Genomic DNA, 59,809 nt, shown 5'->3' with positions numbered 1-59,809 from the left:
TTTAACTAAATTTTATTTTTGTGACTTCTTAATTTTCACTTATTAGCTTTACTTTTAATTTTTCAGAGAATTCTATTTTATTTTATTTTTTTTATTTTTATTTTATTTTATTTTATTTTATTATTTTATTTTATTTTATTATTATTATTTTTTTATTTATTTATGAGAGAGGCAGAGACATAGGCTGAGGGAGAAGCAGGCTCCATGTGAGGAGCCCAATGTGGGACTCGATCCTGGGACTCCAGGATCATGCCCTGAGCCAAAGGCAAATGCTCAACCATTGAGCCACCCAGGCATACCTCAAAGAATTCTTTAAGGATAAATTGATGGAAGGAAAAATTGCAAATTTTCAGGACACATCTATAAGTAAAATAACCACTCATGATATTTGCAAAACATAGAGGATTTATTTTGCTTAGGTTTTTTTTTTTTCCTATTTTCAAATCAGGCATTTTTGTTTTTAACTTTCTAAGATGATTGTTTTTGAGTTGACTAGTAGGTGTTCATTTCACTTCAGACACAGTATTTCCAGAAGCATTCAGATGAAGGTCCGTGTTTCTTATCTGGTTTCCTGATTCTGCCCAAAAGATGACTCAGGAAAATGTTAGGATCTTGTCCAGAGAAAGCCTGAAATTAAACCCACAAACAAACATAGGTTATCAGTGAATTAAGACCCCTACAAGAAAAAGGAACCATAGCTAAGACTTAGGACCTTTGAAAAGTGTGTGTGCTCTGTTGTGTGAAATGTAATTGTGGTGAGAGCCTGGAGTGTGATGGCTTTGGAAGGACTCCCTGCACCCAGCCAGGGGTCCCCCCGTCCACTGAGCCCTCTCATTGCCATGATGTGTCCCAAGCCCTCATTGACCTATTTCTATTTAAATACTCGACCAGTAGCCTGTTCTCTACATTACTATCTTCTGTGTGAAATAGATCCTATATTTCCCCTGAAATTAACCTTTATTTCTCACGAACTTCCAGTGACAGCAGGGCTGCTGGCCCCTGGACCATAAGTGGGAATGATGAAAGAGAAAGCACAGGGGTGACAGACTGGAGAGGATGGCTTTAACCTCTTGTTTGTTCTTTTAAACCTGTTACAATAATATACCCCAAACAGGCACTAGGTGAGTTCTTAGGGTCACATATAGGAATCAGAATTTAGAAAAATTAATGCTTTGAAATAACACTGGCTTGAAGGTACGATTTCACCCAGGGCAAACCCCGTTCAAGAATTTAGAACCGTTTGAAGTATAAAATGCCTCACCTAACTGTGATAAATAGAGTCACTTACCTTTCTCATACTTCCTTTATGGTTAGCAATGTCAGTACTGAGACCTGTAAGACAGTATTTGAAAACTATTCATCATCAAATCTGTGATTTCTGTTTTATGCTTGTTTTACTTAGACTATAAGAGGACTAAGTCATGTCTAGTTTCTAATCTTTCTGTTTTCACTCTGTAGCGATACTTACTTGAAGGCAGCTAGGCAGGGACCCTTATTCTTTCTTGCTGATAGAATTCCCAGAGGGCACTGCATTCTCCCCAAGAAGTTAGCAGTTCAGTAGTTTATTAGAAACATTTTAAATGAACGAGTTTTCTTAATATTAAACAGTGTCTATTAAAAGGCTCCATTTCGGGGCGCCTGGGTCACTCAGTCTCTTAAGTGTCCGACTCTTGATTTGGGCTCAGGTCATGATCTCAGGGTCCTGAGATCGAGCCCCCTCAGACTCCATGCTCAGCAGGGAGCCTACTTGAGATTCTCCCTCTCCCTCTGCTCTGCCCTTCCCCCTCAAAAAAAGCCTCCATTTCATTTCCAGAATGTTCTGATCACCTGTGTCAGTGCATAGAGGCATACAGTCAGAAAACAGTAAAAGCTGACGGTTTATTGGGGGCTGGGTGTGACTGTGGTGAGCATTTTCCTTGCATTTTCTCATCAACTTCACAACAGCCCTGAGAGGTAGGTATGTATACAAACCCTGCCTACTGATGAAGAAACTGAGGTAACAGATGATTAAGTAGCTTGCTTAAGATTTTAGCAAGTGGGAGCAGGATTTAAAATGGCACTTATTGGAAACTGCAATAACACCCTCCTTATCCAAATAAATCTATGCATTAAAAAATTTATATTATGCTGAGGTGCCAAGGAGAGCATGATGCATGCAAGGAGTCAATGAGAAAGAAAACAAGATTGCAGAGGAGTCTTCACACCAGAAAGGGAGAATGTTGGGCAATTTATTAGCCTGTATTATAGGTCATCTTTCTATTCTATTTAATTATTATTCTATTTAAACGGGTGTTTAACCTCATCTAGTAGATAGGAATAGAGAGTAATTCAGTAGCAATAAAAATTAGACCACTAGACATGCAAGAATTATTTTACCTGCTTCCCTAAGACCGTCCTCCCTCTCTGCCCCTGGTCTCTCCAGCAGCATTTGCAAGAGGGACACTCTTTCCAGTTCATCCAAGGCCAATCTTGCATCTCCATCATGTGCTACACAGAGTAATAATACAGGTTAGTAACAGTGTTCGCCGTTTAATTACTTCTGTTCCCTATTGTCTTTGGGGGGCACTGGGGCAGGGAGAGAATACTAGAGATGCCTCAAATGCTGTGTTCATGATTTGTCAGTAGTATTTTAACAGAGAGGTGAAGATGCTATGTCTGATTTGCAAGCTGGCAGGACAGAAAATCAGGAGTGGATCTAAGTCTGACTCTTCACTGCCATGTGTGACTTTGCCAAGCTGCTCAGCTGCCTTGAATAGGAGAGCAGAGCTGAGCCACAGGACCAGTTAAAAAATGTTTCCACTCCAAAAGTGGTGCCTTTTGGTTTCTATTTACTGCTGCTCATTACATTTTACTTGTAGATATTTGAGGATAAAATTGGAGAGGGAAAATGAAGGGGTGCCTCTCTGGGAGCCAAGATTGTTTATGTTCCAGTAAACCAAATAAGATGGCACCACTCCTTATCTTCCTAGCCTTCAAGATTTGAATATAATCATTATTAGAAAAACATCAGGAGATCCCTGGGTGGCTCAGCGGTTTAGCTCCTGCCTTTGTCCCAGGGCGTGATCCTGGAGTCCCGGGATCAAGTCCCGCATCGGGCTGCCTGCATGGAGCCTGCTTATTCCTCTGCCTGTGTTTCTGCCTCTGTCTCTCGTTCTCTCGCTCTCTATGTCTATCATAAATAAATAATCTTAAAAAAAAGTCAGCCTTTGAAATACTCTTTCAAGACTTTGATAGTAACATTTTTAATGTGAAATTTGGTCAGCTTAATATAAGATGTATGGTTAAGATGTGTAAGATGAGTATGGGATGCGCATGGACGGTGGAAGGCACACTCAGTGGAGACTTGGCACCAGGATAGCTCTCTTGGCTGGCTGCTGCTGTGCTGAAGTCAGAGGCTCCAGGAGTCCCAGAATACCAGCATGCTTGCAGCTTACAGATCTTTAGCTACAACTTCACTTGGAAGACAATGAATTGAATTCATTATAAAGGCATCTGAGTACATTCACAATATTTCTGAAGAATATTAATGAAAAACCTGTAAAATTTGGCCACACGTAAGTGTGTGTGTAATGAGGCTCATTTATGTTGGAACAAATAAATTTGAAAAATTGAGGCAAGAACTTGAAGGGAGGCTACCACCTGTTAAGGGTTTACATAAAATGCACTCATCTGAGTTTAAAAAAAAAAGTCATAATAATATGTACATTTTCATTGAAGACAGTGATATAATCAATCTTGATTTCATCTCATGTTTGCTTTGCACTTTTCTTTTTAAATAGCAGAGATTCAACAAAGTTAATGCCTGTTTTTAGCCAGGAACAGGACAGGAGGTCAGGAGCTGTAGCAGTGGGTAGGCAGACATGAGTGGCCAACAGTGCTTGCCTATCATCAAAAAGCCTCTTGGAGAAACTTAGACACTAGGAATGACAAAATCAATGGTATAGAAGAGTTTTTTTTTTCCTTAAAAAAAAGTCTAAAAGTACCCAAAGTTAAAGACAAGTTAAAATCCACTTAAAATTTTTATGCATCAGTTGTTTTATGTCTTAAACTAAATTAAGAGGAAATAGCCAAACTATTATTGACTGATTTTTTTAATATGATTTTTTTTAACTCAACCTACACTTAAACTGAATGAAACATCAATCAAAAGGACAAGATACTTGACCTGGAAAATGATGTCATCTCTAGCTCCAGATTGTCCCTTTTTAATACTTCAATAAACATTTTTGTTTCATATAGCACATGTCAGATGATTGCTTTTTAACTAAATATAAAAGAGTTTTAATCTATAATTGGAACAACAAAATTCTACATCTAATCAGTTCATTTAAAATAGAAACTAAAAGTAATGATGTTTAAAATGTAGTACAATTTTTTAATCGAAAAAAAATTGACCAAAAGTTTGGATTGCAGATATGACATGAAATAAGCAAAGCTACCTTTTATTTCCTCTTACACTTTAGAAAGAAAAAAAAACTAAAATGTGCTCTGTAAGGATCCTCTAGTATTTTTTCCATATCTAGGATTTAATTTAACAAGACTCCTGCAAACAAGAATTCCCATTCTTATCTCTAACTTTGCGTTTGAGACCCTTGAAGACTTTTTCAAGACAAACAGAAGGGGAACAAATTCATCTTACCTGAGAGCTGTAGGACCTCTTCCCTGGGGTCAGGGACAGGCAGAGAGAAATGAGGATGTAAGCATCCGAGGAAAAGCAAACAGGATATCAGCTTATACATGTCGAGCAAGAGATAGGAGTCTCCCTTCTTGGCTTCTGTTGCTCAGAACTTCCAACTTGCTCCTCATTCTGTGATCAGTGATTATATATATGATCCTATGACTCACATCACCCCCTCCAAAAAATTAAATTTATTGGCCATGGAGGCTAAAAGGCAATCACTTTGCATTGATGTAATTTTTCAAGGTAACAACTCATAGACAATAAATTTACTGTCATTGCCTAGTGTCCCAAGTAGGTATTATATAAAGACAGAACAGTTACGTTTATAAATCTGGCAAAAGGAGTAACTGAGAGCAATAAATCATGAGTCAAAGAAAGGGTCATACATGAGTTGAAGTGGCCAAGGGAAAAGACATGGATTTGTGAGTCCTAGCAGGAGTGATGCAGAGCATGACATGGAATGTGTTGGTTTCCCTTTCCTTAATCTTTCAAGAGTGATCGATGAGTTGTCCTGTTGTACTGAGGGCTGCCATACCGGAAGAATGACAATATTTGGATTAAAACTTAAAATCGGTTCTTTACATTAGTGAAGCTAAGTTAAAATGCACAGCAAACACTCAGGATCAGAGCATGTCTTAAATTTCAATATTATTCATCGAGGAGGGATGGAACACAAACCTGAAAACCTCACTGATGAGTATTTCCCACGCCTAACTGCTGTGTTTTGCTCCTACTCTGCCCGGCCTGGCCCCAGCCTGGACTATCACATGGCCTCCCTGTGGGTGCCCTCAGGTCCACACTCCACCCCACTGGCGTCCACACAGCACAGGGATGCCTCTGACACAGAAGTCGGATCATGTCAGGTCCTTGCTCAGAACTCTGTATGGACCTGAAATAAAAGTTAAAACTACAGAATTATTAGAAAAAAACATGAACCCCTTCACAACCCTGAGGCGAGCAGACATCTCTTAGCTGAGATATCAACCATGTAAGCAAGAAATGGATAAATTGAACTGCACCAGAATTAGAAACATCTGCTCTTTGAGAAAGATACTGGTAAGGAAATGAAAAGACCAGCTATGAGAAAAGTCAGAAAACATGTCTGATGAAAGACTTCTCCATTGATATAAAATATATCTATATCTATATAGAACCATGTCCCAGTAAGCCAACAACCCAATGAAAGGAATGCATACATACTCCACAAGAGACAGTGTGCAAGTCTCTAATAAGGACATGAAGAAATAACATTGTTCTCATCAGAGAAATGCAAATTAAAATCACAGTGAGGGGCTGCAGTCTAAAAGACCAATGATCTCAAATGTTGGCAAAGATGCAGAGCCCCTGGGGGAATCAAAACACTATAACCTCCCTGGAAAACAGTTTGTAACTCTTTTATAAAGTTAAACATACATTAAAGTATATAACCCAGAAATCCTTCTGCTAGGTCTCCATATACTCAAGTGAAATGAAAACATAGATGCAATAATCACTTGCATGCAAACATTCATAGCAGCTTTATTCATAATAGCAGAGAACTGCGAACAACCCGAGAGGTCCATCCACAGACGAATGGATAAACAAGCCATACTAAGTCTTAGGATGGAGTTCTACTTAACGTACAAAGGAACTGCTGATAAACACAGCGTGATCTGAAAAAATTTTGTGCAGAGTGAAATAAGCCAGACCCAGGAGAGTCATGTGGCATGATTCCATTTAAATGAAATTCTAGAACTTGCAGCACACTTCCACAGGAGGTGGAGGGTTGACTGTGCGGAGACTCGGGGACTTTTGGGGGGGAATGAAAATGTTCTATATCTTGCCCAAGGCAGTGGTTACATGGTTATATATATGCATTGACCAAAACTTATCAAACTGTACATGGGTACATTTTATCCTATGTAACTGATACCTAATAAGGTTGATTGTGTCTTAAATCTCCCTTGGCTCCTATTTCATGTTTCTTTTTCTTTTTTTTAAAGATTTATTTATTTATTCATTCAGAGAGAGCGAAGAGAGAGGCAGAGACACAGGCAGAGGAAGAAGCAGGCTCCATGCAGGAAGCCCGATGTGGGACTCGGGCTTCCTGGGTCTCCAGGATCACACCCCAGGCTGCAGGCGGCGCTAAACCGCTGCGCCACCGGGGCTGCCCTCCTATTTCATGTTTCACTTCTTCAATGATGCTCTCCCCTTAGAGCTTAACTCGACGGCTTCCTGAACACATTACTGCCTCAAGATCTTTGTAGTGGCTGCTCCCCACCTGAAATGTTCTTTGCTCAGATGTGTGCCTGGCTCTCTTCCTTGCCTTCTTTGAGTGTTTGCCAGAATGCTGCTTCCTACATGAGGCCTTCCCTGAGCTGACTACTTAAAAATTGCAACAAATGGGGCGCCTGGGTGGCTCAATGGTTGAGTGTCTGCCTTCAGCTCAGGTTGTGATCCCAGAATCCTGGGATCAAGTCCCGCATCAGGCTCCCCGCAGGGAGCTGCTTCTCCCTCTGCCTGTGTCTCTGCCTCTCTCTGTGTGTGTCTCTCATGAATAAATAAAACCTTTTTTAAAAATTGCAACAAACCTATCCCCAGCATTACTCATACTCTTGCCTCTCTCAATTTATCCCATTGTACTAAGCACCTTCCAGCATGGTTACATATTTCAGGTCATTGTATGTAATAGGCACTCAGTAAATATGTTTAACCAATGAATGAGGTGTCAACCATGTGTCGGGCCTTGTTTCAGGGACAGAATGGTGAACAAAGTAAGTTTTCTCCTCTCATGAACTGTCTCACTGGAGGCAATAGCCAACAAAATAAGTATTTGCTGTGATAGTTTTTTATTGCTATAAGGAGGAATAAAGCAGAGGGAAGAGACGGTGCACAGTGAGGTAGACGGTCAGAGGGCCTGTCAAGTAGCCTCTGGGAAGGGGAAATGTGAGCAGAGACCCAGGTGGAGTTGGGGAGCCATACTTTGGGGGATCTCCCAGAGGAAATAGGGGAATGGCCTGAGCGTCCTATTACTGGTGAGGAAGGAGGGGCATGCTGCTAATGGGCAGGAATGGTCCAGATCCCTGGGATGGGCAGCAAGGGATTGTCAATTCCTGGACAGGGACAGTGACGATGTCAGGGAAATTTCACATGCTCACAGGTCTAGTGGGATGGAGGGTGGATTCGTCTATGCATTCAGTGGACACCTGAGCACCTATAGCACTCTTCCACTGCCAGGTGGTGGACACAGCCTTGGACCAGGAGACTCCCTCTCTCTGGCTCCAAATTTCCTTGCCTTTTAGCTCATCTTTTTGCTCTTTGCAGAACTGGCTTTCTTTTCTTTCCCACGTGTATTTGACCAAACATACACCCCACTGCCCAAAATTGGCCTTTCTTCAGTTTAAGAAGATCAGCTCCTACATCTTATCTTTAAATCCAGTTTGCAGATTCCTGGGATAAAGCGTTAAACTGGCCCAGCTTTTGCTGAACGCCCGCAGGGAGGGTGCCTGGGGGCAGCTATTGCCCAAGAGAGGACCGTGGACCCAACAGACATCCAAATGGAATACCATATAGCAGGAGAAGAAGTACACCCAGTAATCCTGCTTTCAGAAATATACCCTAAGGAAATAATACAGCAGAAGCAAAACATTATCTGAAGGCATCCTCTACAGCCTTATCTGTGGAGTCCAAAACATTGAGTCAAAGGATGCAGACTGAACTGCATACAGGACTCAAGAAGTGATCATGTAAATGAGCAAAGCTGGCTTTATGAATGACAATAGTGAGTGGTGAGGAGTGTGGCAAAGTGGAAAGTTTATGTTCTCTCTGAGGGTGGACTCCTACTGCTGGTTGCCAAATCTCAATATTAGAAATCTGAATTTTAAGGGCTATTCATGATTTCTCTTGGCAACTAATTAAAAAAACAAGAATAACAAGAGTCCTTGGGTGGCTCAGTCAGTTAAGCATCCAACTCTTGATTTCTGCTCAGGTCTTGATCTCAAGGATGGAGCCCTGCATCGGGGCTCTGCATTCAGCAGGTAGTCTGCTTGTGATTCTCCCTCTCCCTCTGTCCTTCCCCATGCCGTGCACTCTAACTAAATAAATAAACATAAAATTAAGAAAAAAACAAGAATGATAAAAAGTTCTGTAAGTCCACTATGTCTGTCAAATAGTACACACCCACAGGCACCTGGTTCAGCCCTAAATGCCCAAAATAAATGTATAAGTTAGAAGATCATGGAGCTTAGCAACACATAGTTTTAGTGATCATTCAAATAATAACTGATTATAGAAACTTGGAAAACATGGGCGCCTGAGAGGCTCAATCAGTTGAGCTTCTGACGCTTGGTTTCAGTTCAGGTTGTGATCTCGGGGTCGTGGGATGGAGCCCCACATACAGCTTCATGCTCAGCTCAGAGTCTGCTTGAGATTGCCTCTTCCCACTACATGTTTCTCTCTCTCTCTCTCATAAATAGATATATTTTTTAAAGATTTTATTTATTTATTCATGAGAGACACAGAGAGAGAGAGAGAGAGAGAGAGAGAGAGAGGCAGAGACACAGGCAGAGGGAGAAGCAGGCTCCATGCAGGGAGCCTGATGTGGGACTCGATCCTGGGTCTCCAGGATCACACCCCGGGCTGCAGGTGACACTAAACGGCTGCACCACCGGGGCTGCCCTAAATATAAATTTTTTAAAAAAGAAAAGAGACTTGGGGGAGGCAGAGTGCCTGGGTAGCTCAGGCCTTGGGCTCAGGTCATGATCCCGGTGTTCTGGGATTGAGTCCCACATCCGGGTCCCTGCTCAGCGAGGAGTCTTCTTCTTCTCTCTCTCTCTCTCTGCTGCTCCCCTCTGCTTGTGTTCTCTCTCTCTCTCCAATAAAAAAATAAAAAAAATTTTAAAAAGGAAACTTGGAAAACAGAATAATGTTAAAGAAGTAGGATACAAGGAGATTGACCCTATGTAAAAAAAAAAAAAAAAAAAAAAGAGGACTATGGACAAGAACTAGCATGTAATATTTCAAAAGTAAAAAAGCTGTGTTAGGGTAAAGGGCTGTTCCATTAAAATACTATTTTATTGTATATATTGCATACCTATATATTACATATATGTATGTATGTATGTATGTATGTATTACACGTGTGTGATATTATGACACCCATGAAGCAAAGTCCTGCAGTGAGGTCGGGAAGCAGGCAGACTGAAGTGTGGGGGTTGTTGGTGTCCCTTGAGGACAATTCTGAGAGAGGTGCGGTGAACTTTAGACGCCTCTTCTCTCTGGAAGAGGCTCTCTGCCAAGCTTCGTCATCCTCTGGTGACTCAGGGGTTCCTCTGACAGTTATTAGTGATGATTTTACAGGATGGCCTAATTAAGTTACTACTAAAGGCTTAAGCTCAAAAGAAAATTAGCTTCTTTTCCTTCAACAGACCATCAATGACAATGTCACCTTGTCCCAGAAATGCACAGCACATCATTCGGTCCTAACAGTCCTTGCGTTAAGCAACGCAGCTTTGTGTTTATGGCAGAACAGGTGTGGACGATGACCACCTTTTGGAAGAGATGGAGTCCCTTTTATTTGTTGCAAATTAACTTTTTTTTTTTCAGAGACTTTACTTATTTGAGAGAAAGAGAACAAGCAGAGGGTGTGGGAGGGGCAGAGAGAGGAGCAGACTTCCCACTGAGTAGGGAGCCTGATGTGAGACTTGATCCCAAGACCCTGGCATCATGACCCGAGCGGAAGGCGGATGTTTAATGGACTGAGCCACCCAGGCACCCTGTAAATTACCTTTTTAAACCAGAGAGATATCTTTTGTGTCTTGCAGAAGCAAACAGTTAATATGATGTGTTTTGGGTGACTTGTACCCATGGAGCACCAGAGTCTATTGGGTAACATAAAAGTCAAAAATCTCTTTTTGGTCTGTTTTGAAACTGATCTGAGTTCACCATCTCTGCTGCCGTCTCTACCCTTGTGTCCTGTGGGCATAACTTTTTGCGTATGGTCCTCAGTTATGACAGCTCCCTAGAAAGAAGTTGATAAGAGTGACTTTGCCAGGTGTTTTGAACCTTTTCAGCACTTTCTTAGCACTGACCATCAAAATTCAGTGACAATCTATCAGGAACGTATTTGCGCTGTGACACAAACAGTGAACAAACAGTTGCACAGTTGCACCAACAGTGCAGCGCTGACACCAGTCTGGAGGCAGAACTTCGTCCCTGACACATTCCGATGACATTTCAGACATCATGGGGATCCACTCATTTCTATTCATGTAAAATCATAGGTTATACAGATGTAGAGTTAATGTATGTTAATGAAAAATTTAACCTAATCTATATTCGTTATAGGCTTAATTTATATTAATTTATATCTCAGATAACCATCGCATGTAAGTGGCTATTGAATGCCTCCCTTGTTGATTGCACTACAGCGCTAACCCTTGGGAATCACAGCCACCCAGCACCACCCCAGGAGTATCAGGAGCTTCGTGGGAGAGGTGAATGAGGATCGACTGAAAAAACAGCCTGAACCAAGGCGCAGAGGAGGTGCTTAGTGTGTTTGCAGAAAGCTGGACCCAGCTTGCTAAGACTTGGGAGGTAGATGGGACTAGATCACATCACAAAGTTGAGGAATTTGGATTTTTGTCCTTCAATAGCGAAGAGGAGAGGCAAGGAAGGATTTTATTTATTTATTTTTAAGATTTTACTTATTCATGAGAGACACAGAGAGAGAGAGGCAGAGACATAGGCAGAGGGAGAAGCAGGCTCCCTGTGGAGAGTCTGTTGTGGGACTTGGTCCCAGGACCCCGGGATCATGACCTGAACCAAAGGGAGACGCTCAACCACTGAGCCACCTAGGTGCCCCCAAGGGAGGTTTTTTTTTTTTTTAAAGATTTTATTTATTCATGATTGAGAGAGAGAGAGAGGCAGAGACACAGGCAGAGGGAGAAGCAGGCTCCATACAGGGAGCCTGATGTGGGACTTGACCCTGGGTCTCCAGGATCATGCCCTGGGCCGAAGGCGGCACTAAACCGCTGAGCCACCCAGGCTGCCCCAAGAAAGGGTTTTAAATGAGGGAGTTGTGTCGTTCTCATCCAGGTTATCAGGTGATGATAGATGCCATGAAAAAACACCAGGCTTAGGAGGGTGTTGGGATGCAGGGGGGCCCTTTTAGGTAGGAGATCTATATGGAACAAAAGGAGAGTGCCACGTGGCTATCTGAGGAAACAAAAAAAAAAAAAAAAAAAAAGCATTCCAGGCAGAAGAAATAGTGATTGCCAAGGCCCTGGGGTAGGACTGGGTGATGCCTTCTTTGAGCAACACCCAGGAGGTCAGTGTGGCTCCAGTAGAGTTGATCAAGGAGGAGAACAGTGAGGCTTTGCCAACAGAAAGGTGGTAGAGGGACAGATACAGATTCCTGATGGCTATTTTAAGGACTTGCAGTTTAAGGTGAGTAGTATAGTAGGAAGCCCATTTGGAGGAAAGATGGCAATACGTGAATTATGTTTTAAAAGACTCATTCCAGGCCCCTGTGTGGGGAGGTCCTCAAGGGGGGCAGGGCAGAAGTGGAGAGACCGCCCTCTGGAGGCTGGAACTGGGGGTGGTGGGAATGGCCAGACTATAGCTACTTTGAAGGACCAACCAGTAGGATTTGCTGGAGAATCAGGTGCGAGAGAAAAACAGACATCAAGGATGACCTCAGTGTTCTTGGCCTGAGATCCTGGAAGGGCGGTGTCCCCTGTAGACAAAATGTGGACAGCCATGAGTGGAGCAGGTTTGCACAGGATTGTCAAGAGTGCTTTGGACATGTTGGTTTGGGGTGCCTACTAGCCCCTCACCTTGGGCAGAGGTCAAGAAGGAGCTGGAGGCGTGCAGGGTCCAGGAGGAGGACCTGGACCGTAGATAATACCTGGATCAGCAGGTGTGTAAAGCCACAAGGGCCTCATGAGTCCCCAAGAATGTGAGGGCAGACAGGAGGGGCAGATGAGGGCCCAGGAGACCTACCAAGTCTTTGGCAAGAGCAATTTTGATGGCGTCGAGCATTGAGAGACTGATTAGAATGGGCTCAGGAAATAACATGGAAAAGCCTCATAGGCTGAGCACCTCCTCTTCCGGTGGAATAGTAACAATGATGGCAACGCAGGTGTCCCAGCTCTGCGCCGTGCGTGCAGCATGTGCCAGAGTCTCCAGGATGAGGGACAGAGCTACAGCAACGTCTCTGCTCTCCAGATGACTGAAGGGAGGTGGCACAAGGTCCAGAAGCCTGCCAAGTTCCTGCAGCTTATGAGCGCTGGGCCTGCGACAGGGCCCCACGTCTGGCCGGGCTGCTTGTGTCGCCGTACTTGACACTGTTGGAAGGGGGGAGCTCTGTGACCAAGCGCTTTCAAGGGGAGCCCTGGGTGCTCAGGGGTCCTTCCACTGCAGGGATGCCTGAGAGGAGCCACTTTGTGGAACTGGAAGAGTATGGCCCTGCCCAGCCCTCCCTGAAAAGGGAGTGACCACAACGTGTCTAGTGATAACAGCACTACTCGATGGGCCTAGATTCTTATAAACTAAAAGACAAGTCCATCCATTTGTCTTGAAAATGTCACATTTCCATGAGACCTTGTAGGCAGCCACAGATGGGCTGCATCTTCACTTTCAGGCATCATTTTTCTAGCCGACACGTCCATCCCCATCCCTGTGACCTAGAAGGCCACTTTCCAAAGAAGGATGAGCTGCCAAAGCTGTGACACTCCGGGTCTGGACTTAATGCGCCGGGGGATGCGTCACGCATTGCGAATGAGGGCGGGAGAGGAAGGGTGCCAGGTAAATATCCACTCTCTTTATTGATTTGATTCATCCAATTGCATAGGAGCCCCTTTTAGGCAATGTTCAAGGGAATGACTCAAATGTCACCTGAATGAGGCCCAAAAGGCTTCCGCCAACATTTTTTCATATTTCTGATGTCACAGGAGGCTTTTAGTTAGAATATTCCTTGTGTCTGAGGTCTGGGTGTGGAGTTCAACGGAACCGTAGATCTATGAGGAGAATGGGCGCTGAGCCCAGCTGGGATCAAGTACCACATTGGGCTTCCCGCTCAGCAGGGAGTCTGCTTCTCCCTCTCCCTCTGCCCCTCCTCCAGCCTCTGTGTGGGCTCTCTCAAGTCAACAAATTTTTTAGAATCTTAAAAAAAAAAAAAACTGCACACTGATAGCCAAACAAAGTTGTGTTTTTTGACTCATTTCATAAAACCATATATCACGAGGAACCATGCAGTATCTCAGTAAGGAGGTATTGAAAAGGACCTACGGGATTTGGGGTGGGTGATACGGCGGGGTGGGGGCTCCAAGAAGCAGGGCTGTGCTCTGGATTGGATGAAGAGGTGATTCTTTGCTTGGATATCTCAATAATTCTAATCCAGAAAATAGGACAAACCATCTGAGGCTACTGCTTTGATTGGAAGAGAAGCAGCCATCTCGCATGTAAGCCAGAATAGGGGGTGTTGGATTATTTTTGTGTTTCCAATGAGTTGTTTTTGTCTGAGCAGACCTGCTTTCCGGCGCTGTTGTTTTGTCTTGGTCCAGGACAGACACAGGGTGACCTTGTCTGATGGGGTTCCATGAAATCAGTGTTCAACAGGACCAGCTGTGGGGGCCAGCCCCACTGCCAGGAGCTCTTACCATCCATCTGTGTGCTTATTTCTCAAATACATAACACAGTAAGCTTTCTCCGTGATGGACACTCAGTGATTTGTGAGCACAAATTTCATTTAATCAAATGCTGCCTTACGATCCTCCCTCACCTCCTATGTCCCCTCACCCTGCTCTGGCTTTTCTCCACAGCCTCTGACATGCAGTGGGTTTATCTAGTGTCTCTGTGTTCCATGAGGGCAGGGCCTTCTGCTCTGGTCACTGCTGTATTCTCATGACCTGGAACATAGCAGGTCCTTAAAAATTTGTTGATGCTGAACTTTAATTAAAGAATGTGTTATCTGGGGGCATCTGGGTGGCTCAGCTGGTTAAGTGTTGCCTTTGGCTCAGGTCATGATATCAGGATTGGGCTCTCTGCTCAGCGGAGACTCTGCTGCTTCTCCCTCTGCCCTTTCCACATGGTGGTTCTCCCTCTCTCTCTTTCTCTCAAACAAAGTCTTTAAAGAAAAAAAAATGTGTTATCTGTATGATACATACATGCCTGGCCAAATCACACCTGGTCTTTTCTAGTACAATTACCCAATGTGCTGATTTCCAGGGCCATTATTCTAAAAGATAATTAGCAGCAGTCTCATCCACCCACCCATTATCCACCCATCCATCCACCTGCCACCCACCATCCATCCACCCGCTTACAGCTTTTATTGGTTTATACATAGGTCTCATTCAGAAAGCGAACATCTTTGGAACGTTTCCCAAAGAGTTTCCCTTTCTTGTTTTTCTGTGTCCATGTGTCTATAATCATAGGACTGCTGTATCAGGTGCTTCGCTAACATCTGGGCTGGGCCGGGGGGTCTGGGAGGCAACACTGGTGGCCTGAGCACGAGGTCAGGAAGTGCCTTGGCCCTGGCAGTGCAGTAGTCCCGCGTAGGACCACCACCCGGGGTCAGGGGTACAGGGCGCAGGGAGAGGGGGACTGCGGATCCGCACGGGGGCGCCGCCTCTCGTCCCAGCCGGCCAGAGCGGAGGCGGGCCCTGGGCGTGGCTAAGGGGCGGGGGCGGGGCGAACCGGGCAGGCGGGGCCTGGAGGGGTGATGGGGCGGAGCTGGGGCTGGGTAAGGTGGGGCAAAGCGTGGCGGGCCGCAGCGAGGGGGCGTGGCCTGGCGGAGGGGGCGTGGCCAACGCCCTGAGGGACTGGGCCTTGGGGCGGGGCCGGGCCGGGCCGGACGGGGGCGGGGCCGGCCGGGGCGGGGCCGGCCGGGGCGGGGCCGGCCGGGGGCGGGGGCGGGGCGGGGCCGGGCCGGGGGCGGGGCCGGGCCGGGTGGGGCGGGGCGGCCTGTGGTCAAGACTGGGCGAGGCCTCCCAGGACTGCGCGGGTGGAGCCTGGTGAGTGAGACGGGGAGGCCCCCAGGAATGTGGGTGGGGGGCGGGTAAGGAGGGGCTTCTGGGGCCGAGCCCCAGGAGGTGGGAGGGATTTGGAGCCCCGGGCCGATTGCTGAGACACAGCTCTGGCAGGGGGGGTGTTGGTACTTGGACAGTTGTGCTTGAAACCCGGGCCCTGTTTCTTGCTGCATCCCTAAAGTCAAGGGCTCTGGTCTCGCGGGCCCTTGGAAGTCGCCTGCACCGCACCTGTTCGAGTTATAAGGCATTCCAGGTGTCCAGGTTTAAGTCTCCGTGGGGACCTGCGTGCCACCCGTCTCCCTGACAACACGGGGGAAGGTCTGGCCGAGTCTGGGGGCTCAGAGGCTTTCAGGGCTCTGGCCCTTTCCCGCAGTGCCGACGGCTCGCTCCAAACCTGTCCCCGCCCAGCTGCGGCAACAGATGACAGTTGGCCCCAAGCGACGCAAATGGTTACTATTTATCTCCAGACACGGAGAATCCATTTTAGCATTGCCAGAGAGTCCTATCCAGCTCAGACAGGGATGCTTAAGACAGTGTTCAAGCTCGTGTGGATTTTAAATAAATATAAAAGAAGTTATTTTTTTCAGACTTTATTTATTCATGAGAGGCAAGACATAGGCAGATGGAGAAGGAGGCTTCCCCTGCAGGGAGCCGGATGTGGGACTCCAGACCGCGACCTGAGCGGAAGGCAGACGCTCAACCACTGAGCTACCCAGGTGACCCTAAAATAAATTATTTTTTATGTTAACCCATAGGACGCAAACCCATGCTACATCAGTCAAGGTAGATCAGATTTAGGGCTGTGAACTGTCCCGTCACTCACTAGAATACTCCAAACAAAAGCAATTGGTTCTAATAGGGTTTCCCTATGTCAGTATTTTTCTTCTAAAGGGAAATATCCTCTGACTTAAAAAAAAAAATCCATTGACAGCTGTTGGCCATATCATTATTTTTATAACATGGTACAGCACATTTATTTCCCGTATTTCCTTATTTCACAAAAATGGATTTCCTCTAATGTCCTTGATTTAGAACACTGCTTTGCAATCCCACACCGGTTTGAACTGGATTTGTTAGTTCAGATTGACTCAGTTAAGGAGTGTGGATTTCGTTGTTTTTTTTAAATTTTTTATTTAATTTTAAGTTATCATGCAGTAAAATGTACCCTTTTTGCCAAACAGTTCTTTGAGACCTGACAAGTTGATAATCATGTAACCACCACCACAATCAAGATACAGAATAGTTCCATTTGCCCCCAGAGTTCCCTCATGCTGACCCTTTGTGGTCTGTGCTTCCTCCTACCCACATCCATAACAGTGCCCCCTCTATCCCTAAAGTTTTGTCTTTGTGTGAATATCATTATCAATGAATCATCCTACGGCACACAACCTTTTGAGACTCACTCTTTCATTTAGCATAATGCATTTGAATTTCATCTGAATCAATACTTCGGTTCTTTTTATTACTTTATATTCCATTTTGATGTGCCGTGATTTATCCATTCACCATTTGAAGGGCAGTCTCTGGCACTTATGAATAACACTGCTATACATGCTGGCATACAGATTCTGTATCACTCTACAATTTTTTTTCACTTGGGAGTAACATTGTGGTTTTTGGTGCTATTAGAAGGATCCTGTCTGTATAATTCCTATTTTTAATTGCTCACAGCTAGTATCTAAAAATACTTTCTATTTTTGTATATTACTTCATATCCTGTGACCTGGCTAAATTTGTAGTTCTAGGAACTACCTTGTAGATTCCTTCTAACCACTAACTTTTAGCTAGAATCCACAAACTCTGATGTTATATTTTTTCATTCAGTTTAAAATATTTTCTGATTTTTTTCTTGTGACTTTTCTATGACTCATAGATTACTTAGAAGTGTACTTTGTAATTTCAAAATGTTTTGGTGTTTCCCAGATATCTTACTGTAATTGATTATTAGTTTAATTTCATTATGACCAGAAAATGTACTTTGCAAAATTTTAATTATTTCAAGTTTGTTAATGTTTGTTTTATGACCCAAAATATGGCCTATTGTGATGAATGTCTCATGTGCACTTGAGAAGAATGTGTATCCTATTGTTTTTGGATAGAATGTTTTATAAATCTAGATTGAGTTGATTTATAGTTCAGGTCTTGTATATTTTGCTGATTTTCTGCACTAAACATTATTAATTATTGAGAGAAGACTGTTGAAATCTCCAGGAATAATTATGAACTTTCTTTTTCATTCTATGATGATTTGTTCCATGAATTTAGAGCAGGCACATTTAGGAATGGTGTGCCTTCTTGGTGGTCTTTTTACTATTATGTAGTGTTCTTTTTGATCCCCTATTCATCATTTTTCTTTTGAAATCTACTTTGTCTATATTAATATAACTGCTCCAGGGTTTTTTTTTTTTTTTACTAGTATTTTCTTTCTTTTTTTTTTCTTTCTTTCTTTTTTTTTTTTTTGACTAGTGTTTTCATAGTATACTTCTTTTATCCATTTGCTTTTAACCCGTCATTATATTTCTCTAAATATAGCATATATTTGGGTCTTGTGTTTTCAATCCTGACAATCACTCTTTTAGTTGATGTAATGTAGACCATTTACATGTAATGTAGTTATTGATATTGCTGACTTGATAAAATGTTGACCATTTTATAGAATGTATTTTTTTCTCTCAATGTTTTTTGTTCCTCTGTCCCCGATTTTCTACACTATTTTGATTATTTGAATGTTTTTATTTTTAAAAAGATTTATTTATTTATTCATGAGAGAAACAAAGAGAGAGGCAGAAACATAGGCAGAGGGAGAGGCAGGGTCCTCGCAGGGAGCCAGATGTAGGATGCGACCCCAGGACTCTGGGATCACCTCCTGAGCCGAAGGCAGATGCTTAACCACTGAGCAACCCAGGTGTCCCTATTTGAATGTTTTCAGTACTTCATTTTAATTTATCAATTTTATTTGCCCATTTCTCTTCATATTATTTTATAGTGGTTACTCTAGGGATTATGATACGCATACCTAACTTTCACGGTCTATTTAGATCTTATAAGCATCTAAGTCCTTTTATCCTCCCTTTTTAAAAAAAGATTTTATTTATTTATTTATTTAGAAAGCATCAGTTGGGAGGAGTAGAGGGGAGGGAGAGGGAGAGAATCTCCAGTAGACCTTGCGCTAAGTGCAGAATCCATTGCAGGGCTCGGTCTCACAACCCTAAAATCATGACCTGAGCCAAAACCAAGAGTTGTACACTTAACCAACTGAGCCACCCAGATGCCCCTACTCTCTGCTTATATTATAATTGTTTCTACATATTACACTTATATTCACTGAAAATTCTACCAGACAATACTATATTTTTTCTTTCAGCAGTATACATATTTTAGAGAAATTAAGAAAATAGTCCATTATACTGAGTCGGGTATATACCACTTCTATTGTTCTTCCTTCATTCCTAAAGGAATTCTTGAGTACCAAGTTTCCCTATGGTATCACTTCCCCTTGGCCTACAGAATCTCATTTAGTATTTGTTTTTAAGCAAGTGTACTGGCAGCAGATTCTCTTAGTCTTCCTTCATCTCAGAATGTCTTTGTTTTGCTGTCATTCCTAGAGAGTATCTGCACTGAATATAGAATGATACTTTGCTGCCTTTTGTCTTCTGTAAGATCTGGTGAGGAATCTACAGTCATTCCAATTGTTCCCTGTACAAGATGTCACTTTTCTCTGGCTGCTGTCAAGATCTTTCCTTTATCTTTGGTTTTCACCAGTTTATTATATATCTCAGCCTGATGTTCCTTGAGTTTATCCTGTTTGATAGTTCACAGAACTTCTTGGATCTATAGATTTATATCCTTCACCAAATTTGTGAAGTTTTAGTTATTATTTCTTCAAATATTTTTCCATACCAGTCTCTTTCTCTTCCCTTTCTGGACCTTCAGTGGCACAAATATTAGATGTTTTGTTATTATTCCAGAGGTCCCTGAGTCTCTGCTCTGTTCAATTGTTTGTAGTTAATCATTCTCTTCATTTTTCAAATTAAATAATTTCCATTTATTTATCTTTGAATTTACTAACTCCTTCCTCTGTCAACTCCATTCTGTTTTCTTCCAGGCATTGTATTTTTCAGTTCTAAAGTTTCCATTTCTATTTTATGCTTTTTATTTTTCTGCTGAGGGCTTATATCTTTCCATTCATTTGAAGTGTATTTACCTTTACCCCCTGGAGCACAGTTACAATACCCACCTTAAAGCCTCTGGTTAATTCCAATATCGGGGTGAACTCAGGGTTGGTATCTGTTGATTTTCTTTTCTCTTGATAGTTGGTTATATATTCCTGGCCTTTCCTGTGCCAGTGTTTGACATTTTGATTTTGTTATGAGACTCTGTGTCCTGCTAAAGTCCTCTGGAGAACACTGACTTGCTGTTTAGTGGGCAGTTACCTGGCTACATTCCTACCAGAAGGTCTATTTTACCTTCTGTCAATGGTGGTTTCAATGTCACTTAAGTTTTTCAAATCTTTGTTGTGTTCTTTTGTGTCTGTTTCATGCATGTAGCACTTGGAGGTTGGCCTGGGGTGCAGGCAGATGCTATGTTTGCAGTTCAGTTCTCAAAGTCTTTGCTGTGTTGCTCTGGGTCTCTCCTGCATATGCACAGCCCAAGGGCAAGCTGAGGACATGTGCCCATTGATACATAGAATTAAGAGATCCCCTTCACCAGCTCTCCTGTCTCTAATCCCTTGAGCACCCTCTCGCTCTCAGGGGCCCATTTCTCAGTCCTGTGGCCAGCAGTCCAGACTTTCTCTCTCAGTTATCACTATGTTCTCTGCTACCTTATAGATCAGAGACTGGGGTTGATGTCAGGTCAGGGCCTGGAGAGATAAAATAGAGAAAAGAGAGAAAGAAAGAAAGAAAGAAAGAAAGAAAGAAAGAAAGAAAGAAAGAAAGAAAGAAAGAAAGAAAGAAAGAAAGAAAGAGAGAGAGAAAGAAAGAGAGAGAGAGAAAGAAAGAAGAAAGAAGAAAGAAAGAAAGAAAGAAAGAAAGAAGAAAGAAAGAAAGAAAGAAGAAAGAAAGAAAGAAAGAAAGAAAGAAAGAAAGAAAGAAAGAAAGAAAGAAAGAAAAAGGATTCTTCCATACTCTCTTGTGAGGACCCTTTTTCCTGATTCTCTGGCAAAAAAAAAAAAAAAAACAAAGACAAAACAAATAAACAAATCCCAGAGCTACACAGTTCTATGACCAGAGTTGCCCTTAGCCAAACTCAAAGACAGGAAAGAAAAGAGGAGAAACAATCAGAAACTTTCCACTTACCTCCCAAATCTTCAGGTTTGATTTCCCTACCAGTCTACCTTCTTGTTTACCTTTCACAATTATGAAAGAGTTGCTCTTTGTTTTTTCTTCATGATGTCTCTATGTCACATTTTGTGCAAATCCTCAAATAATAACATTTGCATTCAGAACACAAAGGAATAAACTGCACACATACACACCTCGTTTGCCCAGTTTGTAGACCAGTAAGCTTCTGAGCAGGGATGCTCCTAAAAACATGCTCCGCATCACTTGCCATCAGGGAAATACAAATCAAAACCACAATGAGATACCACCTCACACCAGTGAGAATGGGGAAAATTAACAAGGCAGGAAACCACAAATGTTGGAGAGGATGCGGAGAAAAGGGAACCCTCTTGCACTGTTGGTGGGAATGTGAAATGGTGCAGCCACTCTGGAAAACTGTGTGGAGGTTCCTCAAAGGGTTAAAAATAGATCTGCCCTACGACCCAGCAATTGCACTGCTAGGGATTTACCCCAAAGATACAGATGCAATGAAACACCAGGACACCTGCACCCCGATGTTTCTAGCAGCAATGTCCACAATAGCCAAACTGTGGAAGAAGCCTCGGTGTCCATCGAAAGATGAATGGATAAAGAAGATGTGGTTTATGTATACAATGGAATATTACTCAGCCATTAGAAATGACAAATACAAAAAAAAAAAAAAAAAAAACGACAAATACCCACCATTTGCTTAGACGTGGATGGAACTGGAGGGTATTATGCTGAGTGAAGTAAGTCAGTCGGAGAAGGACAAACATTATATGTTCTCATTCATTTGGGGAATATAAATAATAGTGAAAGGGAATAGAAGGGAAGGGAGAAGAAATGGGTAGGAAATATCAGAAAGGGAGACAGAACATGAAGACTCCTAACTCTGGGAAACGAACTAGGGGTGGTGGAAGGGAGGAGGGCGGGGGGTGGGGGTGAGTGGGTGACGGGCACTGAGGGGGGCACTTGATGGGATGAGCACTGGGTGTTATTCTGTATGTTGGCAAATTGAACACCAATAAAAAATAAATTTATTATTAAAAAAAAATGTTCCCTGCATGATTAGTGTTTTAAAAGCCTGGAGAATGCGTCTGTTCTTTTGACCTTTGCAAGGTCAATCTCATGTTCATTCTGCATCCTGTATACCTCACCCCACCGCCATTTTGTTAGCCTGTGTATATGGAGCAGCTAACTTAACCAGTGTGCTTTGAAATGCATTTTAGAGAACAATGGCTGCATTGGAGTATACTTACATTACAGCAGGAGATCCCACTTCCAGGAAATACAACTCCTGAGTTTATGTGAGGTCTCTATTAGTCTTTACAGTGGATTAGGGTTGGAGTCTCATTCCTTTCATTCTCCCTGTATGCAGGCTGATTGTGTTAATTGTTTGGGGGAGCCAAAGTTTTTAGAGGGAAGAATGGAGTCACTGATTTCAAAATGAAAAATGTCAGGATGCAGCTCAAGAATTCGATGGTTTCTTTCCTGGTCATTGAGCCTATAGGTTTCTAAGTGCGAGTGGGTCTTACAGTCTCCCAACTTTACCTATTCCTGCATTTTTTTGTGCACACACTTTATTTAAGATGCATTAAATTTGTTATGAAAATGACTCTGTCATACTTTATTCTCTTTCATCCTCTCTTTTACCACTTAATAGTATGGCCCATGGTATATAATTATAGAATATCTAAGAGGCATTACTTATTTAAAGGTTCCTAGCTGTTGAAACTGGTTTTGCTCGGACTGAGAATCTAGACTTCAATGTAGAATTGCAGTAGTGACAGTAGTGCAGACTCTGTGAACAAGATGACTCTTGTGAATGGGTGGGTGGTCCCACTCACCAACTGGGTAACACAATTTCTCAATCTCTCTGTGCTACAGTTTGCTCATTTGCCAAAGGGGAATTGCAGTCAATCTTCTCACTGTGAGGATTAAAAGAGAGGGTGTGAAAATGTGCTTATCATGGCGTATGGTATCAGCTCTTACTGTCGTCCTTTAGGTGTGGAGATCACACCATCATCACTGTTTACTGACAGGCAGTGCTCCCAATGTGCTAGGTGCTGGCACTACTGTGAAAAATAAGACACAATTGATGCAGCACATTCAGATGGGGAAGACAGACACACAAACAGATCTTCATAATACAGAATAGTGAATACGATAAGAGAGAAGTGCCCCTGGGAGTCCCAGGCAGCAGTGGGTTCCTAGGAAGCCTTCTCTCAGTGAGTGTGTTTTTAGATATGGTGAATTCCTGGCTTGAGACATAACGGATGAATAGGAGTTCATTTCCCACTAATGGAAATTGGAGAGGAGAGTAGGGACCAGCATGAGAATAGTGTGATTAAAGGTGAAATCAAGCATAATATGTTCAGGGAAGCTCCTTGAGAGAAATTCTGGAAAAAAGGAATCATATTTTTAATAAAGCCATTGGTGAAAGGCCAGTTTCATCAAGAACTCTTTTTTGACCAAGTAAGTACCCAGGATTCCTAATACATGTTACCGTTTGACATTAAGAAGAACAAATAATAACAGCAGGTCTTATGGTGAAGCTTCCACAGAACACTCGCTATTTTTGTGGGTGAATGGGGAAGAAAATAGTTCTTTATTGTATAAATTAAGGCAGTTTTAAAACATGTCCACATATTACTTTATGCTTTCCCCATTAATAAGTGGAGTGTATGTCACCTTCCCTCAAATGTGTCTTAGCCCTGTGTATTAATCATTTATGGTGGAATAGCAAGTTATCCTAACACTTAGCAACGTAACACTACAGATATTAATTATCTCCGTCTCTGAGCACAGGAATCTGGGAATGGCTTAAGTGGATAGTTCTGGTTTAGGGTTTCAAGTTATAGTCAAGATATTGGCTGAAGGCTCGATCCAGGCTATAGGCTGAATGTTTGTGTCCTCCCAAAACTCATGTTGAAACCTAATCCCAAATGATGGTATTTAGAGGTGGAGCCTGGAGGTGATTCGGTCATGAAGGTAGAGCCCCCCATGAATGGGATTAGTGCCTTAATATAAAAAAAAAAAAGTCCCAGAAACCTCTCTCACCCTTCTGCTGGGTAAAGACACAGCAAGAAGTTGACCATCTATGAAGAAGCCAGTAAGTGTTCACCAGGCACCAAATCTGTCAACACATTGACCTTGGCCTTCCCATCCTCCCAAACTGTGGGAAATCAGTTTTTGTTGTTTAAGCTCCCCTGGTACAGGGTATTTTGCTTCAGCAGCCCAAACAAACAAAGACAATCCATGTCCACAATAGCTGGCTCACATGACTATTGGCAGGACCTCCTTGGAGGGCCGTTTGAGGGTCATCACGACATCGTAGCTGGCTTCAAGAATAGGGTGGGGGTGGGCATGGAAAGAAGGAGCTGCAGTGGCTTTTATTACCTAGTCCGGGAGGTTGTTTCCTGTCACTTCTGCCATATTCTATTCATGACACAAGTCACTAAGTACAGAGTAGGAGAGTTGGGTGCACCCTCGGAAGGCAGAATCAAAGGATTTGTGGACCTTTTAAAAAAGTCCTACACCCTGTGACTTCCAGCAAATATGATGCAGGGAAGTGGCACTGCGTGATTTTTGAGGCTGGGTCATAAAAGGTGATGCAGCTTCTTCATTGTTCATTAAGACACTCACCTTTAGAGGTGTGAGTCACTATGCAGGAAGTTGACCATCCTGAAGTCACCATGTCAGGAAAAATCCTAGGGCACAGGGGAGGCCATGTGTAGGTGTTCTGGCTCACAGCCCAGCTGAACTCCCACTATCAGCTAGCGTCAACTACCAGACATGTGAGTGAAGAAGCCTCCAGATGAGCTCATCTCCCAGATAGCCTATCACTTTCAGCCATGGAATCTCCTAGCTAAAGGCCCAGGCTTGGTGGAGCAGAGACATATCTTCCCTGTCTGAATTCCTGATGCACACAATCCATGAACATATTAAAATAATTGTCTTATGTCACTCCATTTTGGGACTGTTTGTTACACAGCATTAGAACTGGAACGTGGGTCAGTTTTCAATTCACATGGACTCAGCCTCTGCTGTGCTCCTAGAGCTTTCCTTTGCCTATAGATTCTCTCCAGCTCTTTATCTGCTCCTTTGGCACAATTTCTTTTGCCCAGTTCTTGAGAGGTCCCATTATGGGACGCAGTAGCTGGACTGGCCCTTTCTAGCAGGGCCTCTCCCTGCAGACAGCACCCCTTAGTGCCTTCTCTCCCGCTGGCAGGGTGTCTGGATCCAGAGGAGCATCTAAGGCACCTTTGGCCTCGGGCACATTTGTGATCCAAAGACCAAGGCAAAAATCAAGGAAGCAGAAGGATGAATTCTTCTTGCTTTCTTTTTTTTCCCCCCAAATTACTGTTTTTTTCTTAAACACTATTATTCATTTATTTGGAGAGGGAGAGCATGAATGGGGGGACAGGCAGAGGAAAACGGAGAAGCAGACTCCCCGCTGAGTAGGGAGCCTGAAGCAGGGCTCAATCCCAGGACCCCGAGATCATGGCCTGAGCCGAAGGCAGACACTTAACTGACTGAGCCACCCTGGCGCCCCTGAATTCTTCTCTCGAGTAATGAATGTGATCACACACAGAGCAAGTTTAAATCTTTACCTGCAGCAATGATGAATGCATTGTTTTTAAAAAATACCTAAAATATAAAAACAGATTAGAAGTGAACTTGGGATATTTATTCATGAGTTATCATTCTTCAAAAATGAAGATTGATATTTTATAGCATTGACTTTCAGCTACGCTCAAAGGGCAAAAGCCATCTGCCATAGGAGCAGAACCCCACAGGGTTCTCTTTCCAAAGCCTAAGCTGCACCGATGGAAGATGTTAAGCCTTCTTGCCTGGTTCTGGCAGAAGTAGGCTGAGATTCTGGGGAATCATTCAAGGAAAGAAGCACATGAAATCAGACATGTCTGCCTCACTGGGTCAGGAGAGCATGCAACTCTTGATCTTGGGGTTGTGCGTTCAAGCCCCATTTTGGGTGTAGAGATTACTTAAAAATAAAATGTCAAAAAAAAAAAAGAGTTAAGATGTTAAACCTTTGTGTCTCTCCATCAACTGAAGACACAAAAACACCCCCACATCCTGTGTCCAGGCTCTGCTTTTTTGGGTCTCCCTTACAGTTCACCTTTAACCCTTGTGTCTGTGTTTATTTTTTTTTTTTTTTTTTGTGTCTGTGTTTATGACTCACATCTGTCTCTCTGATCCTTTTTCACCTAAACTGTGTTTCCAACTGGAAAACTCCCCACAACTCATTTTCACGTACGTGGCACTTTCCTCTGAAATGTAACGATTCCAAAAGAGCACTCAGCAGCTTCAGCCTTCTTGGTCCCAATACCACTGTCTAACTCACCCCCCCTCCAGCCCCTGGGGACCAGCCTCAACTCCTGATGCATCATCTGCAAGTCACTGTTCTCCTTATGGCCCCTGGTCATTCCATTACAAGGTAGCATTCCTCTTTTGTGCCCTTCCTCATCTCCTCTCTGTCTACTTCAAGGTTTCTGTTGTCTACAAGAGCCCACACAGGCATCTGCTGCTGAAAATTCCTGGTCATATCATCCAAGACATGATGTCTGAGACAAAGGAGGTTAAAGTGCTGGCATCTTGCCTCGTCAGACCACATGGAAAACGTGATATTCAGGCCTAACGTTTGATGAACTCAACTGTGTGCAGGCGGTGGCTGGGTGTCTGGAAACCATCCCTCGGACTGAGGAAGAAGTCAAGCAACTGTGCAGGTTGGAGGGACATAGGGACCATTTGCTGACATTGTGAGGGAGGTCCTATGGATGCCAGCTGGGCCCAGGAGGCTCTGGGCAGACTTCCGGGGTGGGAACCTCTCCCTGCCTCAGGCCAGCTGTGGGACCTTGGCCAAATTCCTCTGCTTCTCAGTTCTCTCCTCCTACAGACTGGGGACAAGAACAGTGTTCACCTCCAGGGGCTGTGTGGGGGTGAAAGATGCTAATAAGGCGAGGAGCTCAACATATGTTAGTTATGATAATGATGGCAGGCATGATAGGCTTTTCCATCCTAGAGACCTCAGAGAACACAAAGGGGTCCAGTTTGTGGAAGACATAGGACAGAGACTTCAATTCAATATAAGATAGTCCTTTAAATACAGCCTTTAAAAATAGAGCCCCTGGGGTGCTGGATGGCACAGTCATTTGAGCATCTGACTCCTGGTTTCCAATCAGGTCATGATCTCATGGTCATGAGATGGAGCCCCATGTCGCACTCTGTGCTCAGCATGGAGTCTGCTTGGGATTCTTTTTCTCACTGCCGCTCCTGCTCTCTCTCTTTCTCTCTCAAGTGAATGGATGAGTAAATCTTTAAAATAAACAAATAAATGAATAAATAAATAAATAAATAAATAAATAAATAAAGCCCCTCTCCCCAGCCTCCCCATGACTGCACTTCATTAAGGTGCAAGAAAAAAGGGGCTCCTAGGTGCTCAGTGGTTGAACGTCTGCCTTTGGCTCAGATCATGATCCCAGGGTTCTGGGATTGAGTCCTGCATCAGGCTCCCCGCATGGAGCCTGCTTCTCCCTCTGCCTATGTCTCTGCCTCTCTCTCTCTCTGTCTCTCATGAATAAATAAACAAAATATTAAAAAAAAAGATTGCAAGAAAAATACTAATAAAACCAAATGTAAGACGATCTTTTTTAGAAAAATGCTTGAAAATCATTTTCACTCTCCTTTCACTCTCCTGCCTTGACTGAGTCCAGCAGACTAGAACCGGGTTTCCCTCTCCCTCAAAGCCTTTTCAAGTGGACATCTGAATGTCTACCCTCACCCCAAGGGCCACGTAGGCAGAAGGCTTTTCCATCCCAAATCAGGGACTATGGCTCAAAAAATCTCGAAAAGGTAGATCATGTTTGATGTAGTAGCACCACTTAAGGAAATACATCCCAAAGAGATTATCAGAAAATACACAAATGTTTACTTGCAAAGATGCTTCTAGCAGCATACAAATGATGAGGCATGTTAGCTATTGACATCGAAAGACCTCTCACAATATATTGTTAAAAAAAATTATATTATGGGGATGCATGGGTGGCTCACTCATTTAAGCATCCGCCTCTTGGTTTCAACTCAGGTTGTGACTTCAGAGTTGTAGACCAAGCCCTGCATCTGCTTGAGTTTCTCTCTCCCTCTCCTCTATACCTCCCCTCTGCTCTCTTTCTCACTGAAATAGATACATACATACATACATACATACATAGATAAATAAATAAATCTTTAAAAATCATATTATGTATACCTTAAGAAGTTACACATAGGGACGCCTGGGTGGCTTAGCGGTTGAAACGCCTGCCTTTGGCTCAGGGCATAATCCTGGGTCCTGGATCGAGTCCCACGTAGGGCTCCCTGCATGGAGCCTGCTTCTCCCTCTGCCTGTGTCTCTGCCTCTCTCTGTGTGTGTCTCTCATGAATAATAAAAAAAAAAGAAGTTATGCATATACCTGCCTCAGTGCAAAGGCCGGGGGTAAGACCGGCCTGCTGGCCCTTCTGCCGGGGTGCTAGAGGACAAGTAGCGTGCAGTTTGCAGGCACGTGTTCATCTGAAACTATTAACAAAGGAAAGACTAGAGTGTGCAAGGACTCCTCAGGACCACTGTCCGAGAATGGATTTGAATTGTAGAGTTCATATCCTTTTATTTTTACCTTTTGAGAATGTTAAAATTATGTGTTTGGTTAATGAACATCGAACCTAGCTCTCACTGTGTCCTGAACCCCTTGCAAACATCAACTCATTCTTCCTCATGACAGGCCCTGAGCCCTTCTGGGTGAGGACATGACCATAGTGAGGTGAAGCGAGGAGCCTTGTTTTCCCAGGAAGGATGAAGCAGTCGGGCTTCAGAAACTTTTTCTTGACCCACTGCTCTGCTGGCCCCTGAAATGCTGAATCTAGGAATGATGATGGCCAGACTGATGGGAAACAGCTCATTTAGAACATAACACGGAGTGCCAACATGGAAAATTGGGTGTTTGGTGCCATTTTGCTGAGTCTTCCTGTGTGAGTCCAGAAATAAGTGTCTAAGGGACCATGTAGCTGTTCAGTGAACAATGCCCCCAGTTTTGTCCTTCCTGGGCGAGCATGGTACCAGCAAAGCCCTACCTCTCTGTGAGATAAGAATACACATGAGAGAACCCCAAGTCGGGCTGGTCGTGGAAGCAGGAAGCTGACACCATGGGGAAAGTGGTGATTTAAGAGCAGAATCAGCCACAATACAGGTGAGATCCTATTTCAGTGGACACTAGCAGCTTGCCCAGGTTCTTCTGTTCCTAAAAACCATTGATTTTATCAGAAAGTGGGGCTATGGCTGAGATTTATGAATCTTTACTTTCTGCTTAAACTTCTTCATGGTAATGTGTTACAACAAGATCTCACCTGCAGAAAATTATTAAAGAATACTTAGCTAACATTTGCAGTTAAAAAAAATTCTGTGAGGATTGAAGAGCAAATAGGTCTCAAAGCAAAGAGCTAAGATGAGACTTACAAATTAACAATTACCTTTGTTCTGACAACCTTTCTAAAATCGATTCCTAAAAACTTTCAAAAATTCTGAAATTTGTTTAGAAAGATGTTCAAATAGCCAGAAAGCGGAAAGAAACAAAAATGCTGGAAAGAAAAGTTTCCAAGTTCCACCTTCAACAACTAATGTATGAAAAACCAGTAATTGCTTTCTCCAAACATTAACCACATCCACAAAAGTATATCCCAACTTTCATTTCTTCCTCATTCCCAAAAGGATGTGTGTGTTTGGATGCAAATCTTCTTTCGGTAAGTGATACCTCACTCTGCTGCCTTCGTTAGGATTAGTGAGTGATGAAGCTCACTGGCCCTTCGATAGGCTTATCTTGCTGGAACATCCTCTCTTGTCTCTACAGGTGGCCCTTACCTGGGGCGCCTGCCCTGTGCCAGGGACTGTGCTGGATGCTGGGGCTCCCTCAGACACAAGCAGGGTGGCTGCTCAAGGGGCTTGAGGTACAGACAGAATCCAGCCAGTTTAGATGACTACTATGTGGATAAGTATTAAGGGATCCTCCTGAAGGAATGGTGGGCCTTACAAAACCAGAGAGGGAGAGTGCTGGTCATGAGGTTTATAGAGATCCTTCTGTGAAAAGAAAGGAAAGAAAAGGGAAGAAAGACGCCGATTATGTTGGTTTGATCAATAACTGACACAGGTAAGGATGAGATGAAAGAGAAACATTCTTTAAAATGAATCAAGCAGCCCAATGCCCAGAAGAGCTGAGCTGGTGGTATGCGTCGTAGGTGAAGGCCATGCTGCTAGGGGCATCCTCTCTTCCTGGTCCTCAGACACACCAGAGTGCGGACAGTGCTCCTGACACCTTCTCTCCGAGTCTCAGGGCTCAGACCCTCCCAGGCCAACCTTCCGCGCTCTGGCATCCCAGTGGCAGGAAAGAGGACCCTCCTCTCAGCTTCCCTATCAGGATTTGCTCCTCACCCTGTGCCCCTTAGCCCCAGGGAGTTGTCTGGGACAATGACCTTATTGCCCTTGAATCCATGGCACACACAAGTTGCAATCTGACAGTGGAATTTACCATAACAGATCCAGATGCTTCTATGGGATCTTTGCCACATTCACTGGAGGAAAAAAATCACACAAAAACCCAGAAAGTCAATAGAATATGTGGAAAGTTTACAACAACAAGGAGCTTTTCAGATCACTGAGAAATAGAGGGGAAGAAAGCAAGCCACTGTTCAGACCTAGAAATTGTTTTTAATCTTTAACTGACTTTTTTTGTCTCCTGGTTTTTTTATATCATTATAAATGTCCAGATTTCATCCATTGCATCAGTTCCAATTGGCCCTACCTAGAAGGTCTGAACCGACTATTGTCCTCTTAATGCCATTCCCTTTGCTCTTAAGGAAGACAGTGGCTCCGAGCTAGGTGTTCAGTGCAGGAAATTCACAGCATAGATGCTGGTGAGAAACAACACAGAGAAGTTTTATTTTTTTTAAAGATTTTATTTATCTGAAACAGAGAGAGAGCATGAGCAGGGTGAGGAGTAGAGGGAGAAGGAGACTCCCTGCTCAGCAAGGAGCCTGATGCAAGGCTCGGTCTCAGGACTCAGGGATCATGCTCTGAGCTGAAGGCAGATGCCTAACCAACTGAGCCACCCAGGTGCACCTCACATCACTTTTTTAGAATCAATAATTCATCAATTATTTGTGTAAAGATAACTATCATTTGAAAAATAGTCCTTCATACTCAAAGCCAAATAAAAGTTGAATTGTTCAGTCCTCATCAAGACTTGTCAGAGTCTAACAATCAAGAATTGTTAGAGTTCGGGGATTCCTGGGTGGCTCAGCAGTTTAGTGCCTGTCTTCGACCCGGGGCATGATCCTGGAGTCCTGGGATCGGGTCCCATGTCGGGCTCCCTGCATGGAGCCTGCCTCCTCTCTGCCTGTGTCTCTGCTTCTCTCTGTGTGTGTCTCTCTCATCAATAAATAAAATCTTAAAAAAAAAAAAAAGAATTGTTAGAGTTCGTTAAAGAATTTCATATTACAACTGGAATAGAAGACCTGAATGTACATTATGGGATGTTCTCTCCATTTTTCAGGTCACTGATAGGCTAAATTTTAGAAGCAACCTTGTCTGCTTGTTTGTTTAAATCAGAGCTTGAGTAAAATTTCTGTGTTTTTGCCGTCTAGACAAGATAATGAGTGTGGGAGACTGAGTGCCACTTCCCCATTTTAGCTCATTCTGAAAACATTTTCTAAGGGAAATGTGTGAAGTGCAGAGCGAATTTTTTCCTAGGCTTTATTTGAACCTTAATGTGTGAATGAAGCCCAAAAGCTGTGTCTTCACTTCATCTATAATTAGATACTTGAGTTTTCTTTCCTTTTTTTTTTTAAAGATTTTATTTATCCATTCCTGAGAGACATAAAGAGAGAGGCAGAGGGAGAAGCAGGCTCCTTGCAGGGAGCCTGATGCAGGAATCGATCCCAGGACCCCAGGATCACGACCTGAGCCAAAGGCAGACGCTTAACCACTGAGCCACCCAGGTGCCCCCATACTTGAGTTTTCAATGGAGACATTGCAGATGAAGAGGAGACAGGTTGGTTGTCCATGTAGAAGAAATGGAATGGAATCCCTACCTCACACCAAACATAAAAACCAGTTCCAAATGGATCAATCAAAACAGAGGCTAAAATCTTGATCAAATTAAGCCCTAAACCCATGTGACTTCACTGTTCCTGGTAATCTCTTATTACATGGTGAAGTTCCATCCTACTTAGACCACTTTACCTGCTGTGGAACCTGGATGGGGGGCAGGCTGCTGGGTATCAGCCACAGTGGTCCAGGCAGAAAGTACTGAAGGCATGAATTAGGAGGGTGACAGTGGGATGGAAAGGTGGGACTGGATTCTGGAAATGTACACTGAGACTTGTTGGTTAGTTACTTGCAGATGGTAAAAGAGATGGTCTAGGGATGCTAATCTGTTTTTGGCCTTGGGAGACGAAGTGAGAAGGGCTGGTTTATGGAGGAAGAAGCTGCTATTCATCAAGATGTTCTACAGATCACATACCATGCCACATGAGAAATACAATCTAATTGAATGTGTTACCTCACCAAAGCCTCAGGAAAAGTTTGTGATGCAGATGTTCTTATCTTCATTTAATAAATGAGGAAACAAACCCAGAGAGGTTAAGTAACCAGTCACCATCACAGTGAGGAGGGTCGGTTCAGTGTCGGTGAACCCCAAGCAACAACCCTTAACCACTTTGGAACGTCTTGAGTTGGAGATGTCTGTGTGAGTCCACACAGGCTCGTCCAGCAGATAATTCAGTGCATGAGACTGAGTCCTGGGAGCTAGGTCGGGGGAAAGCATTTCAGGCAGAAGGAACAGCAAGTTCAAATGCTCAGATGTCCTAAAGCAGGAAAGAGTTTCTCATTCCCTGTCCAAGAGCCTATACTTTCTTTCTTCTGGTGAGTTGTACATCATCATCTGACTGCTGAGTTTTTGGGGAACAGCATCCCTAACTGGGCATCTCCTGTTTCATTCTTTCACTTGGGGGCATGTTAACCTTTGAGGATAGCAGACTCTGGCAGCTAGCTCCACCATCTCAGACAAGCCTCCCAACTTCTACAACCTTCCCTCTTTCCATCCATAGGAAAGGCAGGAATGCCATGGCCTCTCCTTTCCCGCCAGCTCTCCCTCCCTCTGATCCCTGGCCAGCCCTCTGCTGAGTGGTGTTTACTGCCCTCTTGTGGCAGAAGGCTCCTGTTCTTTCCAGGTGATTGACTTGAAAAGCTTCTACTGGAATCTAAAAGATCAAATGTTCCAAGAGTAAAGGCCTACACACATGTGTTACTATGTTTATATTTGAGTGTCATGCTTGCTGATAGCAAGGGAAAGGAAAGGGCAGAAGGGAAGTGAGGAGGAAGGGAGGGAGGGAAGAAAAAGCAAAGAAAACGAAGCCACCACCTTTTAGATTCTGTGCAAGAACCCAAAGGGCAGGGAACCCTGGGTGGCGCAGCGGTTTGACGCCTGCCTTTGGCCTGGGGCGCGATCCTGGAGACACAGGATCGAATCCCACGTCGGGCTCCCGGTGCATGGAGCCTGCTTCTCCCTCTGCCTGTGTCTCTGCCCCCCCTCCCTCTCTCTGTGTGACTATCATAAATAAATAAAAATTAAAAAAAAAATCAAAATCATAGAGCTTCAAAAAAAAAAAAAAAGAGAGAGAACCCAAAGGGCTCCAAACAAATGGTTACCTTATTTCTCCTTGACTAGTACTCTGAATTTGGATCTTGGAAATGAACTTCATGTGTTTCATCACTTTGTGAAAAGTATGTACTTTTCACAATAAAAATTAGGTGAAAGAATTTTTTGACCCGCAACTACCGCAGTTAGAATTTTTAGGTTTTGTGATTTCAAAAATTCAGATCTCAGAATAAACGCTTTCCTAAATTGTATTAGAATTTATTTATTGTAAATTTCAGTATATTTTAATTTGTGTGGTTCTAATATAAATTTGGTGTTTACCGTTGGTTTTTAAGGAATGTGTCAAATAAATATGTCTGTTAGCCAGTGTTAGCATTTTGGGGGATGAAACTGAAACAATGAATGGAAGTCTGTGAAAGGAAGCAGAGCTCTGACTGTCCTGGGTTGTCAGGAAAGCAGGCTGCACAAAAGAGAAGTTCATGTAGGACATCATAGGATAGAAGGATGAGCCTGCAGTTGGCCAGGAACAGCATCCTAGGCTGTATTTGGTTGGAGTCAGGTCAGCAGTGTCCACTCAGCAGTCTCATTCAAGTCAGACCTTGGCCAGGGAAGCAATCCTCTGAAATCAACTTCTACGAATTATGCTGGAAATACTGTGATTGAGATAGTTGTAAAATCTGGAAGGATTATTTTAAATTTTTTTATTAAGTTTTCATTTTAATTCCAGTACAGTTATATTAGTTATATATAGTTACATATTCCAGTGTTACGTTAGGACCAGGTGTACTAAATAGCAATTCAACAGTTGTATGGGTTACTCAGTGCTCATCACCTCATCTCACCCATCTGGTGACCATCAGCGTGTCCTCTACAGTTAAGAGTCCTCTACAGTTTTCTTAGTTTGTCTCTCTCTCTCTCTTTTTTCCCTTTGCTCATTTGTTTGATTTCTTTTTTTTTTTTAATCTATGATAGTCATACAGAGAGAGAGAGAGAGAGAGAGGCAGAGACACAGGCAGAGGGAAAAGCAGGCTCCATGCACCGGGAGCCCGACGTGGGATTCGATCCCGGGTCTCCAGGATCGCGCCCCAGGCCAAAGGCAGGCGCCAAACCACTGCGCCACCCAGGGATCCCTGTTTGATTTCTTAAATTCCACAAATGAATGAAATCATATGGTATTTGTCTTGCTCTGCTTGATTTTACTTAAACTAATACACTCTGGCTTCATCCATGTTGTTGCAAATGGCAAGATTTCATTCTTTTTATGGCTGAATAATATTCCAGTGGGGTGTGTGTGTGTGTGTGACCTCTTCCTTATCGATTCATCTACAGATGGACATTTGAGCTGCTTCCATAGTTAAGCTATTGTAAATAATGCTGCTGTAAACATAAGGGTGCATGTATCCTTTTGAATGAGTGTTTTGGTATTCTTTGGGTCAGTACCCAGTAGCACAATTACTGGATTGTAGGATAGTTCTATGTTTAACTTTTTGAGGAACCTCCATACTGTTTAAATCTGGAAGGTTTTTAAACTTCCTGTGTACCAACTCTAACTAATCCATACATGGATTATATGGGACAGATTGAAAATCCCAGGTGATGAGCCTTGCTCCTTCCTTCCATCTTTTGCTGCATGAGGGTATCCATGGAGAATGTTATATAACAAAAGAGTATAAATGCAAAAGTCAATCAGTTTAAAACCTTAGTCAAACACCTGCCTAGGTCAATTACAATTCAAATATAAACTACTCCATTTTCATACCATTTCTTCTTTCTTTAGTGTAAGTGGTCAAGAACTCACGAACTCCGTAGGAGAAAACTGCTGGTATTTGTCAAGAATCACCAAAAGTTTAGTCAGTCAGATAAGCCTCTCTTTTCCTTGCAGTGTTCCTTAAGGTGATATGTAAGGTTTCCCTGCACCTCTGCTTTATTTAAGATTTTGTTGGTTGGTTGGTTGGTTTATAAAGTGTGAGTAGGGGGCAGGGCAGAGGAAGAGAGAGAGAGAATCTCAAACGGACTACATGTTAAGCTCGCAAAGCCCGATGCAAGGCTCGATCTCACAACCCTGACCTGAGTCAATATCAAGAGTCTGACATTTAACCAACTGAGCCACCCAGGCATCCGTCCCCCATTCAGGTTTAAAGGAGACACTCAATATATTTAGGAGGCATTTATTAAGCACATAAAGTACACTACATAGGAATTGAGGATTCAGAGATGAGTAAGCCACAGTTCCTGCTCTCAAGAGGTTTACAGCCAGGTAAGGGAGACCAACAGATGGACACAGGGCAGACTGCAAGAGGCACAGGGATGGGGTGACATAGGAGGCGCAGGGGAGAACCCAAGAGGGAGAGAGGGCTATATGGAGGGAGGTCAGACTCACAGAAGGAGGCTGCTTTGGCAGATGTTGAAAGAAGAGCAGGATTTTGTCAGGCAGATAAGGGCATTTCAAGCAGAGGGGAAAACCTATGGTCAAACCCAGAGTCATGGAACAGCATGGTGTGTGTGGAGAAGTGATACGCAGTGGAAGACTGGCTCCATGCTGGCTGGGATGCAGACTTGAGATTTTGAACTTCACCCTGGGAATGCTGGGAAGCTCTTGTTTGCTTCCCTTTCTTTGATTGGAACCAGGAGGAAATTTTAATTCAACACTTAGATTATTCTAGAAAAAAAATAACACTGGCAGGAAGGTTCCCTGATCCACATCCCAGTGTCATACGTGGATCATCTTCAACAGACCCTTCCTCTATTACAAAGCCATATGAGCAAATGGTGGTTTTACTATTTTTTAAACTTATCAGTATTTCCTAATTATCTATAAAGGTTATTTGTCTAATAAAAAATTATAAGTTATAAAAATAAAGCTATGATCTTAAGGTGTGGCATATCTAAGCACAGTTACATGAATGATCCTGGGGATTTTTTTGGATGCAGATCCCCGGAAATGTGGCCCTGAGGTCTGGACCAGCAGAGGGCTGAGCTGGAGCTTTCAGGAGAACAGCTGCAGAAAGTGCAGAAAGATGAGAAAATATCTGGCAGGGGAGAAAGGAAGGAGGAAGGGGCCCCCAAAGTGAAAGCAGACAAGTTCTTAGCTGGCATGTGTTTTTCTTTGTATTTGATGTAATATGTCAGGAAGAAAAGATGTATTTTGCCAAGCTGGATAATTTTTAGAAACCTCTCCTGAGCACATAAGTAGAAAGAAAGAAACCCAAGAACAAAAGACTATGTGTGCATATGTGGCCGGTTGACTTGACTTACCCTCTGGCCATCTCTGACTCTTGGATGAATTCAGCCATTCGCTGATTTACTTGTTCATTTTGCCTTTACTGAATACCTCCTACATGCCAGGCACTGTGGGCGGTGTGGGAGACAGAGCAGTCAATAAAACAGCCTGTCTCTGCCTTCGTTGTAGTTTTTAAAGAATTATTTATTTTTTCAAATTGAGGTAAAATATATATAACATGAAATTTACCATTTTAACCATTTTTAGGTGTGCAGGTTATGGACACGAAGCACATTCATACTGTGCAGTCACCACCACCATCTGTTCGCATCAGCTTTTTCATCTTTCACAACTGAAACTCTGTTCCTGTGAAACACTCACACCCCATTTCCCAGAGGAGGCTGCTTTGTAGGGCGCTGCTGCTATCATCAACCTGTGTGTTTGTTTTTGTTAACCTGTCTTCAGGAAGATTGAATAAGGAATTTAAATGGCCCTTATATCAAATACACAATTAATGTGTAAAATCTGAATGTGGAATCCTTTTACTACTCTCTTGCCAGTATCTTCAACTTCGTTGTCCCTCTGACCTTCTGTCACTCCCCCCCTGGAAAACCTCGGCCTGGGGGTCAGTTTGCTCCACCTCTCCTGAGCCTTGGATTGGCAGCAATCCAAGTCTCCCATAAACAAGTCCCGTTCTCCCATCCTCCAGCCTCCCATGCATTATCCTCCACACCCACAGAGGACTCCAGAGAATTTTCTAGCAGGCACCCTTTCTATTCTCCTCCATCAAGATCAGGAGACTATCAGCCTCTGCATTCATCTGGCCCCCATCTTCCTATGATGCCGGAATCTTCCATCCTCCCTGTTCCCTGCACTCTGGGTCATTAGGCACCAGCTGCTGCAACCCCCATTCTAGACTCTCTGAAGCATCTGCATCTCACCTTGAGTCTCTCTTATTAAAAGAGAATGCAAGAGGGCACCTGGGTGGCTCAGTCCATTAGGCGTTGGACTCTTGATCTCAGGTCAGGTCTTGATATCAGGGTTGTGAGTTCAAACCCTGTGTTGAGCTCCATGTTGGGCATGGAGCCTACTTAGGAGAGAAAGAGAGGTGGGGGGAAGGGAGAGAATGTGGGTTAGAAGAAGAGGAGGAAGATGGCAGGAGAGTAGGAAGACCCTAGGCTTGTCTTGTCCCATGAACACAACTAGATAATTATCAAATCTTCTCAAATACCCCAGAAATCAACCTTAAGACTGGCAGAAAAAAACTCCACATTGACCATATTGAAGAAGGTAGGAAGTGCAGAGATGTGATTTGGAGAAGAAACAGATCATGGCTGCTGTAGAGAGGAAGGGGCCCTGGTCATAGAGAAGGACACGAGAAAGGAACTCACAAAGGAATGCACCAGGAGAATGTTTCCTCAAAGCTGCTGACTTGAAAATGAGAGAGGCTGAATTTTGTGAGTTCCTGCAACCAAGAGGGCTTTTTTTATTTATGATAGACATAGAGAGAGAGAGAGGCAGAGACATAGGCAGAGGGAGAAGCAGGCTCCATACCGGGAGCCCGATGCGGGACTCGATCCTAGAACTCCAGAATCGCACCCTGGGCCAAAGGCAGGCGCTAAACCTCTGAGCCACCCAGGGATCCCCCCAGCAGGGCTTAAAACCTAGAGTTTTAAAGGTCAGTGGCTTGATGGGGGTAGAGCTCAAAGGGCACTGTGTTGCTTTTGGAGAGAAGGCAGGCAAACAACCTGGGAGCATACAGCACAGAAACAGCCATCTGAAAATCTTCTCAGAGCACGTCCCTGAGAGGCAAACCTTCAGTGAGATGCCTCTCTGGGAACAAAGGAGCTGGCTGGCACCATTTCATAACTGCCCCTACCCACCCACCCCTGCCACCTCTCAGCATAAACACAGAGCCACCTTCAGGAGGCAGGCAGCATGGACACTGGCTGCCTAACTTGCTTATACGGTGCCACACCCCCGTACTCTGGTCGGTTTGTGCTTCTCAGGCATGCTTACCTCAGTCCCAGCGAGGAAGGCCCTTTTTCCAGAAGACCAGCACAAAACCCTGCCCACACCATGTATCCTGCCCAGAGAGTTCTGCAGGGCCTTAGTTCTGGTGGAGGTGGTGTCAGGTCTCATTTCACAAGCAGACCAGAGCCCACCTCGTTAAAACTCACCACACTCAGGCCAGGGACCAAACACAGCCTATAGCAGGCAAAGAGAGCCTCTGCAGATGACTAGCTTGAAGGATAGGGGAGCCAGAACACAGTAACAGAGCACATGCAGCATACACCAGAGACACTCCATGAAGCACCAGACCCTGGACAGCATATGACCTCTTCTTCAAAAAAACCATTATTTTCAGGAGCAGGAGACATAACTGTTATTTTAGGAGCAGGAGACATAACAGAAAAGTAGACATTTTCTGACCTGGGGAAGAAGGCAGAAACTTGGACAAAATGCCAAGATGAAGGAATTCATCCCAAATGAAAGAGCAAGATAAGATTATGGCCAGAGGGATCCCTGGGTGGCGCAGCGGTTTGGCGCCTGCCTTTGGCCCAGGGCGCGATCCTGGAGACCCGGGATCGAATCCCACGTCGGGCTCCCGGTGCATGGAGCCTGCTTCTCCCTCTGCCTGTGTCTCTGCCTCTCTCTCTCTCTCTCTCTGTGACTATCATAAATAAATAAAGAAAAAAATTTAAAAAAAAAGATTATGGCCAGAGATCTGAGTGAAACAGATATAAGTAACATACCTGATGGAGAATTTAAAGCAGCAATCATAAGAATACTCACTGGGCTTCAGCAAATAGTGGAAGACATCAGGGAGCCCTTCTGCACAGATTTTTAAAAAGTTAAAAAAGAATCAGAGATGAAGAGCCCAATAAACAAGATTGGAAACAGGCTTGAAGTAATGAACAGCAGCAGGCTGGAAGAAGGAGAAGAATGAACTTGTGACACAGAAGACAAAGTAATGGAAAATAAGGAAGATCAACAACAGAGAGAGAAGAATCATGGATCATGAGAATAGACTTAGGGAACTCAGTGACTCCATCAAATGTAATAACATTCATGTCATAGGAGTCCCAGAAGAAGAAGTGAGGGAAAGGGGACAGAGAATTTATCTGAGGAAATTACAGCTCAAAATTTCCGTAATCTGGGGAAGGAAACAAACATCTAGATCCCGGAGGCACAAAGAAGGCTCATCAAAATCAACAAAAGCACAGTGACACCAAGATATATTGTAAGTAAACTAGTAACATGTAGTGATAAAGAGATCACGGGTTAGAACTCCATAGATCCACTTATATAGGGATTTTTTTTACAGTACTATAAATGTATATTTCCTTGTAATTTTCTTTTTTTTTAAGATTTTATTTATTTATTAATGAGAGACACAGAGAGAGTGAGAGGCAGAGACACAGGCAGAGGGAGAAGCAGGCTCCATGCAGGGAACCTGATGTGGGACTTGATCCCGGGACTCCAGGATCACGCCCTGGGCTGAAGGCAGGCACTTAACTGCTGAGCTACCCAGGCAAGCCTATTCCTTGTAATTTTCTTGACAGTTTATTTTCTCTGGCTGTTTTTATTATAGGAAAACAGCATGTAATACACATTACACATACATGTGTTAATTGGCTGTTTTGTTAGCCTTAAGTCTTCTGGACAACAGTAGGCTGTTAGTAGTTAAGTTTTGGGGAAGTCCAAAGTTATAGGCAGATTTTTAACTGTGGGGGCAGAGGTGTAGGCACCCCCTAAACCCCCAACTAGGTCCCCTTTTACTAGGTTTGCCAAATTCAGCAAATAGAAATACAGAACTCCAGATAAATTTGAATTTAAGATAATTTTTAGTAAAAGCATGACCCAAATGTTGCCTTGAGCATAAGTCATTGCAGTTTAAGTGAAGATCGGGTTTAACTGGGTATCCCATGTTTTATGTGATGTTCTACCCCAAGGCCGCAGGCAGCCCTCAGGTCTCACATCATCTCCTTTCTTTCACTGTCTGAATCTTGAAAAGTGTGAATGCATTTACTGTCACTTCCCATGCCTTTCTCAGTCTCAGGGCTTGGCTTTCACAGTTAATATTCCCCCAAAAGGCCTTCCAAAGTTGCTAAATGTAAGGTATGTTTTATTGTCACCTCCTGGCATCTTGGTGACCTTTGGTGAGCCTGACTCTTCTCTTGTCTACTGGATTCTGGAGACCCTGCCCTGGCCTCTGAAAGCCACTTTCCCCTGTCCCTCTCTCCCACCATCAACATAGCCCTTTGCAGGGCAACCCCCGGGTCTGTGCTGACACTGGACCAGCTCCTTCTTCCAACAGCGCCTCCTGCAGGACCTTGGCTCTGCCTACGCACCATTCCCAGCAGCTGCCTGGGTCAGAAATCAGGCCTCGTGCCTCATCCCAACAGGCTCACCCCGACTCCTGCAGGAGCCCCCTCATCTGGCTTGGAGTCTAGTCTTGCCTCTCTTTGATCCATTTCCTTACTGTAATCAGGGAGATCTTTCCCAAGTGCATATCTGATCAAATCCCTTCCTGGCTTCAAAGTCAGTGTCTACAGTTTAAAATCCAAGCTTCCTAACATAGCGTGTAAGATCTGGGTATCTGGTCCCTGCTGGCCTTGAAGCTGCCTTCATCTGCCCTCAGTCCCCAGCCCTGGCCCTCCCTCCCATTTCTTGAGCCTTTTGCTCCTTCTGGGAAATGCACAGTGGAAGTAGATAGCTCCTCCTCACCCGGAAGCCTTCCCTCCACCCCTTCTTGAGTGAGCTTCCCACCACACAGAGCCCTACCCCCTTACCCCATCACAACAGTTGTCTCCCTACCAGGCTGGAGCACCAGTCAGGCAGCACTCCTTCCAACTTCTATCACAGTGGTATTCCTGGCACACAGTAGGTCTTGGTGTCTCTTCTCTGGTTGTACTGGTTAGTCCCCTGGACTCAAAGCCCTCAGGTGGCCACTGGGTCCTTTATCTCTACGCCTTCACATGGTACCTGGTGTAGAGCACTGGAGAGATGCTAGTTTAGTGAAGGGATGGCCTGTATTTCAAAGTCAGAGTCAGCCTCTTCAATAAATTTGTAAAAGATCTATTTGAAAGGCTTCAATGATAATTAATTTGAAACACAGCCATCAGAATCAATATTGGTAATATTGTTGGGAGCAAGAAATCCCACACTTTATTTTATTTTATTTTTTTAAGAAATCCCAAACTTTAAATCTGTCACATACCCTGGCACTAAAGCCTGCTTCCCTGGTTTACAAAGAATGGCATGTTATTTCATTATTAGCCTTTACAATTTGATGTTGCAATAGTAATAAGACATTTTTTTAAAATAAGCTTTTCTTATTCTTTTTTTCTGTGAAAATGATAGCTTTGTGTTTTATTCTAGAGTGCTTTTCAAAAAACATCAGTAATGACCAGTCAGTCTCCCCACCCCACCACACACTGACCACAAATAACGCATCCAAGCTGAGGTCCATGGGTACCTCTCACCCACAAATGGAAAGGTCTGGTCTGCACAGAAGAAAGACACCCACTTTAGCAGCCATGTGCCCCTCATATCAAAAGTTTCCATCAAAAAATAAAAAAAAAAAGTTTCCATCAGAATGATACCTTCCAACAAAAAGAAAATAAAAACGTGTTTCAGAAGTAACTTAAGCTTGTTTTTAAGCATTTAGAAAAATGTTTCCAATATGCACATCCCTAAATATGCTCATTTATTTTTGTAAAAAAGGTACACTCATTTCTATCAAATTTAACTATTGGATTCCTAAATTAACCCCTAAAGGGAATCATAATATTCTGTCTTGATTTTCTTTCTTTGTTAACTGTTATTTAGGGGGAAAATGACTCCTACCCTAAGTTCCTGTGGTTTTCACTTTTAAGTTTTGCATATTATACTAAAATATACTATGACAAAAGTATCGTACAGGCTGTGTAATAAACACAATAAACTATTTGTTTATTTTCTGTGTTTCTAATCTGGGACAGATAAGTTTAGTTGAGTTATAGAGGGGGACCCAAGATGGGAGAGCCTGACCAATCCCTTTGTGTATGTGGATAATGGACAACAGAGAGTTATACACCCTGTGTCCAAAGCTGAGAGGGGATGCCACTCTAGAATTTGTACTCCAGCCTTGTTCCTGAAATGGCACTGGTAATCCTCAAGATTCAAAGACAAATGAAGGTACTTTATCTATTTAAAATAAAACAACAAATTTTTTGAGCATATATAATTACATCATGCACCAAAGCATTTTTTAAAAATGCATCTTTTAAAGAAGGGGGAAAAACAGAAATATCTATTATTACATTAAATTTCTTTCAGGTAGTGATTTTCTTGGAATGTGGCTGAAATTCAGATCCAAATCAAAGATGATAGGACAACTGGCTGAGTCATCGGCAAATTATTCTTTTCTCTCCCAGAAAAATCATTTGGTAAAATTCAAAACACATTCATGATTTAAAAATAAAAACTAAAAAATAAATAAATAAATACATACATACATAAATAAAATAAAAATAAAAATAAAAACTAGCCCTCTTCACAAGCCAAGAGCAGAAGGGAACTTAACTTGATCAAGTATATTTACCAAAAAACGTCCTGAAAATATCCCCCATAAATAAGATGGAAAAGACTAGTACATTGTACTGCAAGATCCAGCACTAAATCAAGCAGAAAAGACATAAAAGACAAAGGATTAGGAAAAGAAGAAACAATTATTATTGCAAATAACATGATTATCTGTACAGAAAACCCAAAAGAATCTACATATGTACTATCAGAAATAATAAGTTTAGAAAGGAAGCTGGCTATAAACTAATATAAGCAAATCAACTACATCTTTATACTCTGACAACAAACAAAACCACCTAAAAAGCAAGGCCTGGTTGGTTGGCTCAGTCAATAGAGTGAGCAACTCTTGATCTCAGGGTTGTGAGTTCAAGCCCCACGTTGAACATGGAGCCTGCATTAAAAAAATAAATAAATAAATAAATAAATAAATAAATAAATTCTAAAATAAGAAGCAAACACAAAGCAAGGTACCTAGAAATAAGTCTGATAAAGGATGTAAAAACAAAGCCTGGAGAAACTTTATAAAACTTTGTTGGACATTAAATACTTGTCTAAATAAATAAATAAATAAATAAATATTTGTCCTATTAGGTATCAAGAGCTTTTATAAAGCTACAGTAACAAAGTGTGGTATTTGCGTGGAGGCAGACTCCTTTACCAACTGAACAGAGTAGAGAACCCAGGAACAGACGCTCAGACATGTGGAAAATCTGTGAAGGGCAGAGGTGGTAGTGCAGACCCTTGGGGAAAAGATGGACCATGGAATAAATGGTACTGGGTCTAGTGATGATCCACGCACAGAACTCAAAGTTGAACATGACCTCACAACATACACAATAACCAGTTCTTGATAGCTTAGACTTATATAGACTCTTAAAACTTTCAGAAAAAAAAAAAAAAAGATAAGGAAGTATATGATACTGGGGTAGAGAGGGGCTTCTTTAATCAGCACACAAAAAAGTGTTAACTGTATAAGAAATGTAGGGGGATCCCTGGGTGGGGCAGCGGTTTGGCGCCTGCCTTTGGCCCAGGGCGCGATCCTGGAGACCCCGGATCGAATCCCACGTCCGGCTCCCTGTGCATGGAGCCTGCTCCTCCCTCTGCCTATGTCTCTGCCTCTCTCTCTCTCTCTCTCTCTCTCTCTCCTCTCTCTGTGAGTGACTATCATAAAAAAAAAAAAAGAAAGAAAAAAGAAATGAGCTGTAGGGGCACCTGGATGGCTCAGTGGTTTAGCGTCTGTTTTTGGCTCAGTGATCCCAGGATCCTGGGATCAAGTCCCTGCTTCTGTCTCTGCCTATGTTTCTGCTTCTCTCTCTGTGTCTCTCATGAATAAATAAATAAAACCTAAAAAAAAAAAAGAAATGAGCTTTAAACTTAAAGTAAGATTATTTTTTTGCTTATTACTAGAAAGACTGAAAAGCCACAATGTAAATGAGGGAAAAATTACAAACAAAGCAGATATTTATAATACATACAAGTGTCCAAGATTATTATCTAGAATATATGAAGAACTATGAACAATAAGGAAAAGACAACCAAGTTTTTAAAAATGAGCAAAAAATGGAGCACATGGGCAGCTCATTTGGTTAAGTGTCTGGCTTTTGATTTCGGCTCAGGTCATGATCTTGTGGTCTTGAGATGAATGGGCTCTGTACTCGGTGGAGAGTCTTCTTGAGGATTCTCTTTCTCCTTTCCCTCCCTTTTGCCCCTCCATGAATGCCTTCTTTCTTTCAAATAAATAAGTAAATTTTTTTTTTTTTAATGAGCAAGAACATGAGCAAGCATTTCACAAAAAGAAACACAAATGATATAAAAACATGTAACAAGGGATCCCTGGGTGGGACAGCGGTTTGGCGCCTGCCTTTGGCCCAGGGCGCGATCCTGGAGACCCCGGATCGAATCCCACGTCGGACTCCCGGTGCATGGAGCCTGCTTCTCCCTCTGCCTGTGTCTCTGCCTCTCTGTCTCTCTGTGTGACTATAATGAATAAATAAATAAAATCTTAAAAAAAAAAAACATGTAACAAGATGCTCATTAGTAATTCAGGAAATGCAAAATGAAACCACAGTGAGATACCCTCTTATACCCACTAAATGGGCAAAATTAAGGGTCTGACAATCCCAGAGGGTAGCAAGGATGGGATTCAGTGAGGCTGATAGGAGCATGACTTAGAACCACTGCTCTGAAAAGCAGTTCAGCACCAGAGCCGACTTCTTATGGTACAGACATATTTTCTGGTCCTCCCTGTGTGAAGATTATGCCTTCTGCTCTGTTTCTTTTTTTTCCCCTCTGCTCTGTTGATGCACAGCTTCGCTGTATGACTTGCTCTAAAGGCTAGAACCTAACCAATCCTCTCTGAGCAAAGTGGCCAGTACCCTCTTTGCCATCAGATGACCAATATTCCAAGTAGAAGCTTCTCCCTCCACCTATATCTGAGTGAAACAATGTGGGGTGAAGCCATGGCCAGCCTGCCATTAGCCTGTGATGACCAAAAGAAATGCATCTCTGCTGTTTTGCTGTGATCCATTAAGATTTGGGAGTGGAGAAGGTGAGGAGGGTAAGGACGATTGTTTGTTATTTCTGCATAACTTAGATCAAAAGGTTGAACATTCATATGCCCTAAGATCCAGAAATTTCACTCTAAGGAAATTTCCCTAGAGACACTCTTCCACAGAACATACACAAAAGAACCTTCATACCAACATTGTGTATAACTGTAAAAAAAACCTGGAAACAACTCAAATGTCCTTTGGTTCAGAGTGGATTGATAAATTGTGGTATATTTGCAAAATTATACAATCATCAAAAGGATGCATTCTAGTTACTCACAATAACGTGAACAAGTCTTATCAATAGGATTTTGAGTGATCAAAGCAAGTCACATGCAGCACAGTATCATTTTTATAAAGCTCAAAAACAAGCAAAACTAACATAGCTTTGGGATACATAAATATAGCAGCAATGATTTTTTTTTTTTTTTTTTGAGCAAAGGAATGGATTGAATTGATGGTCCTGAAAGAGGGTGCGCCCGGGGGCAAGGTGGGGAATTAGGCAGAAGATGAGGGAGGGAAGTAACACACAGATGGACACTCTGACCTTGACTCTGACCCTACAAAGGCTCAGATGTGAAATATTTTAGGCTTTGTGAGATAGAGATACAGTCTCTTGTCTCTACTCAACTCTGCTGTTATAATGCAAAACCACCTGACTGTGGCTGTGTGTTCCAATAAAACTTTATTTACAGACTCTGAAATTTGAATTTGGCATACTTTTTCAAATCGTGGGATATTACTCTTATTTTCATTTGTTTTTAATTATTTAAACATGTAAAAATAATTTTTAGTTCATAAACCCTACAAAGGCACACGACCCCTCAGATTTGGCCCATGGGAATTTAAGCACTCCTGCTTTAGTACTCTGGATGGGCTATGGGTTCATGGGATTGTTCATTCCTACCTGTTCCATTTATCAGAGATTATTTTTAATGTTCTTAAGAATTAAAAACACATAAGCCAATTTTTTTAATGGGCAAAAGAGATGAAGAGGACTAAGAGACACAAACTTCTAATTATAAAATAAATAAGTCACAGAGATGAAAAGTATCATATTGGGAGTACAGTCTATAGTACTGTAATAATATTGTATGGTGACAGATGGGGACAACACTTATCATGGTGAGCACTGGGTAATGTACAGAATTGTGGGGCCACTATGCTATACACCTGAAATTAACACAACACTTTGTGCTAATTATACTTCAATAATAAATAAATAAAATTTTAAACAACAACAAAAAAAAAAACAAAACATAAGCCCTGGTTCTAAGAAGAGCAGCATAAAAGTAGAAGACACAAAGATAGAGGGACCACAAAATGTGCAAAGACACAGGAATGCTTTCCAAAACTCTTCCTCAAGGTCTGAGATATTTTTCCCTTGACCTCAAATTTGGGCACTGTCATAACTCCTCCACCCCTCACATCAATAGAGCTCATTGTATTGAATATCTGAACTAATGGAAAATTTCGTTGAGAGTATTTCCTGCATCTTATGGCTTTTTGTTATATGTTAAATTAGCATACGCACAAAAAAAACAGAATTGATTTTTGATTATCATTTTAACTGGACCATTGGCCTACATGATGTAATTTTAAGTATCATTTTCTTTGGATTTCAAAAGCAAATTTGCTGAAGCTTATTAAGCATTATCTGGAAAATGCCCCTTTCCCATCTGCTCTGTCCCATTCATGCACTAAAAGGGGTATGTTTTTAAAGGCCAACCTATAAGCATTTCAAGAAAACTTGGGGATAATCCTGAGTCTTATCTAGGATGATGTTTTTCAATTTAGAAAGATATTATGGTGGGATCACTCAAGTTTCTCCCTTGATTCTTCTCAAGACCGTCCCAGTGGAGTTTTGGATTTCTGCTTTACAGGTCACATTCTCCTTCTTCTTCTTCTGGAAATCGGCAACTACAGGCATCTTCCTCTTGGGCAGTTTGTACTGGTCTCATAAATGCTGAAAAATAATTTAAAAGCAACTTATCTTTCATTGTTTGTTTTAACCATTTAATATTCATTTTCCATAAATCACAGTCACAGAACATCTCTAAGTAGCAACCATGCTCAACTCTAATTTGAACAAGTTCATCAGTAAGAGAGATGACAGCAAGTAGGAGGTTTTTCTCAGGATTATTTACAATTTCTTCTTACCAATGACTCTTATTGGTCCTGAAAAATGATTTTCTTTATTTTCTATAATGGCTAAAAACTTGAGCATGAATCACCATAGTACAAAATTAGTCATATCCCGAACATAACCATAGTTTCAATTAAACAGTATATATTTTAGTCTAGAGGGTTACTCAGATTACACACCAGACAGTTTCTTTTAAATGAAATGCATCTGGCACCAAGATATTAAAGATACTCCCACTACTTCCATTGACCAGCAATTAAAGAACTGATTTGTGCATTAGCTTCCTTGTTTTCTTTTACATGTTAGTGTGAAGTATTTATGTTACTGCTGAGCAACTTTCCATCTTTTTTTTAAAGATTGTATTTATTTATGTGAAATAGAGAGAGAGCATCCATGCATCTCTCCATGGATGAGGGAGCAGAAGGAGAGGGACAATTGTGGAGCCCAATGCAGGCCCGATCCCAGCACCCTGAGATCATGACCTGAGCCAAAAACAAGAGTCAGATGCGTAACCAACTGAGCCACCCAACCCTGAGCAACTTTTCATCTTAAACAGATTTTATAAAATAGCCCAACAAAGCAAAAGGGCCTGCCTTGATATTACATGTTTCTTACTATTAAAAAAAAAAAAAGTAATCAAAGGGAGTGACATCACAAGTTGGCAACACAGTTTGCTCCTGACTGGTCTCCTTCATAAGAAGAACAACTGACAACCATTTAAGAACAAGACTCCACAGATAGATCCTAGAACATGAGGATGAAACTGCAGCATCCCTACCTTTGCAGCACAGAGACCACAACAGATTGTATTAGGAGGGTAAGAGAAGCAGTTATGTTGACCACATTGTCCCTGCTGCAGACCAGCAAGCACTACACCGATAGGTCTCGCTAAGCCTCTGGTTCCTCCAGTGGGAAAAGAGAACCTCAAGGTAACCACCACTTTCTCCCAGTATTGGAGTCACCTTACAGGGGCTCCTATTCTGATCTCACACCACAGGGATGGCAAGGGAATCTGTAGGACCCACCACCAGGATTCTAACTGTGGTGGAGAAGCAAGAGGAGTTTGCAGCAACCAGCACACAGATATTGGCAGACTGAGTACATATTTGCAGAGTCCAAATAGCAATCCCAACCAGTAGCTTTGTTTATCCACAGAACCAAGTGGAAGGCTCAGCTTGACCAGGGAAGTTGAGGAGGTGAAATCTGCCTGATTCAGATCCTCAAACAAGGAGTTTTGCCTGCTATAGAGCTTGATTTGCCCATGCCCAGGCAGAGTTAAATTACAACTCCACCTGATGTGGAGAATGTCTTCCAGCCCCATCTAACCAGAAGGCTTGATGACAACTCCTGAAAGCCCAAATTCAATACCTGGTGAAAATATCTTTCAGGAATGAAGAGGAAATCAAGATATTCTCAGATGAAAAGCTAAGAGAATTGTCACCAGAAGGAGACCAGGAGGTCTATTCTAAAACAATAGCTAAAGGAAATTCTCTATATAGAAGAGAAATGATAAAAGAAAGAATCTTGGAACATCAAGAAGGAATAAAGAAAAAAGGAATGAACAAATATATGGGTAGATACAGTAAATTTTCCTTCCCTTGAGTTTTCCAAATTATGTTTGACATTGAAGCAAAAATTATAACAGTGTCTAATATGATTCTCAAAGTATGTAGTGGTAATATTGAAGGTATGTGTATTATAAATTAGGGGCAGTTAAAGGACGCAAAGGGAGGTAATATTTCATACCTTATTCAAAGTGTTATAATGTTGATACTAGTAGATGGATAAATTATCTATAATAACTAAAGCAGCCATTACAAGAGCTATTCAAAGAGCTACATTAAAAAAAAAAAGTATAGTCAAGTCAAAGTGGATTTCTAAAAAAATGTTCAAATAATCCTAGGAATGCAGAGAAATGAAAACCAGAGAAAGCAAACAGAAAGCAAAAAATAAAATAGTATCTTAAGCCTTAACATATAAGTAATTACATTAAATAATACATGGTTTAAATACACCAATTAAAGGTGGAGATTAGTAGAGTGACCATTATATGTTGTCTATAAGAAATTCACTTCAAATATAAAATGTAGGCACCTGAGTGAGTCAGTTGGTTAAGCACCTGACTCTTGGTTTCACCTCAGGTCATTATCTCATGGTTGCGAGATCAAGCCTTGCATCCAGCTCTGGGCTCAATGTACAGTCTGCCTGAGATTCTCTCTCCTTCACCCTCTGCCCTCCCTCCACTCATGTGCATGCATGCTCTCTCTTTCTCGCTCTCAAATGAACAAATAAAATCACAAAGGCTTCATAGTTAAAAACTAGAAACTACCAAAATGTCCCTTATTTGGTGAACAGTGAGTTTCAATGATGCCACGGATGCTGGTCAGCAATTAAAAAAACAAACAGGGATCCCTGCTCAGTGGGTTAGCACCTGCCTTCAGCCCAGGGCGTGATCCCGGAGTTCCGGGCTCGAATCCCACATTAGGCTCCCTGCATGGAGCCTGCTTCTCCTTCTGCCTGTGTCTCTGCCTCTCCCTCTCTTTCTGTATCTCTCATGAATAAATAAAATTAAAAAACAAACAAACAAACAAAAACCCCATTGTTGAAGCACATCATGCCTTGGATGGATCTCAGTGGCACTAAGCTGACAATGAAAAAAACAATCTGAAAAGGTCACACCCGTATAATCCTCTTACACATTGCATGCTTCTATCTATATAACATCCTCGAAGTGACAGAAGCGTAGAAGTGGGAAACAGACTTGTGGCTGCTGGGAGGGAGTGGATGTGACCACAAAGGACCAGCAGGAGTGCGATCCCGGTGGTGAGGGAATACATCTGTATTGGTTGTGCTGGAGGTTACACCAATCTATACATGTGATCAAATGACATACAGCTATAGACACACAACATGCCAATGTCAACTGCCTGGTCTTCATACTGTGTAGAAGATGTAACCCCATAAACGACACATGAGACTTTTCTGTGCTGTCTTTACAACTTCCTGTAAACCTATAATTATTTCAAAATAGAAAGTTTTTTTAAATAGCCTAAAAATTTTTTAAATGGATTACATTTTCATTGCAGCTCACTAATTACTCATCATTACTCTTGCAAAGCATTTTCATTGTAGGTGGGGGTGAAGGTGGGAAGTATAATTCTTTAAATCAGAGGTTTTGTGAGAGCTTGGGAGGATAATTGTTTTCCTGTGCATTATAGAATTTTAGCAGCATCTCTGACTCTTTTCTAGATACCTTCCACACCCCCAAGGTTGTGACCACCAAAACTGTCTCCAGACATTACCAAATGTTCGCTTCAGGGCAAAATTGCCCCTCCTTGATAACCACTGTGCTATCCTAACCAAAAAAAAAGAATCTTTTCCTTTGTCCTGTAAAAAGCCTTGCCTCAAAAGAGCTCGCATCAAATATGTTTATATTGATCTTACGTTGTTTGAATAAATACAGGAGTTTCTTTCTGCCATGTTTAATGACAGAGAAACGGAGGATGAGAAAGAACACCAGGAACAGCACGGCAACTGACATCAGTGCGAGAAAGAAGATGATGATCTGGGAGGTATGACCTTTAAAAAAGAGCAAAAGGAGAAATGCATGCAGATATTCAGTTTTGCAAGTATATTTATATTTATAGTTACATTGGTAAACCCCTGATCACAAGGAGAAGCAGTGCCTTGGTCATCTCCAACCAGCTAACTTAATACACTTGCCTGCATATAGGAAAACCTTTTTAGAATAATTTTTCTAGACATCCACAAAAGTTAAGTGGCTTGACCTCTCTAGAATATAGAAAATCTGGGACTCTATAATCCCCTTTATTTCACATTATCAAAGGTATAGTATTTATCTGGGTCAAGTCTCACCTTGCTCTGCTTACAAATGCATGTCTCAGATTTCATGACAAATATTTGGAAAATATTGATGGGTTTCTTGATGCCAGGATAAAAGAAGGAAGGCATGCAGGAGGTGCCTGTTTTAGGCAGAGATGTGAGATGTCACAGTATTGAGGCAAATTAGATTCCAATCAGAATAGCCACAATACATCCACTCTGATTTAATAGCAGTGAACCAGCTACCTGGATCTCTTGCAGGGGCTGGCGTGGTGGCAGAGGCTGTACCTGGAGAGAAGCCAGCCGAGGCTGGTCCACATACTGCATCACTTTCCTTCGTCCCATTCACAAGTACAGACTTGCCATCCAAAGAACAGCTTAGAAAATCCAAGGAAAAGAATTCAAATAATTAATTTAGGTACAGATCATTCTAATAAAAAATATTGACATTTTCCATCCAGTAATGCAGCCTAGTGACAAAGATGTGTGGGTCCGAGTTCATAAAGATATTATGGAAAATATACACTTGACTGGCTGGCTTCCTCCAGCGTTCACAGTTCTCCATAATTCACCCTGTTCTACTGACCTAACTGGGTTCTTCTTTCTTCCCAGCTGGGGAGCCTTGTCCCACAACTGTCCCCAGACTGTTTTACCTGGTTAGTCTCTCACCCTTAATTTCTTAAGCATATTTGACCATCTCTGGCATATATAAGGGGTTAGGAGTTCTTAACCCTATGACATGTTGGCCTCAGACATACTAGGGTTTGAGCCCTGGGTCTGTCCCTGTGCAGAATGACCATGGGAAAGTTAAGAAAATCTCTCTAAGCCTATTTTCTCATCTGTAAAATAAGGTATACATACTGCCAGCACTGTTGTGAAGAGCAGATGAATGATCCCAGAGACACACTTGCAGGGGCTGGATTTTATGAACCCAGACACATACATTCCAATAAATGGTAGCTATCATCATCATCATCATCATCATCATCATCATCATCACCATCATCATTGTCCTATATCTTTTCCTTCATCCCTTTATCTAATGCAAACCCACTCTTCTTCCAAAACCAATTTAATCCCGCTTTCCATGCAGACTCATTGACTTCTCTAAACTATTTGTGTTGAAAGACCTTAAAAAAATTTACCAATGTGTACCAACCAATATTTTTGTAAAACCTAAGAATGTCAATGTAAAATAATAATAAAAATGATTTTCTAGTAAGAAAATCAAATGAAAAAAAAAGAACAAAGGTATACAAAATACAAGACCTCCATTTTTATTAGAGTTGACAGGCACACCACTGTCAATTGACTTAAACGATTCTAAACACTCACTTTTAGTGTGTGTAGTGTTTTTGCTATGAACACCACAAACTGTCCATGGGCTAGCACCCATCTGCAGACCACACTTTGAGTAGCTCTGATCCTGATTACACAAGTCAACAGACAAATTCCCATGTATGCTGTTGGCTATTTTACTTCTGTGATGGGCTTGTTTGCCCAAGTAGGTGTTATGTTTTTGAGGGTAGGAAACATATTTTACCCTTCTTGTATCATTCTCAGTGCTGTGGCATTGCACTCTTGAAGATGGGCTGATTGATCAGTAAGGAAAGGTAAGAGGCAGCAAAGAGATTGGAAGGAAACAGAACAGAACAGCTGGGGCAGACAGTAACAAAGTTCCAGCCATCTGAGCTAAATGCTCTGGGCATTATTTCTGTAGAAAATGCCTACTTTGTGTATCAAATAATTATTACCTATTTATAGGTAATGCTGCCTATTTGTATGCTCTTCTATGCCTATACTTGATAGGCTTTTTAAGTATGCTGCACGTGCATGTGGGGCTTGAACTCATGATCCTGAGATCAAGACCCTGGATCGTTCCAAAAACTGCACCAGCCAGGTTCCCCAGGATACTTGATAGATTTTTTTTTAAGTTTCAATTATAACATTCTTTGTTTTAAAAGGTTAACTGAGATCCTTTATTTTGAAAGCAAAATGAAATTATACATACTTTGTCCAGGGTTGACAGATGCCATGTTTCTGATCATTAAATGTCCCAAAGCGGCAGTCTTTACAACCTGCATAAAAATTAAAGCAATAATTAAAAAGGGAATATTTAGACCAGAAAGGAGCAGAGACAACATACAGAAACAGTAACTTTATAGTAACTTTACAGGTAATACAATGGCACTAATTCATATCTTTCAATAGCTACACTGTGAATGTAAGTGGTCTAAATGCTCCAATCGAAAGACACAAGGTATCAGATTGGATAAAGAAGCAAGACCCATAGATATGCTGTCTGCAAGAGACTCATTTTAGACCCAAAGACACCTCCAGACTGAAAGTAAGGGGGTGGAAAACCATTTATCATGCTAATGGACATTGAAAGAAAGCTGGGGTGCCAATCCTCATATCAGACCTCAGTCACATGTGGAATTTAAGAAACAAAACAGAGGATCATAGGGGAAGAGAGGAAAAAATAAAGACGAAATCAGGGAGGGAGACAAACCATAAGAGACTCTTAATCATAGGAAATAAACTGAGGGTCGCTGGAGGGGAGGTGAATGTGGGGACAAGGTAACTGGGTGATGGACATTAAGGAGGGCAGATGATGTAATGTTGTATAAGACTGATGAATCACTGAACTCTATCTCGGAAACCAATAATACATTATATGTTAATTAATTGAATTTAAATAAAAAAAATTTTTAAAGGGAAGGACTTAGTCACCCAAGTGGAATGTCATATAGCAAATAAATGGTATTTATAAAGAGAATCTATAATGGTTATCAAGGGAAAAAAAGGAATATTTTCATGATTTCATAAGTTTTCCTAAGATGAACATAGTTACCTAATAATAGTCATTAACTGCTGAGTGAAGTCGGAGAAGGACAAACATTATATGTTCTCATTCATGTGGGGAATATAAATAATAGTGAAAGGGAATATAAGGGAAGGGAGAAGAAATGTGTGGGAAATATCAGAAAGGGAGACAGAACGTAAAGACTGCTAACTCTGGGAAACGAACTAGGGGTGGTAGAAGGGGAGGAGGGCGGGGGGTGGGAGTGAATGGGTGACGGGCACTGGGTGTTATTCTGTATGTTAGTAAATTGAACACCAATAAAAAATAAATTAAAAAAATAGTCATTAAGTTAATGCAATCTACAGACTGTTCAGTAATGCTTCTTGAAACAAAATCCCAAGACAACTAATATTTTTATTCTAACTGTACATAGACTATTGTGTGTGTGTATATATATATATATATATACACACGCACTATATATATATGTATATATATGTAATGTATGCAAATGCATGACCCTGGTGAATAACAAATGTGACTTCAAATTATTTCCACTGACTGAAAAATAATTTTGTAAATATCATATATGTGACTCAGTGGTGATTTTTAAGGTTCTACCCATCTATATTTTACTTTATATTCAAAGGACCAAGACTTAAACTAATGGCATATGTCTAGATAAACAAACTTGATCTGGATTGAAGAAGAACAAACCTACCCTGTTTGGTTAATTCTTGACCTTGTTTACAATCCTGTTCACACATAGTGCATCCTGCCCCCAAGCAGTGGAATCCTGAGATGCACTCACACTCTGCATTGCTGATGGGGGAACACACCTTCTTGGTCCTGAAAACACCTACAAAATTCCCCAAGTTATATTACACTTGACCTCTGAATTCAGGAAGCAAGTTTATATTCTGCAATAAAAATCATAATTTAAAAAACCCCATGAAAACCATGCGCACTCTTATAATGTTCCTAATCACCTTAAAAGTATAAAGCTTATTTTTAAATTTCTATAGAAAGGACGCCTGGGTGGCTCAGTGGTTGGGCATCTGCCTTGGGCTCAGGTCATGATCCTGGGGTCCTGGGATCGAGTCCCATATTGGGCTCCCCTTGAGGAGTCTGCTTCTCCCTCTGTGTCTTTGCCTCTCTCTGTGTTCCTCTCATGAATAAATCAATAAAATCTTTAAAAATAAATAAATAAATCTCTATAGAAGATGTTTTTACATTTTCCTAATTAAAAGCTTGTCTCTCGTCAAAATATCTCTGATATTTAAAAGCTCAATCTACAAATTATTGCTTTTATAGCGAATTATTGTACTGGACCTGCCTTTTGACAGAGGAAACAGCATATTTAACACTTAATACTTTCCACAAAGATCAATACACTAGGGAATAAAAACCTGTCTTCCCAATATGTCCAGATCAACATGCATCTTTTAAAGCATACCTTCACACTGCCTGCAAATGTCACAGGCCTTTTGTCCACTGGTGCTGGAGAAACTATTTGGAGGACAAGGAATGCAGATCTGACTCTTGTTTTTCCCACAGAAAGTACCTAAGAAGGTAGATAATAGGCGTATGTGGTTGACAATGCACAGTCATCACCCCAGGTATTATGAAGTTCACACGAAAACTAAAGTATGAAACAATGCTCAGTTTCTAGGTGGCACATTTTACATTTTATTTTGTTTGACTTTTTAAAATTATACATTTGCAAAACTGCCCTTAGCATAGTCACAGAATTACAAAGTATAGATATTACAACAAATAAACTGATAGAAAGAAAACATGGCTACATTCATACAGTTAAGATGTAGCATCTGAGAAATATTTCAAAATGAATGAATAAAAAGATCATTGAAACAGAACTCATTAACCCTGGCTACTAGCTAATGAACCATAATGAAACACACATGTTAATTTGGTTCTTACCAGCTGGGCATTTACTACAGGAATCCTGTATGGATCTTGTCCTCTCAAAATTCATGACCAACAACACGGTAGCCACTATGTTGTAATAGCCATTGCCCATGGTGAAATCTTGCATAAATAGGATACGTGCAAAGCAGATCCCAAAAGAGTTTTAATCAAAGTAGCTGGTCTCACAAATACCACTCTGCAAAAGGTAAAAATTTCCAAGAATGAGATAGTTTCTCCTTTTTAGGATTATCTATATTTCAACCACTGCCCATGCAATTCTACAAGACCATAACTCAGGGTTTTTCAGAAACAATTAATGATGGAATATTATGGGAAAGGTGGCAAATGCAGAGATACTTCTATGATAGTAAAGCATGACTACACATATAGTTTTGTGCAGATTTGCCAAAGGCTAAGAGTGCACTTTCCAACATGTTTTGCCAAAATGCAGAAATAACAATAACAAGAATTTTTGGGGACTTTCATAGACACTTAGCATCAGCATCCAGATTTCAACAATGCCAGCTGTTTCCTGCCTCTGAGATAGAGTTGTTAAAATGACAACCTGTCCGTCCTTATCCAGCAGTTCAGCTCAGTGGGGAAATAGCTCATTATCACTCTTTCTCGTTTGTCGGAACAATATGTGAAAATTTCAACACCCAATTGCTAAAATGTTGAAGCACCGCTCTACTCAACACATTATCACATTTTCTTAACAGACATACATTTGCCCATTTTGAGATTTAAAGCTCATAAAGTAACAAAACTAAGAAGTAAGAAATGTTTTTTGACCAGGTACTTGAGCTTTATTTAATAGGCTATGGAATAAAAGTTATTAGAAATTGGAAGGCAAAAAAGTCTAGACATGGAGAAAGGGAATAAAGCTTCTATCCTCGCCCCAACTCCATTCCCCCCAGCTGCCCCAGAGGAACAAACCTTAAGATCTCAGGGCTGGTGAAGAACTTTCCACTCCTTGATCTTCAAGAGCAGTGAGGTTCTGCTGCTGAGCTGGGCTGCAGGTCAAACCCAGGGGTTTGGTGACTCAGCCGGGGGCGGGGCCTCGTGGGAAATCCCCGCCAAACTCTGTGAGTTCACTCATTTGATGTTTGCTGACCCTAAAATCCCCTAAAGCCCCCGTCCCCCCTTGATAATGGCACTTCAAACCATTTCTTGGAAGCTGCTATCTACTGTTAGGACTTTGGGAAGAGCGTTGTCACTTAAAGTAGTCCTCCATGTCAAAGCCTTTAATGCATCCTACACATAGAGATTCAAGGGATGATATCCATTTCTAAATAAATATCAGGACTTTTGCCATGCCTGACACCCTACCTGTATAGTAAGTGATGCTCCAGCCATAATTCACTGAGGGCGCGGATGTACCAGGCATCACATAAGCTCTTTAACGAATACCATCCTCAAAAGAACCCCAGGAGTTGATACAATCATTATTATTAGAACAGCATTATGCAAATGAGAGCATTGAGCCTATGAGTGTAGCCAGATAATCAGCAGGATGGGGAGCCAGAATTAGAACCCAGGGCAGGGATCCCTGGGTGGCGCAGCGGTTTGGCGCCTGCCTTTGGCCCAGGGCGTGATCCTGGAGACCCTGGATCGAATCCGACATCGGGCTCCCAGTGCATGGGACCTGCTTCTCCCTCTGCCTGTGTCTCTGCCTCTCTCTCTCTCTCTCTCTCTGTGTGTGACTATCATAAATTAAAAAAAAAAAAAAAAAAAAAAAACCAGGGCAACCTGATTTTTTTCTGCTGAGTTCCTTGCTGTATGGGTGAGATGGGGGAAGAAGGAGGGAGAAATGAAGAAAAGTGGAGATAAGGAAGGTATAGAACTTATCTGGTGAATGATTTTTGGGTGAAGTTAAAAATCTATAACAGTTTTTTAGAAAACCATTCTTTCAAAAAAATTTTTAAAGGAAGAAAGAGTGCCTGGCTGGCTTAGCCAGAAGAGCATGTGACTCTTTATCTCAAGAGTTCTGAGTTCAAGCCCCATGTTGGGTGTAGAGATTACTTAAATAAATAAATAAAAACTTTTCTAAAAATTAAAAAAAAAGAGGAAGAAGAGAAAGTGCTGGAGGAGAGGAGGAAGATGTGGTGAGGAAGAGGGAGGAAGAGGAAGAAGATGCTCTAGGGTAAACCTGTCCAGCAGCCAGAGGCTAGGAACCCCCAGGAAGTGAACCAGGAGAACTATAGCAAGAGTGGTTTCAACTAAAACAGAAGGTTTTCTGTTAGGATCCAAACAAAAAAGAGCTATTTTCCTCCAGGAGACATGGGGGCTTAGTGTCAAATTGAGGGAGGGAGAAAGGGGAGGAAGGAGCTAATGTTTATTAAACACTTGCTATAGGGATCCCTGGGTGGCGCAGTGGTTTAGCGCCTGCCTTTGGCCCAGGGTGCGATTCTGGAGACCCGGGATCGAATCCCATGTCGGGCTCCCAGTGCATGGAGCCTGCTTCTCCCTCTGCCTGTGTCTCTGCCTCTCTCTGTGTGTCTCTCACAAGTAAATAAATCTTTAAAAAATCTTAAATAAAAAAAAAAAAAAAAAAGAAAGAAACTTTCAGCAGCTCCCTGTTGTCTCTAAAGGAGACCCAGATACTTTAGCCTAGTATTCAAGGACCTCTGGGGCCTGAAGTCGCCTTTGAAAAAATTAACATATACCTCACATAACATAAATTTCACTATTTTAAAGTATATATTTCAGTGAATTTTAGTATATTCACTATGTTGTGAAACTATCATTAGTACAGAATTCCAGAACATTTTCATCACTCCCAAAAGATACCCATGAGCAGTCACTCCCCAGAGCACCCCCACTCAGCCCCAGAGAACCACTAATCTGCCTTCTATCTCTATGAATTTGTCACTTCTGGATATTCCATATCCATAGACTCACTTCTGGATATTCCATATCCATAGACTCACTTCTGGATATTCCATATCCATAGACTCATAGTGGCTTCTTTCACTTAGAATAATTTCACATGAATGTCCTCGTGTTGTCTATCCATTCATTGGGTGATGGACATATGAATTATTCT

General features: G+C 42.1%; 2 protein-coding genes and 1 long non-coding RNA gene across 5 annotated transcripts; 1 reads left to right on the top strand and 2 right to left on the bottom strand.

The window, feature by feature from the left end:
* Positions 1–453: 453 nt before the first annotated feature.
* Positions 454–12,700, bottom strand: UTS2 (urotensin 2). Its single transcript, XM_072813366.1, is given in 6 exon segments — positions 454–635; positions 1,291–1,332; positions 2,377–2,506; positions 5,003–5,088; positions 5,091–5,166; positions 12,662–12,700. Coding segments are annotated over 6 exon segments (495 nt in total). The 3' UTR covers positions 454–513.
* Positions 12,701–15,603: 2,903 nt separating this feature from the next.
* LOC140630149 (uncharacterized) lies at positions 15,604–52,488 on the top strand. Of its 2 annotated transcripts, XR_012027955.1 has the most exons (4): positions 15,604–15,675; positions 26,503–26,740; positions 51,678–51,757; positions 52,290–52,488. It is a non-coding gene; the product is annotated as an uncharacterized lncRNA (long non-coding RNA). The 2 variants fall into 2 exon arrangements; XR_012027954.1 differs by lacking the exons at positions 51,678–51,757; positions 52,290–52,488 and adding an exon at positions 37,185–37,441.
* Positions 46,239–58,448, bottom strand: TNFRSF9 (TNF receptor superfamily member 9). Of its 2 annotated transcripts, none has more exons than XM_072819807.1 (8): positions 57,700–58,448; positions 56,776–56,959; positions 56,291–56,398; positions 55,556–55,693; positions 54,040–54,106; positions 52,275–52,405; positions 51,630–51,764; positions 46,239–48,005 (listed from the first exon to the last, which is right to left on the bottom strand). In XM_072819807.1, exons 2-8 carry the CDS (start codon positions 56,888–56,890, stop codon positions 47,917–47,919), a joined length of 783 nt encoding a protein of 260 aa, XP_072675908.1. In that variant the 5' UTR covers positions 56,891–56,959; positions 57,700–58,448; the 3' UTR covers positions 46,239–47,916. The 2 variants fall into 2 exon arrangements, with proteins under 2 accessions (XP_072675908.1, XP_072675907.1); XM_072819806.1 differs by having other exon boundaries at positions 52,317–52,405.
* Between the last annotated feature and the right edge of the window lie 1,361 nt (positions 58,449–59,809).

Source organism: Canis lupus, chromosome 3 (genome assembly GCF_048164855.1).
Source record: "Canis lupus baileyi chromosome 3, mCanLup2.hap1, whole genome shotgun sequence".
NCBI classification, from domain to species: domain Eukaryota; kingdom Metazoa; phylum Chordata; class Mammalia; order Carnivora; family Canidae; genus Canis; species Canis lupus.
The sequence above is the reverse complement of the archived record's forward strand: the minus strand, read 5'-3'. Positions and strand labels throughout refer to the sequence as shown.

Excerpts from the sequence above, each read along its gene's own strand:
- TNFRSF9 (XM_072819807.1), bottom strand. The coding sequence starts at position 56,890 with ATGCAAGATTTCACCATGGGCAATGGCTATTACAACATAGTGGCTACC. Across the intron at positions 55,694-56,290 it reads CATTTGCAGGCAGTGTGAAG|GTGTTTTCAGGACCAAGAAG; the intron begins GTATGCTTTAAA and ends GGAATTTTGTAG. Across the intron at positions 54,107-55,555 it reads TCAAGAATTAACCAAACAGG|GTTGTAAAGACTGCCGCTTT; the intron begins GTAGGTTTGTTC and ends ATTTTTATGCAG.